The sequence below is a fragment of the Wyeomyia smithii genome, chromosome 1 (genome assembly GCF_029784165.1).
Source record: "Wyeomyia smithii strain HCP4-BCI-WySm-NY-G18 chromosome 1, ASM2978416v1, whole genome shotgun sequence".
NCBI classification, from domain to species: Eukaryota; Metazoa; Arthropoda; class Insecta; order Diptera; family Culicidae; genus Wyeomyia; species Wyeomyia smithii.
In genome coordinates, this window is record NC_073694.1 from 67,345,134 (window position 1) to 67,408,959 (window position 63,826).

At 39.3% G+C, this 63,826-nt stretch overlaps 1 protein-coding gene across 2 annotated transcripts; it reads left to right on the forward strand.

Annotated features, from left to right (window-relative positions):
• The first annotated feature begins 20,085 nt into the window (after nt 1–20,085).
• Nucleotides 20,086–57,707, forward strand: LOC129717653 (uncharacterized). 2 transcript variants are annotated; one of them, XM_055667721.1, is made up of 4 exons: nt 20,086–20,787; nt 20,857–20,913; nt 56,474–56,785; nt 56,853–57,707. In XM_055667721.1, exons 2-4 carry the CDS (start codon nt 20,902–20,904, stop codon nt 57,585–57,587), a joined length of 1,059 nt encoding a protein of 352 aa, XP_055523696.1. In that variant the 5' UTR covers nt 20,086–20,787; nt 20,857–20,901; the 3' UTR covers nt 57,588–57,707. The 2 variants fall into 2 exon arrangements, with proteins under 2 accessions (XP_055523696.1, XP_055523697.1); XM_055667722.1 differs by having other exon boundaries at nt 20,086–20,328.
• The last annotated feature ends 6,119 nt before the right edge of the window (nt 57,708–63,826 follow it).

Here is a 63,826-nt window from a genome sequence, read left to right on the forward strand (position 1 = left end):
CGCGTTTTTTTACGCGGATTCCGAAATTTACGCGTTTTTTTTTACGCGGCACGTATCCCCCGCGTAAAAAGCGACCTTAGTGTATATCAATTTGTTCACTATGTATTTCTCTGTCAGCACTTGGTTTCAGATTCTAAAACCAAATTAGCAAACTTTAACAATAATCAAATAAAGTTCCCTATCGAGGGGCACTATTTCAATCAGCCCGAACCTATCTTAAGCAGTATCTTCAGCAACCGAATAGCGCCTTAATAGCTGCAACTTTGATTGATTTTTTTTCGATTGAAGTTTATTCAAAGTTTTTTTTGTGTTGAACGATATTATATATATTCGTAAGACAGCTAGTTAATCAGAGTTTTTGTTCTAGTCGTTAAAATTGTCGATATTGATCAAAATTCAGGAGCTTGAAGCCCGATTATTTCGACTGATTGAAATAGGCGCACTGCTTAAGCCGTTCCCTACCCTGCATCAACTAATCTCAATTATGCAAATGCAAAGTTGTTTACATATACCTTTTGTTGAATTACTATACAAATTTTCAAATTAATATTTTCAATTCGAGTTTTTTTTTTCCTCTGTGTGGACTCATCACTGCGACCAGAGACATATTGATCTATTGTGATGTTGCCTAGATGTTTTCTGTACTCCGCACTTCATATTATTGGCAGTATCACTATTGAAGTGAATGATACGCTTTTTTTTATATATCCGTGCTTGTGTGTGAGAGTTTACCCTTTCATTTCAAGCTTACTGCTCTACTATACCGAGCCTCTTTTCCATCCTACCAATATCGCCAAATTACAATTCCCTGAACTGAGGCTACACCTAACGTTCCTCTCTGGCCAGGTTTATTCTAAGAGGGACTTATTATGTCAAGTGAAAAGAGTCTTATCGAAACCTCGTTCCTCGTGCCAATATCGCCAATTACCCATCCCTGTAGAGAGTGAATATTTCTCAAATCAGTTTTATTATAAGAAGGACTTATTTTGTCAAGAGTAAGGAGTCTTATCGAACCTCGTTCCTCCTACCAACACCGCGTCACAATCACAATTCCCTAAAGAGGCACTCAATGCTCACCTCTGGTCAGGTTTATTATAAGTAGGACTTATATTTTTGTCAAGAGGAAACCCCGTTCCTCCAGCCAAGACCGCGTCATAGTTACAATTCCCTGAAGAGAACTATTATACGTTACTCAGAACAGTTTTATTATAAGAGGGACTTTTTTGTTAGGATGCAAGTCAGCAAGGGTACTATAGAATTCAGCTTGAAGGAAGGGTATGTAGTGGAGAGCCTGAGAATGAACCCATGTTAAAGTCCTTTGACAACCAAATGGCCTGATTCTACTAAGATTCGAACCCTCGACCACTCGCTTAACAAAGCGGACTCTGTAACCTTGCGGCTACGAAGCTCTCTTCTCTTCTCTTCAATTCGAGTTACATTCTTCCTTTTTCAAATGCCAAAAAATCGTTGCAAGTTTCGTTGTTCATCTGCATATGAACGCAACGGTTCAGCAGTTTAACTGCAAGTAAATTCTGAACAGCACAGCCAAAGAAATACATTCGTCGTCTGCTTCTGCCACACCAATATACCCAGAGAAAAGCACACACATATGTACGACAGCATCGGAAAAGATCGCTGCAGCTGTTGTCTCGCTTTCGCCTGTTGGGCGGAGCTTCATCACCCGTCGATGGCCATGTGCTTAGGCTGTTGCTACTGTTAAAATTTGACCCATCAGCTGTAAGGCAAGTCTCCTTCCTACTCCTATATTATTGACACGACCAACAGGTACGGGGTGGGATTGAGCAGGGTGATGATATATAAAGCTTACGCGTACTAAACAGGAGTGTGAAGGGTGCGGAAACGGTTCACATAGGAAGAAGATGAAAAATTGTTGCAGTTTTGTTTGTTCACATAACAGTTTTTTTCGTGGATGGCCTGCTGGTTAGTTATTCGATTTGCTATAAGTATATAATATGTACAACAATTTTCATTCCAGACAAAATATTGTTGCTATTAGGGCTTGAAACTATTTCCAATTAGTGGATTTTAAAAGGTTTATTGTTACTGTTTTGCATCAGTGTTTGAGGATTGCGAGAATCGCAGCGTGTTGATGATGAGAAAAGTGGATAAATGGTTCCGTTTCATCATGTTTGCTTGTGTACATTTTAAATCAAGAATAGGAAAATGAAAGGAATGGCGATGCTTTTTTTTTGAATAAATGTAATTTCACAATGTTTTGGAAAGTTTTCGAAAAGATAATCAAACAACATATGATTATGTTTATCAATGTATTTAAGCTTCTCGGTCTCAAATAGACATAAGTGCAACGATTGCAGTACCGGTTGATACATACTTGTTTCTTATACTATTAGGTAGATCGCTATTTGGTCGTAAACTACAATTACCGACATAGCCCGGCATTTATAACAACCAATGGGTAAGAGCACCGGTTTTGGCCATAGTATGTTATGTATAAGAGATATTTGTCCTTCTTTCTTCGAAAATTATGTAATTGAATAATTTCAACGGGGAACTCGGCTGAAATCGCCTATATTCTGCACTAACAATGAGTTTGAATAATCAAATTATGTTGTATTGTGTACATACTTTCCAATCAAAAAACTTCTCTTAGCTCCTGTTTTGGCCATAGCATTTCATAATTGGCCACTTGGGTCTTCTATTGTGGCCAATTCGCGAAAAAGTTGAAGTCACACGATTTTATTTTATATTTTGACTTTATCATATAGATATATTTTAACAGCAGAAAATCCTCGTTTTTGAACTAACCAAAATGCTAACCAGTATATATAATAATCAAACTAAATAATGATATTATATTTACACATAGCAAGCAGGGCAAAGTACTTCAAGTTAGAATTTGTTTAAACTTAGTAGGATGTTTAATAACACTGACATCACATCATTGACCTATATTAATTTTTCGTCTGTCATTGATTTACATTAAAAAGCTTCCGCTCTTTCCTTTTTCACATAGAAACTTTTTCGTATTATTTGCTAACATCAACTTCGGTAACTCAAGTGCCATTTATTATAGTCAGGTTAAGGTTGAGAATCTGAAGCATTAGTTTTGGTGAATACATATGAAGTTACAGATTTGTAAATAATCTGAACAAACGGAGACTTTCTAATCCCAAACCAGTTTTGTAGTTTCACATGTCTCATGCGATTAAAATATCAGCCCGAAAAACTCCATACATTTCATGTTGTGCATAAACATCAATACGTTACCATGGTTTTGTTTACATGTGGCCAATATCAGGATTATGAATCATGGAATTGCATTAATATGTGGCCAAGAATGGATCAATGAACGTTTTTGGAAGCTGTAGGTAATTTTGATAATGTAGAGGAAAATCACACCAAAATGTCTACTTCTTTTATCCATGTGCTGTAGTAAGTTGTGCTTGATGCTGGTAACAAGATTTGTTATAGAAATGGGCAAATTTAAAATAAAATTATGCTCAATGAAAAATAGCTTGCAAACAATCTAAACGCTAGGCTGTATAGTGAACCGGAGAAAGCATGGTTAGTTCCTTTATTAAAACTAAAATACGCATATTTATTTGCTCATGTTTGTAATAGTTTTGTTGAATAGTATCAGCAGGTTCAATAGGAGGCTTCGAATTAGGAGTAATCTAAGATACTTTTTCACAATTATCAATTCTATTCTATCATGGCCAAAATTGATGCTATGGCCAAAACCGGTGCTTCTACCCTTTTATAAATAATCTAGTACTTTGTTCGTAAACAACTCAACGTCCTTGATTCATTCAGGTAAAGAGCATTCATAAATTATATTTTGCAATCGATTTTGTTGAAACATCGATCGCAATCTTCACTTTACTCACCTGCGATGAAGAAAATGCATGGTCTTTCACATTTTTGCTGCTTCTTTATTTTACACACTTATGAAAGACATAAATGTTTATCGGTTTTATGAAAGTGCATTTTATCTCAATATAAAACTTATCTAAATTTCCTTAAATTTGAGTAAAAAACAGTTCCAGCGTTCGAGCGGACGAATGAACATTATTTATGACGAAAGTAAAATGACGGCGGTGTAAATAGAAAACAGCGGACTTTTTTTGAGAAAACGTGGAAATCGATTAGTTTTTAATTATATCAAATGGTTTTGATCGAAATGTAAGTAAATTTCAAAGTTAATCCATAAAAAAATATTCCTGTTTGTCGTATCAATGTTACCATCACAGACACTAATAAAGCAGCATGTTCTTAATACGACGAAAAGTAAATTCACAACCTTATATTTTTTTAAAGTTTGAATATCGAAAGTTACTTTGTGGTTCGAATTTTGTTTCTGTTAAATAATAAACTGATATTTGTTCTTAAAAACTATAAATAAATTAAAGCTTCAGTGAGCTAACAAACGAACTTTTTTAAATAGTTTGTTGTTATAATATGTAAACACTAAGAGTTTTATTAAGTCTATGAATGCTTTATGAATCCTAAAAATTCTAAACATTATATACTCAAATCAATATATGAATATGAACGATAACAAAAATTAATTAATTAATAATTAACTATAGTTAGTATGAGCATTAGTTTTACCTGCACTATCGACCACCTCTGTAAACCGCGCTGCAATCGCTTTAAAGACATCGAACAAGATCAGCACCTCGTTCGTAATAACTCTTGCATCGCGTCACTGCCAACCGCTCAAGTGGGAAAATATTGTTGCCCAGTAATTGACCACCAGAGTTGACCATAAACTGCACCAGATGGCAACACTGACCTGCTTTAGTTACCAGCGGCATCTATCGTATGAATTATGCTGAAAGATGCTAACACCACCTACCGCTCATTTTTGCTTTTATATAGCGTCAAGAACTATGGGGACGAACTTTGATGATCATTTTTTTATTTCTCAAATATTTATTCAGGTTCTATAACGTAAAACATGGTGGAACCGAATGTCTGTACACCAGAGAAAAGCCCGCTTGAATACACACATAATCACATTTTTACTGGTCGGTAATTTTTGACGTGGGACACGTCATTGTTTACTATACTGGGATGCATTCTGTAAAATTGGAAATGAAACGGGTAAATGTTGCGTCAGATTTCAAACGTTTATAACAGCATAACCACATGATGGATAATAATAACCAATATGTTGTTGGATAGATAAAATGTATAACAATTTTGTAATATGTTAATTATCACTCAAATTTCATTGCTAAGCGGTAAAATTGATAAAAAATTGCAATAACAAATTTACGCGAATAATGAACCAATTACATGCGAGCATTCCTAGCACAGACGACGTGAATGGACACCATCCATTCCCTGTGATATTCCCTGTATCAATTTCGAAAAAAAAATTGACAGAGTTTCCCCGTCAATTTTTTTTTTGCTTCCATGAGCTTAGATTAATATGATGTCTCGAAGGTAAAAGTTTTCCTAAAAGTTTGAAACAATACCCATCCTTGAACAATTTCTAAACCTGCGTGTTAGGTACTAAAGAACCTAATAAAAACTGATGTCTTGAGAGAAAACATGCCGGTAAAAGCAACAGTACCAGTGGAGTATAGAACCGCAGGTCTCTTGTCGTCTATGATTGCAGTGGTACTCTTCTATTCGTACTGCAGCGGTACTATTCGTATTGCAGTGGTACACTTTTGTTCGTACATTTCTATTCGTATGCAATTGAGGGAAAACTGCAATGCTGCTGTTGATTTATCTCATAAATATGATTACCATAAATTACTTAACAAAAATTTAAAAATTTTGCAACGGATATTTATTTAATTTTATCCTCGATATTCACTAAATAATCGTGACCGGATAGTATCGAAAGAGTAAATTTCTAAATATATACATTTATAGAAGAGTAAGAGCCTGCGAATGCTTGTGATTTTTTTGTTTATTTAGTAAGATTAGTACAGAATCTCTTCTTAGATTTCAAAATTGTTAGATGATATATTATTATTCTAAGCTTTACCATAATAAACGTATATTTCCTGTCTTCGTAATACAGCGAATGTAGTTGTAGGCAAATGAAAAAATTGTCAAGCAAAAATAAAAATGTAATTGTGGATTGCTACGATTTTTTACTGGAACTTGTTAATAATTTCGTTTAAAATATTTTCTTGTTTGCCAATTGATGAACCTTTGTAAGGGCTTCCATATTATTTTAAAAGTAAGATCCATACTATAAATTTGATTTAGTTAGAATTAAATATGACAAAACCATTCATTATTATAACGTATTATTGGATTTGGTTTTTGAGGATAGAGAGTTAATTCTCACTTTGACGCATTACGAGAAATTCTTGGTGCTTCTTCAACAAGCACGATATGCTTGTGCATTGTCATATACATGTTGTTTGCACAAAAATATACTACAGGCACAATATCGCACAATATAAATATAAAGGTTATTCTTTCGAGTGTTGTTGAATATATTTCAAAAGTTGATTTCCGGGGGAGGCTGAAAATAAAAATACGTACAGTCGCTGAGCAAACACATTGATTCTGTCTGCAGACTCTGTATATTTTGTAACAAAAAATCCCCTTATTACAGTGTTCAGTCCCACGTCACCATTTCATACAACCCTAGGGCTGTATACCTTCTAGTATTTTAGATATTTCTGTAATATCATTATGTCACGGAGTCAACAGTCGGTGAAAATGAGCAACGAAATTGCAATGATTACAAAGTTTTCCCGAACTATCGTTGAATTTCCTCCTCATTATGTCACGGAGTCAACAGTCGGTGAAAATGAGCAACGAAATTTCAATGATTACAAAGTTTGCCCGAACTATCGTTTAATTTCCTAAAAGAACAATTGTTCGTATGAATGACCCGCATAATTGCGAATTGTCAAAAATTATGAAAAGTTTACTATACAAAATTAAAAAAAAATACTTTTTTGTGTTAAGAGATCGAGGGATCGTTTATTTAGGAAAGTTGTAGAATATTAAAAAATATGAAACTTTGTTGAACAAATGGAAATCTTACCTTTAATTGGGTTATAAAGGATATTATAAGGAGCTTGCTTAAAATTCAGTTTTTTTGTACTTAATTTTTGTTAGTTGCATTTTACACGAAAGTGTTGTTCAGAGGAGTTGTTAGGGCACACAAAACACACATTTTTGTCAAAGATCGTACATCTCCAGGGATTTTCCTTACAAAGTTATGGCATAATTTAACTGTTTTTTATTTTAAGAACGTATAGGTTAAAAAAGGGCAAGTGAAATCATGATGTCAATACTTTTCCTTGAAGCTAAGTTAAAGTACTATAAACTCTTGTAGGTTCCATTTGTTCCAATCCACCCATATTAAAGTACGGCGAGCATACGTTACAGTAGATTTTCATATATTAAAAGTACAAACTTTTTTGTGTTATGATATAAAGGAATGATTTATTTGGCAAAGTTTTAGAACGTGCAAAAATATGAAATTGTGCTGAACAAACAAAATTCCTATCTTCATTGGGTACAGGATATTTTATATAAAAGTTACTTAAAGGTTAGTTTTTGGTACTTAACTTTTGTCACAATTTACAAGAAAACATTGTTCTAAAGAACCATGTGCGCATACAAAACAAACATTGTTGTTGAAGACCACACATCTCCAGGACTTCTCCTTACAAAGTTATAGCATATTCTAGCTTATTTTTTCGATAACTTCAACTTAGCTTCGTTCTTAAAAATGAACAAAATACATATTCTACATCTTTCCTAACGAAACGATTCCTCTATCTCTTAACACAAAAAAGTTATTTTTTTATTTTTAGCATAGTAAACTTTTCATAATTTTTGACAATTTGCACTTATACGGGTCATTCATACAAACAATTGTTCCGAAGACACTATTAAGGTGGAATGAAGGTGAAAGGCTCTATGGAATGAAGTTTCAATTTTTGCCTTATTGAACCACTGTGCACTGACCATTGGCAATCGATCTGATGCGCGCCATTTTATGTTTATTTCCTGATGTATTGCGGCTGCGAGAAAGTGAAAAAATAGATCTTATTTTATATCAATTAAAGCAGGTTGATACAGGAATGGAGGACATTTTTCGTAAGTATGTAAAGCTATTCATCGTCGACTGTATGCCAAAAGATTGTTGTATTCTACGTTACTTGCAAACTAGCAGATAGACAGTTTTCTATCTTTATTTTCGGAACTAACTATTCGGAACTAACGGCAACTGGTGAAATTTTTTATGCAGTCTAAACTGAGACATTTTGTTGCTGTTTTCATGAAGAAAACTCACAAAGTAACCTCAACAATCGGTAGTTTTAACCAAAATATATAAAGGAAATCTTTCATTTTTATTTTGGCAAATTTTACGTACTATCTCAGTAAATCAAGCTTGGGACACAAATTCTATTTCTGGAAAACTCAAACTCAAACAGACTGTGAGGTTCACTGATTTCGGTAAAACTCTACCGACTTCGGTGTTTTAAACTGAGTGTGTAGAGTCTGAAACTTCTTCGCTCCTCCTCTCACGGGCTAGTCATAAAGACCGGAAATTTGTCGACAAAGAATCGATTATTTCAGTTAAAACTCATAATACAAAAATCTTCTTATTTTTTCTTTTGGTAGTTCAATTCATATACTTAAAGTAAAGATGTTCGCTTATTCTCCCGGTTTACCAAATCTGAACTGCCGTGCCTTCCGTTTAGTCCCTTCCATTAAATTTTGCACAGTGGTCTCATTGGCCTTATTCGTCGCTGAGCGTCAGTTAAATTTAAAGTGCTACTCGTTTTCCATCGGTTTATTAGTTTTTTTGAGATTCCCTTTGACCAAGCCCTTAATACGTTTCGATAGGTCCAGGACCGGATTTAGGTGCGGGGGGGGAGGAAGGTATTTTTGTGGGGCTTAAAACATCTTGAGGTAACAAAATTTCAAATTGTGAAAAAAACCTAACGTTTTGCTTGAAGGTTGACGAGCAAAAAATACTCAAAAGGCTTCACGTCTGCCTAGGAATCGGTCTGGGGTACTTGACCCCCCCCCCTTGAATCAGAACCTGGCTAGGGCGGAGTTCTAGGCTGTTGAGAGGGTTGTAGTTTTTGAGCACCACAAGCACGTTATTCGCATCGTACCACTCGGTTGTTTTTTTTTTTTCATAGTGGCAACTCACTAAGTCCGCCCAGAACAGCACAGGTCGATAATGTTGATTTCATTAAGGCAGACAATGTGTGCAGCAGGGGAAGCGTAATCGCTTTTTCAGCCACTCCTGGACGTAGATCGCTTGATTGATTACATTTCACCGTCACCTTTTTCGTTGTCGCTGCCACTTCCGGATCACGATTACCGCCGCTTCTAGGCTTCCTTGTGGTTGACAGACACTCCCCGGACGCTTTTAGAACGTTTGTCATGGTAGATTTGACCACATCCAACAATTGTGCCAACTTTGCAAAATTTTAACACTCTGCTCCCCTTGCTTGGACGACATTTTGAAAACTGGAAAGTAAACAGTGAAAACTCATCATAGCAACGGTTGTAGGGGAACTGCTCCATTATTCATCTCATTAAGCCGATATTCACGAAGAATGCACGAATTAAACACCAAATTTTCACGAAATCATTGAAAAAATAAGCTAAATATGCTAACGTACTCTTATGGAATCGTTTAGCATTGTATATTTAGTGAAATTAGCTAGATTCATCCTGAATTTTGTAAAACAAACCATTTTTCACAATGCTTCCATATCCATCTCAAAACTTGAATCATTAATCAATTATTCATCTCGCGGTGCTCCTATACTCGTCTCACTGTCAATCATGAATGAATCACATTATCATGAATGAACGTAGCGGCAGCCCGGCGTAGTAGGTTACCTAGATCCACTGCAGTTGTTTACGTGCAAAATATGGTAACCTAGGTAACCACTACAGTGCTGTAGATTTATGTCAATTATGTCGGAATAATTCAACATTTTCAGTATGATTTTCTCATATTAACAGAAACTGATTTGGCAACTCTTGATTATCTTCAACGCAGTGAAAACAGATGAAAATACATACAGTTGAAATTTAGGAATTGCAGAAATTCATCTCATATATTTCTGCTAATTCAAGCTTGTTTTAGAAAATTTGAGGTGAACATTTCAAAGATTAAAGTATTCTTAGTGTAGTGAGTGATTTTGTTTAGTGATTAAAACAAAAAATGGTCCGCTAGAGATGAAAAAAACTTTGGTTGGCTGCTGAACGAGTCCCGTTGTAGCCGTATAGAACAATGCGCGGATTTTGTTTTTTGAGGTAGGTGATTGAATTAAATGAGTTTTCGAGTGCTGATGCCCGACTATAATATCAAATTTAGTGCTTTTAAGTAAGTTTTTGAGGATTATACTTTATGGGGAATCTAAAGTGAACTAAGAAGAATCCATTCCATGGATTAGCAGATTAGTTTGAGAAGAAAATATGCATTTTTTTCCTGTTTTCAATTGTGTTTACATGTTGAATGAGATGAATATACGGCTGAGATGAATAATGGAGCAGTTTCCCTATATACACTCATCTTCCAAATGCAACATTTCAGGTTTTTTATACGTTTTTAAGAGAAATACACTGCTTTGATCACATCACATCATCATCGACTTTACGGCGGCCAGCGAACAGCTAAGATAGGTCATGCACGACAACGGATTTCCAGATAAACTGACTGGATTGATCAAGGTCACTATGGAGCAAGTGATGTGCTACGTGAGTGTTTCGGGGATACTCTAGAGCCCTTTTGAACCGCGCAGAGGGTTATAAGTCAAGGTGATGAACTTCCCTGTTTGCTGTTTAACATCGCCCTTGCGGGTGTGATCCGGAAGACGGGCAGAGCATCGATACGAGGTGCACGATTTTCACAAGGTCTGTTCAGCTTCTGGGCTTCGCGGATGACTTTGACATCATAACACATAACTTTGTGACGGCGGAGGAATCTTACGTTCGACTGAAAGCCGAAGCTGGATGAATCGGACTATGAATAAATGCGTCGAAAACGAATACATGCGAGCAAGACGCTCCAAGGAGAACAACATCAGCCTCCCAACTAAAGTCTCTGTAGACGGCGATGAGCTTGAGGTGGTCGACGAGGTATTTGGAGTCACCAGTGACCGCCGACAATAATATCAGCAAAGAGATCCAGAGAGGCTTCTAGGCTGGGAATCGTGCCCAATCGTGGAAGACACTTCGATCGAGTCGAGTGCGACGATGCACATAGTTGACGATGTGAAAAACCCTGATAAGACCAGTAGTCCTCTACGGAATCGAGACAACAACGCTTCTACGGAGAACCTTAACGCTCTTAGAGTTTTCGAACGGAAGGTGCCGCGGACTATCTACGGTGGAGTACAAACGGAGGACGGAGAGTGGCGCCAGCGCATAAACCATGAGCTACACGAGCTGCTTGGAGAGTAATGGGGTAATAAATATTTTTAATTCCCCATTGGGTCTATTGAAAATTAAAAATATTTCTACAGCTAAAACGGTTTGAATAATTGGCATAGTGCCTTCGGCAAAGTTGTAGACAACAATTTTGTCTTTTCAAAAAATATGCCCCTCGGAAAGAAAGTTAAAAAAAAATTTTTTTTTTCAAAATATCATAACTTTTTTTTCTTGATTCCATAATCGGACCGGTTGCATTGTTTAAGTAGTTTTTAAAAAAAAATCAGATTTTGAAAAAATAAATTTTTCAATTTTTCTTCTAACTGTTTTTCAAAATATGAATGATTTCTTTTAGAGTATTTTTTTCTGAAAAACAAAATTATTATCTACAACTTTGCCAAAGACGTCACACCGATCAAACAAACCGTGTCCTTAAAAATATTTGTAATCATCAATACCTTCCCGAAATAGCATTTTCCAATAGCTTTTTCTTCTTGAGCCATGTTTAAAAAAATTAAACCAATAGCACAAAATGACATCTTTTGCCTATTACTCTACAAGTTGTTCTTTGACACCAAGCATCTATCTCTTTTACTGAGCTGGTCACTTTAAAAGCAATAAGCTGCACCTTCAATTTTCTGCTCCACTGTGTTTCAAGCATTGATCTAGTATGCGGTGTATGCTGTTTACAAGACTTGAACGCATCATTCAATTCCTTATGACGTCCAAAGTCTCTGGTTAAAATTTCAAAATCATCGCATGGTACATTGTTGAGTAATGCCCTTTTGAAGGTCGTAAAGTACAAAAAAGTGATACAAAAACGACGAAATACTTGTTGTAAACCACGTTTTTCAACCACCGTTTTATGAAATAACTTCCAAAATAGTGTCTTCACATTCCAAGTATTACATTTCAAGACAATTGGCGAAAAGATTTATTTGAAAATCCCACAGTGCACAGTGATCTTAAGTCGAAAAATCGTGATCGCTCCAGATTTGACTGTGAAAAATTGATTTTATGTACTCAATGCCTTCCGTTAAATTGTTTCATAGAACAAGGCCTTACTTTTGGCATTTTAGATTTTCCGATCAATCCACCTAACAGGTGAAAAAAATATTTTTTTCTAATTTCAATATACTAGATTGCTTCCTTCAACAAAGTTGTAGAAAAATTAAAAAAAAAAACAATTGCTAAATACTGCGATATTCTATCTGTACGTTGGACACGACAAAATAGAGGTTTTTCGTGGAACACCCCTCCTTAAAATTAGTTTTTTTCTATACCTTTTTCTGTGATTGTCAAAGCACCAATTGTTAATGTCTTGGAATATAATACTTGGAATGCGTAGACACTATTTCGGAAGTTATTTCATAAAATGGTGATTGAAAAACGTGCTTTACAACAAGTATTTCGTCGTTCTTTTATTTTTTGTACTTTGCGACCTTCAAAAAGGCATTACTCAAAAATGTACCGTACGATGATTTTGAAATTTTGACCAGAGATTCTGAACATCATAACAAATCGAATGGTCAGATTCTTTGATGCATTTGTTTTATAATAACGGTCTGTGGGAGCACCGTGGCCGCGTTTACGTAAACACAGCGGAGCAAAATATTAGAAAATTAGAAAACTAGGGCTCAAACTAGACAAAATATGCAAGATTATAGCTTTTTACACAGTCCTGTGAATTTTGGTGCTCTTCGTGAAGATAAATTGTTAAAAGACTCGAATATGTTTTCCCGTAAGCCAACGTAGAAGCGACGCACCCGGCAAGCAATTATTCTGCGGATTTTCGACGGACTTCTGAATACACTAGAACACAAACATTCACAGGAACGGTTAAAAAGCTATAATCTACCCTAATTGCACTGTTTTTTTTTTTTTGTTTGTTTTTTTGCTATGTCAAAACAAAACTGCTGTTTACCTGCGCGTCACTGTTCGATAGGAATTTTTCGTCAAAAACTGATCCTCATTTTTTTTTCTTCGGGGCTTGTAACTATTGATTTGATTTTTGATTTGAACGAAACTTTGTACGCGTATTTGACTTAGTAAACTAAGTACACTAAGCCTTTTTTGCGCGGATCTCGTAATTTACGCAGTTTTTTACACGGATTTTTTTTACGCGCTGCGTATCTCCCGCGTGAAAAAAAGGCTTTTTCAGACTAAAGAGTAATGTTTTAAATGCGCCTATGCATTTTGCATAGGTTTTGTTCAAAGCATAACAGCTCAAAAAACTTCGGTTGCATAGAAATCCTGTCTGAAAATGATTTGCAGGGAACTAATGATTCCTTGTAGAAAAAAGTTAAACCGTAAAGTTTTGTTTAACTGATTTGATATAATTTTGAGACTGCTAGACTATTATCTACAATTTTTATAGAAAATAGAACTGCAGTTCAGTGCTCTTCGTGTTATATCTTTTCGTGATACGTGATGCAAAATGATGCAAATTATTCCCAGATTGTTATCGATGGGTTGAAAATCGGGTGGCATACTTTACATAGATTAGCAACCTAACGGATCATAGAGTCTCTGCCGATTCCCGGGAATTTCGCAGCCCCACCTGCAAAAACAAGTCCTCATTTAGATCCGTCATTGGACCTTTGAGTGTGTGACAACAGACAATAGAACGAGCTTAACCTGAGTTTCATACGCAGGCACTGCCAGTGAAAGAGCACGACTTGAAATCTATGAATGAAATTGTACGTGACAAGAAATGATTATACGGATACTTTGACAGAAACTAGCGTTTGTTTTCCTGATACCGGGCACTGCCTAGAGCAATTGTCTAACTGTATGATGGATTATTATCGTTACTATTTGCCGGGCCACGGTTCTTCAATCTTTTTTTTTAATGTATATCCAACATTGGTTAAACATATGCTCAAAATATAATTGAGACACACTCCTCCATATGACAAAAACCAAGAACATTCTTAGCTCTCATGGAGTTCATTGGTCAGTCTCCACCTAGAGTATTCTCGGCTTGTGTACACAACAGTAACAGAACTGACTGCCGTTCTAACATGATTTATTTAAATCGAAGCTTTAATTTCAAAGAATTGTATGGCCGCGCTGTCTGCCCCGTTGAATGAACAGGCAGCCGCATTTACGCCGGTAAGACATGAGAGGCGGTCAGCGCCTGGGTGGAATATAAATATTAATATTTTGATGAATTCATTAGAACACTCAGCTCTGAATGATTTGTTATATCATATTCCCCCTGCCTGTCAGATACGATGGGTCGAATGCTGAGCGTGTGGTTAAATCCCACGGTTGACACTCTCTGTCATGAGTGCAGTTCTGATGGCTGACACCGTACAGACAAGCGAAAAAAATGGAGCTTGTTGTTGTTCGAAGAGGTGACAAGAATATTGCAATGATGCCAACATTGTTGTATGATGATCATATAACGTGAACGCCATTTAGTCAAAACTCAGTTTATGATTGGACGGGTTTTCAATTTGTACGATTACTGTATGCTGTCTTAATTTTCAACTAGAAAATGGGAATAGAATATGGGAATTCAGCGATGCAGGTGAAGAATTTGTCACATTTGCTCCACATTTACTGAAAAATGGAAAGATTTTCCATTGAAATGGTGTTCTGTCCCTATTAATGAGCAAGCTGATAAAAACTAGAAGACGTAAAAGAATAATTATCTACTTTTTAAAAAACTCAAAACACTAAGTAATGTAGATGTTATTTGTTGTTAAAGGGACATTACTGAAAAATTTACTAACGGCAAGCTAATGTTATTTTCATCAAACAAATTTCGTTGTTAAATGTTTAAATATTTATTTATTTATTTTATAATTTTATAACATTGAAGACCGTACTCGAAAAACATGCAACAGACACAAATGATCACCAAAAATTCGTTTCAAGTCGGATACTTTTGAAATTCTCAGGGAAAAAATGAACATATTAGCAGTTTTTTTTTGGTTTGTAAATAACTGGACACGTGTAACTTGAGACCCTAATGTGGTCATTCACCTATGTCCAGAAACTCTTATCGCAGCCTCCACGAGTTGCCGATCGGAATACAAGTAACCTTAGCGAAGACCGGGTAACCAACCCTTAGTGGAAACTTTGGTCGTCTGCTGACTAAAAAGAGGAGTTGTACGTGGCCGACATGAATCATCAACGTTGCGGGAGAATGATCGACGAATGCTCCGAGTTTTTTAGCGTAATGTTCTGCAATCGATATTTGGCAGTAAACGAACATACTGGTGAAGGGAATACAGCAAGGCAGGCTTCAGTGGACTGAACTTGTCGCTAGGATGTCTGACGAAAAAGCCGCCAAAACTGAATCAACGAAGTTCAAGGCGAATTAGACAAAGTTGCATCCTTCGGCACAAAAGGCAAAATCGGCTCAGTACCACTCAATCCGGAGGCATCAAATGGTGAGTTGACAACCTGGAAGGAGCGTCAAACATAGCTTCGGCTCCAAAAGCTTTATCTCACACCTCCACGAGTCATATAATTACACTAGACTACCGGTTGAAACTTGGATACAACTGGTTCGTGTTGCCTGGGCAATGTTGTCATCCGACAATAGCTAAGTGAGAAGGTGCGACGCGATCATTGGCGCGTAAACCATATTCCGGCGGTAGAGGAAATGCTTCGCCAACCCGAGCGTCTGTTCACCAAGATGATGCTGCTCAAAACAGCGTCTGATCTTCACGTTAGGAGCGGCCCATCAACGTCCTGGTGGCAGCGTGGGACTCTAAACAGAGCTGACACGATGGTCCCCCGGCGAGACAGGGAGTTGGGGAAGGCCCAACGAGCCGCCCCGGAAAACAACATGTTACAAACAACGGGGCGACGAGCTGGAGTGCTGAAACTATCGGGCAATCACTCTGCTGAACGCCGCCTACAAGGTACTCTCCCAAATACTCTGCCGTATCACCATTTGCGAAGCAGTTCGTGGGGCACTACCGGCGGGATTCATGGGTGCCCGCGCCACCACGGATCAGATATTCGCGGTTCGGCAGGTCATGCAGAAATGCCGCGAATATAACGTGCCCACACATCATTTGTTCATCGATTTTAAATCGACGTACGACACAATCGTTCTGGACCAGCTATGGCAAATTATGCACGGCTACGGATTTCAGGACAAACTGACGCGGTTGGTCAAAGCGACGATGGATCGAGTGATGTGTGTAGTTCGAGTATCGGGGGCACTCTCGAGCCCTTTCGAAACCCGAAAAGGCCTAAGGCAAGGTGATGGTCTCTCGTGCCTACTGTGTGCCCTGTGTCATTAGAAGAGCGGGGATTAACACGAGTGGCACGATGTTCCAAAAGTCGGTTCAACTGTTTGGTTTCGCCGACGATATCGACATTGTGGCTCGGACCTTTGTGAAGATGGCGGACACGTACATCGGACTAAAGGCTGAAGCCAAACGGATTGGATTGGTCAGCAATGCATCGAAGGCGAAGTACATGAAAGGAAGAGCCATCTATCGTCCACACCGCTTAGACAGGCAGGTTGCGGTGAGCTGGGCATGTTGTAAAGATGTCGGACGACAGCCCGGTAAAGATGATTTTTGAAACCAATCCGTCTGGGACGAGACGGAGAGGTGCATAGCGGGCAAGGTGGATCGATTAGGTGGAAGACTACCTGCGGACCTTACGCAGACTGCAGAGCTGGCGAACTACAACCATGGACCGAGTGGAATGAATACGACTCTTACGTACAGAAAAGGCCACACCACGGCTTGGGACTGTTTGGTAAGGTAAGTACCACACCATCCGGTTTCGCAGGGCCGGTCAAAACAGAGTGTCATCTTCGCGGGACCGAAGGAAAGTCAGTAGGTGCTTCATGGGACATTCTTCTTTATATATTAGGACTTTAATGGCGCCAGCCGTTCTGCGCGGTTTGCTGGATTTTTTGCACCTACAGATTGCCTACTAGACAAAATACATCTTGGCAAATTAGTCGACTTTCTTAATTCGCAACTTCTTTGGAACATCCTGGCAGAATTTGCCAACGTCCACTCGCGGTAATGCTTCCTAGCGCGAGATAAGGCCCCTGTATTCCGTATACCGGTTCAATTAGGCGTCTTTTACGTCTTCAAAACATAAAGTCGCGTTCACTTCATTGTCTGCTTGACGAACCAAACAGAAGAATCGACCTTTTTTGCTATGTCCCAAATCAAATGGAGCTTTCAGTAATCCCTCATCTTTCTTACCTTCACGAGGTCGATCTACTTCGCTTTTGCTCCGCTGCCAGTTCACCGCTGGGTTATCTGGGTTTCTTTGAATGATTTTACAACACTATACACGATCGAATGGTCGATGCCTAACAGCATCGATCATAGTAGCTATTTTTCAGAAACCGGAAGTCGCCATCTTGGTTTTCAAAATGGCATTTGGAGACAATTTCTGGGCTTTGAGCGTCATTCTGGTTAAAGAAACACCCATATTAAAAACCAGAAGTTTCCATCTTGAATTTAAAAATGCTGTATGGAGTCGAGTTTTGGCTACTGTGTATCGTCCCGACGATTACAGGTTGTTTTCCGGAATTTGTATGGGAGACCTCCCTTCCCTTCCAGAGTACGGAGGAGTGTCAAACCACCATCGAAATTTATGTTCAATTTGTATAAGAGCCCTCCCATCCAGAAGTGGGAGGTGTGTCGAAACACCATGAAAATATTTTTTGCCCCCAAAAACCACCACATGCTAAATTTGGTTCCATTTACTCGTTTAGTTCTTAAGTTGTGAAGCAATTTAAGTTTCATTTATAGGAAACCCTACCCTTACGGAAGAAGGGGTGTCAAACTATTAGGGACATATTTTTTACCCCTAAAAACATTCACCTGCCAAATTTGGTTCCATTTGCTCGGTTAGCTTCCGAGATGGGTAGAATTTTGTGTTTCATTTGTATGGGACCCCTCCCTTCCAGAAGATGGAGGGGTCTCTAACTATCCTAGTCACCTTTCTCGGTCCCTGAAATCCCTGTACACAAAATTTCACGCCGATCGGTTCAGTAGTTTTCAAGCCTATATGGATCATACAGACAGACAGAGCTGCATTTTTATATGTTTAGAAGACATTAAAACCCCAAAAGTCTTTAATGTGCATTTCCACAAAAAAAAGGTAAATGACTAAACAAGAGTGTTTTCGATTTAAACGGAACTTTGATATTTGATGTTTTGTACCGTTTGATTTTTTAAATCAATTTTAGAAGGTGTAATCTTCGAAAAAATTTGTCTCAGAAAACATTTCATTCACATAATTTTTTGTAGTTGGAAAAGAAATTCTCTTTCTAAAACATTCGAGATCCTGGTGGTACAACTCGAAAAACATGTAAAAAAGGCGTATGCAAAACACAAAAATTAAAGTAAATGAAAAATTTTCTTGAAAAATCTTCAAAACAACTCTTAGTGATGCAATCGCTGAGACCATTTTGAATTACATCAAAAATGGTAAGTCGACTACGTTTTAGTTCCGATCGGAAGTTTTGAGACACAATTTTTCAAAGCTACGCCGTTCTCAAAAATAAGCCTAAATACGCTGCGAACTCTCCCGTAAGTTGGCGCGTTTGGGTAGTGGCTAGGAATGGTTGAGGAGCCATAATCTTCATTTTTTCCGGTTTGAGCTTTGGGAATGCACTTTTTTTCATTTTGTCGACCAGTGTAATTTACAAAAACAATCAACACAACTTTGTCCTATAGCTCAATCTGGTAAAAATGAAAATTATAGCTTTTTAACCATTCTTGTGAATTTTGGTGCCTCTAGCAAAGATAGTTTGTTTTTCAGAGACTTAAATGTTTTCTCGTAGCAAATGTAGAAGCGACGAACCCAGCGAGCAATTACTCTGCGGCCTTTCCATGCACTTCTGCATTTACTGGTGGCACCAGGGCCGGATTAAAGTGCTGGGGGCCCGGGGAAGATATTTTCTTAGGGCCCTCTTTTCTTAAAAATTTCCGCTGGAAGGTGACGAGCAAAAGAAAAAGGTTCACACTCTGTCGTCTCGTCTGGCCTAGGGAGGGCCTCGCGTCGGAAGGCCCGAGGCATTTGCCCACTTTGCCCCCCCCCCTTTAAATCCGGGCCTGGGTGGCACCAAAATTCACAGGAAAGGCTAAAAGCTATAATTTTTTTACGGCAATTTTTTTTTCTTTTTGTCAACCACACGATACACACTAGAAACAATAATACATGCACACTGTGAAAAAAAACTCATAGATCAATCGTTAGTCAGAACTAATCTGAATCGCCTACAACTTTTGGATTCAACCTAGGGACAACTTCTTGGTGTATAATTCGACCGTAGCTTTAAACAAATATTTAAACGAAATGTCCAGTCGATAAATTCATGAACGCATTTTACTAATGAATCGCTAAAGACAAAAGTAAGAAGTTAAACCAATATCACACACTCGAGTGCATGCAAATAACAGTCCGTATGCCTTAAGGTACGTAGCAGCAGCAGCGGGCCGACTGTGGATAAAATTTCGGCCCGCAAAACAGCATCCCCGATTTTCCTGCAAAGTGTCAAGAGGTGGGCGAAACTTTTCCTCTTTCTCAGTTTCCACCCGTGCGGTGAGCCGACGAACGACCAAAGAAGAAAGATTAATCCATCGGCACGTAAAACATCGATTCGAGGCACTCGCTCACGCCCGACCGAACGAGCCACGATCAGGATGGCTTACATGTTACTTATTATAAAAGAAGGTAAACAGTCATGTTGTACCCCCATTTGAGCACTTACTGTGCAGCAGTAAACAGTTGGCCCCCGTCTACGAGCTGCTGCGAAGTTCGTCTAGTGATTGTATTCAAATAATGAGTAAATAAATCAAAACGCGCTAAGTGAACCTTGTCCAGACCGACCCAGTCATTCAGTATTCCACGCGTGCATGTAGTGAACGGTTGAAGTGAGCCCCCGGGGAAAAAACACGTTCCAGCTGCATCTTCAGCGAAAAGGAGCCATCAAGCAAGCATAAACCACAGGTCAGCTGGGGTGATTAGTCAACTGGTCTACTCAGCTTCACCAGTGACTTCAATAACTTAGCGGTTCGTGTGTCAAAATTAGCACATTCGCACCTTTGAATATACAGTACTACCACAGCTACTGCTATTGCGTGTGAAAGTGTGCAGAACAACGCGTCTGAGAACTTTTAGCCCCGCCAACCAATTGCTGCTGTGTAACAATCCGAGAGTGAGACTGTCAAAGTCCCACGATAATTCAATTGTGATAAAACTAGCTAATGTGGTATAGTGGCTATTGAACAAATCTCGCAAAGTTTGTCTTAGAACCGGTTGGGTTTAGTTACTAAACAGTTCTGATTGAATAGCAAGCCGTGCGTGTGTGAATTGATCTGACACTGACGTCTAATAAGCGCGTCGTTTGAACGCCTCTCGCCAACGGTCACCGGCTTGTGTGCTTGCTTGTGCTTGCGATTGTTGAAAGTAGGCGCTGCCAGTTTTAATCCTATTGCCACAGTAGCCCACCTGGTTCCAGTTTCGTTATATTTTCAGAACGAAACAGCGCACAGAAACAGGAATAGCCAGTCTCTCCCAGCCATGAAGATCAAGGTAAGCCGTTTGTGTATATCGTTCTGCAAATCTCTGCTAATGAAGTTCGCGCCGTTGGGCTGAAACCTACAGAGAGATTAATAGAACTGGGATGATGAATGCGATCTGGTCGTGATTGTGCACAGCTGTGATTTTTAAGACCGTGCGCTAGGGGCAGTTTGGTCTGCCCCTTTTGATTAAAAACCTACAATTTAATTTGGATCAGCATGGTTCATATTTCTGTAAAAAGTTTGGACAGAAAAACTAATTGATCCTGCTGTTTTAGGACAATGTTTGTAATATATCACAAATGAAATAGCGAGAATGAGAGACTTGTTGAAAATTTTATATTATATTTAGATAATTCTTTTACTGAATTATCCAAAATTGAACAACAAACTAATTTCATAATTTGTGTTAACGTGAATTTAAATTCAAAAACTATTTTTTTTATGTCAATCGGTGCCTAATGTTAGGTTTTATCTCACAGAGACCGGTTTTGAAATTAACGAAAAGTTCATAGTATAGATGAAAAGAATTTAATGAATTTTTGTGGATGTATAGGCAGTACTGAACTGAACAACTTTTCATACCTTTTTTTCGCAAATTTATATACTTATATTTGTGAAGGTCTGGAGTTTTTAAACTTTTAAGAGTTAGAGAAAGGTTGTGACAACAGCACAAATCTTTGATCGATTGTTTAGCGGTGCAAACAATCGATCAAAGATTTGTGCTGTTGTGACAACCTTTCTCTAACTCTTAAAAGTTTAACGCATGCATAGAGTGGCAATTCGAATGTTATTTTTTAGGTGGAAGCTGAGATTTTTACGCTGAAAATCGTCAAATGAAAAGATACCTAACCTCAATATTGTATTGAAAAGGCTACCGTCCAGTTTCACCTTGAAGCCATCTCTTAATAACTTTTTCATACACTTTCGATGAAGCTCAGAAACCTCAGTAACCTAGTAGTATAGAAAAACTGTCTAAAGAACACGTTGTACGTAAGTTTGCAATAATACAAAACAAATACAAAATAAATACAACATTTTGAACTACAAAAATAAGCTGAAACCAGAAATTTTGATAATTTTTTTTTTTTTCAAAGTCCAGAATGGAGAAAAATTCTTGCGGGCTAATTTTTAGAATATTTTTTCAAATCTCAACAGTTGTCAAAAATAATTGTATTCCAATGCCAGGAATAAAAAGATATAGACGCTCTTAGGGTTCATCCAATCGTTTTCGAATCTTCTACAAAGTTTCATGGTATAGTTAGGGCTTCAACTTAGATGCTTAACTTGGTTCGCGATTTGGCGCGCTGTGATACTAACTTTTTTTTACTTATATACTAGAGCTTTACGGTTTTCGACAAAGTTGTAGATGATAAAATTTTGTGGATTTTTGTACGAGTAACTTAATTTATATTTCTAGGCATTTCAGAGATATACGTGTTCTTGTAAAATTTATCTGAATTTTACGCAAAAGCTCTTCAGCAATTCCATGGAGTTGTCCCTAACTTAATTTATTCTTATTTTCATTTTGGTATGGTTGAAATAAGCCTAGAAATTCTTATGGTCTGAAGATGTCATCTGGTTTTTTTTTAATCACGACTAATTTTCGGAAAAGGCTTGTGTAAAACGGCATTGATTATTGATGATCACAAATATTTTTAGAACCAGAACGGTTTGTTCGATGTCTAACGTAAAATAACTTAAAATTAAATTAAGTGATTGAAACTAGAACAGGTAAAATTTTCTAAGAAAGTAAAAAAATAACAGCGGTTTCTTTGACTGCTACATGGGCGCAGTGGACAGTTAGTTTTGTTTTTCAGAAAAAAATCTACACCGGAAATAGAAAAATTGGGAAAAAACACAAAGACATTATCATAAATTGAAAAACCACATTTAAAAAATTTATAGTGAATATGTGTTTTTGGAAGAACAAAATTTTTATCTATAACATTGTCGAAGATACTATACCAATCAAACAAACCGTTTTGTCTTTTAAATCATTAACAATTATCTTGAGGTATCATTTTGTAGTTTTCATGTAATGTTTAATTTTAAAATATAAGCTTATCAATATTATTATTCATATATTTGGCTTTTCGTCATAATAACGTTGCCTGATTCACAAAGTACTCCAATACACTCGGTGATTGGCTTCCGCTCTCCAATCCCCGGGAAACCGTGTACTCTCTGCCAAATCTCGCTACACCTGGTCTACCCATTTTCCCTTCTACGCCTTTGGTCGTCTTCTTCCTACCGGATTCGAGTCAAACACCATCTTCGCATTGTAGCTGTCCGGCATTCTTGCAACATGCCCTGCACAACGTATCCGTCCATCTTCGGTCACCCTTTGAATACTGCGTTCGCCGTAGAGTTGCGCGACTTCATGATTCATCCTCCGCCTTCATATTTCGTTCTTACGCCGCCAAACACCGTCTCTAGAACCCATCGTTCGAAAACTTCGAGCACTCGCAGGTCCTTCTAAAGCATTGTCCACGTTTCATAGCAAAGCAAAACAAAGCCTTGGTGCTACATTCCGATTCGGAACTCGACCTTCTGTTTACTATACACAGACTTCGCAGCCAAATGTGAAAGTGTACAGGCAATTGTGGGGCTAGTGTCACGATCCTACTAACACTAACAATCTCTCCCGAGCCGAGACTCGAATCTACGACGACTGGCTTGTTAGGCCAGCATCGTACCTCGAGACCAGCTGGGAGGTTTCATACCCGTAGAAAACAATCGATATTATGAGCGATTTGTACAGGTCACACTTTATACGGAAGCTTAGTCTGTTCGACAGTAATTGCTTGTGGAGCCCAGAGTACTCATCGCCGTGGATCGTAATGCTACTGCCTATGCGTTGTAGCGCAATGTTTAATAGCAGGCAGGAGAGACCATCACCCTGTCGAAGCTGCCTGCGGGATTCAGATGGACCCGATTTCTCGAGAATCTGCCGTATGGTACAGATTTGGTCCGTCGTTGACCCTTCTTCCACGAAGCCGACCTGACAGCTTTCCACAAATATATTGGCTAGCGGTGAGAGTAGGCGGAAAATGATTTGGAAAAGCACTTTGTAGGCGGCATTCAGGACGGTGATCGCACGATAGTTTCCTCAGTCTAATTTGTCCTCTTGGCCAGATTTTCCGGACCTATCTTCATAAGCTCCGCTCCGAGGCCATCCTTCCCAGTCGATTTATTGTATTTCAGCTGCTTGATGGCATCCCTAACTACGCCTATCGTTGGCACCATTCAGGTGTTCGTCGAAATGCTGCCTCAAACTTTCGGTCACCTCACGATCGTCTGTCGCAGAATACTATCATCTTTATCCCGGCACATTTCGGTTCGCGGTACAAAGTCTCTGCGGGATGCGTTGAGTTCCTGGTAGAACTTTCGCGTTTCCTGAGAATAATGCAGCTGTTTCAGTTCTGCTTACTCCTTCTCGTTGAGGCGGCGCTTTTTCTGCCGGTGCCTTTTTACGTTGCCGGCGCAGCGTTCTCCTCATCCATCACCCTCCTACATTCGTCGTCGAACCACTCGTTTCGTTGGGCTTGTCCCACATGCCCGATGACGTTCCCCACTACGGTGTTGACGGCTGTTTTGATGGTGTTCCAACATACCCCGAAAGGAGCTTCCTGCAGCTGGTCCTCTTCCGGCAGCGCAGCTTCGAGCGATAGGCTGCTTCAGCCGCGCGAGATTTAACCGGCGCGGGCGTCGATACCGAATGTTGTTACAAAGGAGAGTTTTGGGCCCATCTTAACCATCACCAAGTAGTAGTCCGAATCGACTATAGGATCTGCTTATCAAAATATTATCATTCATTTATTTTTTTACTTTTTTCCCCCAACAAAAATTTTTTGCGGTGTAGGTATATTTTGTTTCGGAAAGACAAAACTATTATTCACAACTTTGCCAACGACATTACACCAATCAAACAAACAGTTCTAAAAATATTCGTAATTAATACCAGTTTTACAGGGTGTTCAATAAATTCTTCTTCGTACAGGGTGTTCTTGAACAATACAAAAAAATGCTCCTTTTTGAAATTTTTATTGAGGCAATGTTTATGGAGAACCCTTACGACCCTTACGATATTAGCTGAGAGCAAAACCACCCCCACCCTGTTTTTACTGTATAACGAGATTAAGAGGATTCTCAAAAAAAAACATACGCGACACACATCTGGTCCATCCGCATCTCATCCTAGAAAAGAGCTTTCATAGTGCTCTGCTGGTTCATAGTGCTCTGCTTGGCCAGCATATACGACCATACATGAGAGTCCAAGGTATTAAAGTCCGGGGAGCTGGGAGGCCACAAAATCTTATCGAGAAAATCAGTCAAATTTTTCTGACACCATATTCGCCGGGAAGGCCGATACGCCGTCCTGTTAAAAGACCTCGGTCTTATGGTACGTGGCGTTGATTTTCACGTTACTAGTTATAAAAACAGTGGGAGCTTGGTATCCTACCTTGGTTGAGGATGAAGAGACTCGGTATAGTAGAGCACTAACCTTGAAACGGAAGAGTAAAACCTCACATACAAGCACGGATATAAATGATTAGCGTATCACGTACTTCAATAGTGAAAATGAGTACATAAAAAGTGTGTCAGCGATGAGTCCACACAAAAAAAATTACGCCTGATTGGCTACAATTTAAGTAGTTTTTTTTCCATTGAATAAATCTAAGATTTCTCTGTAATGAATGGCATTTTATACATTCGTAAGACAGCTGGTTCAGAGTTTTTGTTTCCGTCATTGGAGTTGCCGATATTGATCGAAATTCGAAAGTTTGAGGCCCGTTTTCTTTGGCTGATTAAAATAGGCACTACGGAGGAGCTCCCTAGCCGCAAAGACTTTGACAAGCGGGTGTCATGTCGTAAGCACCTTAATACTAAGAAACTAGTAACAGCTACTGGTGACAACTAAAATTTTGGATTTCTTCCTACTGCTCTCAAAAAAAAAAAGATGTACTTGAAGAAGAGCTGATTCATGGAGATACATTCATTATTACAGCAAGGAACTTAAAATCCCAAAAAAGTACAAAGTACAAATGGCATTATTCAAGAGCGTTTATGTGATGATGCTTCATCTGGCCAAAATACATCCCTTCCATCAGTATGGTGTTTTTGAAGAAATTGAATCAAAATTTGTTTCAAATATTCGTTCCGGTACAGAGCTTTATTGATCACTGGACTTCGATTAAGATTTGGATAAGATAAACGAAGTTCTTTTTTGTCTGTTACTTTGATCGTTTTTGCAGTACCTTCCTGGCGAATTATTGTTGAGATTTACAGAAAATTATACACCAACAAAGTATTCATTTTTAAAATGGTTCTTCAATACTTCTTATTTCGACAAAAAATACTTATATAATGAGAAGAAAGAGCTTACATAAACGCACTCTCATTTTTCGCTGAGCGTGTTTGTTGTGAAGTAACGCAAGCGATCGGGTGAGATTTTTGCCATAGGGTAATGAACAGCTCTACTTACGGCTGATTATTTACCTACGGCAAGAATCTCACCCGATCGCTCGCGTTGGCATTCAGCATGGCAGAGGCCTCACGTGATGTCAAAATGAGTCAACTTTTCATTGAGTGCATTTACTAGTGCCCACTATCGCATAGAGACTGCATTTCACTAAAGTGCCTACCTGCATCAGTTGCTATCGATGCTGATACCCGCTGAAACTGCTACGCTATCCGTAGCCATGCTACAGTTGTGACCGCTATACGCTGCTATTGGTATCCGCTGTCCCTGCATCAGCTGGCCCAGCTGCTATCGATGCTGAGATCCGCTGCAACTAGTGCACTATCCATTGCTATGCCTCAGCTCTAGCCGCTATCCGCTATCGCTGGTATCCACTGCACCGCTACTGCTGCTGCTAAGGGAGGACTGCTTTTGTCGCTGTCTAGAACTATTATGAGCGGCTTCGGCTGGAACAGGCTCTTAAATAGGCCAAATAGCATGTTTTCAATTGCAAGGTATATGATTCTGTCGACCGTGCTTGGGAAGCTATCATATAACGACTAATCAGAGGTCGAATTTTTCGTTTTGACAAGGCTTGACTATTTTCAATAGTACAATAGTTTGAATAATAAAATTACAATTATCTCCATTTGAGAAGAATCTTAGAAGATTTTCCAATCTATTGCTGCAAGAACGAAGGAAATCCATCGAATACTAATCGATTTATTAGCATTTGAAATTGGACATATTTTTCACTTATTTCGGTTTTTGGATTTTCATTTTACATCCCTATGTAACCGAACTTCCTGAGAGAAGTATTCTACTTCAAAAATGTGTCAGCGATGAATCCACACACAAAAATGACGCCTGATTGGCTACAATATGATTGTTTTTTTTTTTTTTTTTCGATTATATTTTATTCTAAGATTTCTCTGTAATGAATGGCATTTTACACATTCGTAAGACAGCTGGCTCAGAGTTTTTGTTTCCGTCATTGGAGTTGCCGATATTGATCAAAATTCGAAAGTTTGAGGCCCGTTTACTTCGGCTGATTAAAATAGGCACCACGGATGAGCTCCCTAGCAGCAAGAACTTTGACAAGCGGGTGTCATGTCATGATCACCTTAATACTAAGAAACTAGTAACAGCTACTGGTGACAACTAAAATTTTGGATTGTTTTCTACTGCTGTCAAAAAAAAAGATGTACTTGAAGAAGAGCTGATTTATGGAGATACATTCATTATTACAGCAAGGAACTTTAAATCCCAAAAAAGTACAAAGTACAAATGGCATCATTCAAGAGCGTTTATGTGATGATGCTTTATCTGGCCAAAATACATACCTTCCATCAGTATGGTGTTTTTGAAGAAATTGAATCAAAATTTATTTTAAACATTCGTTCCGGTACACAGCTTTATTGATCACTGGACTTGGATTAAGATTTGGATAAGATAAACGAAGTCTGTTACTTTGACCGTTTTTCCAGTACCTTCCTGGCGAATTATTGTTGAGATTTACAGGAAATTATACACCAGCAAAGTATTCATTTTTAAAATGGTTTACCGTGAACTTTTTGTCATTATTTTTGTGCAGTTCAGTTAGAACTGTACAATGCTCTTACGCAATACTTCTTATTTCGACAAAAAAATAATTATATAAGGAGAAGAAAGAGCTTACATAAACGGAGTGCCTTGGCAGTACTGGAGAATAAGCAGCAAAAGTAACTTCACTCGAGAGTCTGTACAAAATCAGAAACCGTTATGTTCTGAGCTCTAACACACGGTAATACGAGAACAAGCAGAATGCAATTAAATATTGAAAACGGATACTTACATTATTTAGTTGCAATCTATTCAGGCGCTTAATAAGTATTTGAGCTTCAGAATTTAATTGTTGATTCCATACACCAAATTGCCTGTATTTTCACTATTTCCACATTCTGAAAAAAATTTATTACAAAGTGTAGAAGGTGCAAATTAGGGGACAGCTGGCACTCAAGAAATAAATTTTGAATGCTTCTACCTGTTTGCTATTTCCATTATCACTAAGTTAAATAGTGTTTTTAACCATACATGATTACAAGAATCAGTCACAAAATACTTTATAGACTCAGTTAAGGTCTAGAATACAGTCGCCTTCTCGGGTGCAGTGTTGCGAAATTTCGACACAGAAAAATGGAAATGATACAACGGTAGTTCCACTCTCACTCTCTTCAAACTGATATTGAGTGTCACCCGTGTCAGTCAATAATCATGTCAGTGATATAAATGATATATCTTGATTAATATCGGAATTATTTGATCTGAGCCAATTCATTACTTGAATTCAATGAAGCAGATAGGCACCTTTATCCTACACCGCATAAACATCGCTAGAGCAACATAGCGTGTGCGAAATCACAGAAATGCTGCCAATCAACATTACCACTGTCAACTTATTGAAGCTGAAAGCAATTATCACTTTCAGCTCGTTCGTGTTGATACTGATATTCGTAGCTCCTAGTGTCAACAGAGCATTTATCACTGACAGTGAAAATTTGCAACCCTGCTCGGGTGTAAGTAATTGGCCCCAAAATAAAAAAAAACAACAATCAACAATCATAAATATAATCAAATGTTGCAAATATAACAAAAAATAGCGAGAGCAAACATTAATATCTCACTTTGACGTAACGATCAGCAGCTAGTCACGAATCTTGATTTTTAATATATGTATTTAATCAGCAGTGCATCACCATTCGGTAATTAGGTACCAACTTCTCCAAACACTTATTTGCTATCATCAAAACATTCGATGTAATGGGTCTATGTAGCATTTTACTACCACTTGTAGTGGGTGAATTCTAAAGGTAAAATAGCCGCTAGGGATGGGCGATATTGGCGAAAGTATCGATACTTTGGTATCGCGATACTTCAATGAGCTTCGATGCCAGGTATCGAAGTATCGGCTGAAGAAGTATCGGTTATCGATGCTTCGATAGTATCGGTACCAGACTTGCAATTTTTTTTTCAAAAATCATCATTCAGGAAGTATCGATACCGATACTCATCTCGCACGGTGAGTATCGATGCCAAAATACTCGATACCGCGGCTCCTAGTATCGATACCGCTGGTATCGATGCTAGTATCGCCCATCCCTAATAGCCGCACGCACCGCAGAACCGAAACGGCCATCAATGGGGTCGAACGGGGACGGGGAGGTACGGCGCGAGTGGATTTACACACGTACCACTACGGAACCCATTAGCATTCGAAGTGCAGATCTTACTATTTGTTCAGTTATAGGTTTTCGTCATTTCGCACGGTACGCGCGAACAATTTTTTCTGTCTGCCAGTCGGTATATACTGACATCAACTCTGTACCTACTTGTTTTTATTATTTCGTCAATTTCGTTCCGAGTTTTGAGGGCGGAAAAGTCGTTTGACGTGAGTTCTGTTATTGAGCAGCAGCGGAGGCACGGTAAATCAGCGCCACAAACTTAGACCGACACGGGCTTGAGGCTTACCAAAAGTGGTAAGCTTGCGGATTTGCTGATTATTTGCTCACCAAATAGAGCCATTGAGCAAAAAACGATGTCGGAAAGAATCAAGTTGGCTGTCCGGGATTAGATATGCATCGGATTGAGCTACCGTTCAGAGGTGTGATGTGTTCTGCCTTGAACCGTAAAAAGTGATGCTTTAAAATTAGCATTTTGATAACCTCAAAAAGAGCGATCAAAATTTTCAACCTGAGATATATTTTTTTCAACATTGTGATCATGTAAATTACTATGTAACCAAATTTCACCAGTTCATCTCATGCTCAAAATTGCAGGTAACTCCTTCAAAAAAATCGAAGCCGTATTTTTAGTTGGGTCGTTAAGGTGAACAGTTCTGGCCATAAAAACAGTTTTATTTGATATATTTTATGTTTCAAAATTCATAACATATGAATAAGTCATTCCATTCGATCTTTTTGAATCAAGTTAGTTATATTTATTTCAAGTTTGAGAATAAAATACCGAAAATCCAATTTGTGTGCTTTAATTTGCAAAAAAAAACTCATTATTTTGGCCATGTTTTTTAAATTGATTTCAATTTGATTTAAAAAAACATATTTTTAAACATTTCTCCATAGATGCAGTCGAATGTACTCTTTAAATTGAGAGCAGAAAATATGTTTCATATTTGCTTAGAAAAAAACGACAAACAAATGAAAAAGGCATGTATTTTGATGGAAAACATCAATAACTTCGAGTTCAATTAAGATATTTACGATGTCTTAGAAAGCTTAGAAAAGTCGTTCAAAGACAGTTTTGATGCGAAAATTGCATTAAAAAAATCATAGCAAATCAGGTGTCATTTTCATTCTGAATCAAAATAACCGATTTAGATGAAAGAGAAAAACTGTTTTCTACAAAGTTGGTGTGGTCCGTCCCTACCTTCTCGTGATACCAGCCGAGATACCAGTAAGCCAGCGAAGATCATGGTAACCCCAACCTTGGTCTTATGCTGATAGGGAAGCGGGAGGACGGTTAACCTCTTCGGAGCGTCTGTTCCCATGTTAAGGACGGCTCACAACAGCGTATGACCCAAAGCGGGCGGCTAAATTGACGCCTGGAAATTAGAAGCACCTTTTTCTACGCAAAGATACCTACAAAGAGAGATCACGTGACCACCGAAAAACAAATCAAATTGACCACGTTCTCATTGATGGCCGGTTTTTCTTCAACATCACAAACTTCCTTCGGGGTGCGGGTATTACTTCAGCCCACCACCTGTGCTCAGCAGTACATGTACGCTCAAAGTTATCTACGATCTTTACCACACGACAAAACTGTCCTGCTTGGCCAAACATCCAACGGTTGCACACCTTGCAGGCTACCGAGAAATATGCGCGCTTACTTGACGAGGCACTACCTTCCACGGAAGAACTATGTGTTTCTACTTTCGACGATAAATGGGGCACTAGATAACGTCACGCCGGCAAAATGACTGGTTTAACGGGGAATGTCTCAAGTAATGGAGAGGAAAAAACTAGCTTGGAAAAGCCATCTAAACATCGCCACAAGAGAGAACGCGGCCAAATATCGACGAGCTCGAAATTAGTTGACCACAATTTTAAGGAGAAAGAAACGCCAGAGGGAGGACAGAGATCGTGAAGCGCTGGAGCAAATGTTTCGGGCTGAGGAGACGCGCAAGTTTAACGAGAAGGTAGACGAATCCTGTAATGCAGCGGTTCTCAACCTTTTTTTGTCCGCGTACCCCTTGGCGATATTTTCCAAATAAATTGTACCCCCTGGCTTGAAATGTTCTCGCGGAGTGGGAGAGAGTAGTGGTAGATCATGTTGTGGTAGTCTAGTTTAGGTTTCGAATCGAACTCTGATTTGTTTGATTGCTACAGTAATGTTTTGAGAGCAAGTTTGAACAACAATAATCCTTTAGGATTATAAAAAAGAATTGCTTTGTCCGCCATTACTGATTTTTCTTTCGCGTACCCCCTGAAGGCTCTTGCGTACCCCCAGGGGTACGCGTACCCCAGGTTGAGAACCGCTGCTGTAATGGCTAACTACACACCGAGTTCAGCTTTATGTAACGACGAGGAGGAAAACCTGATCACAAGTGAGCGCCAGCTGATCGATAGGAAGCAATTTTTCGATGAGCATTTTAATAGCAGAGCAACAGAAGAAGATCAAACGAGTAATTTGGTCACTAAAGAAAAACAAGATAAGGACAGACTACCAGCAGAGCTCTACAAACATGGCAAAGAGGCACTAGCAACGGAACTCAACTGTGTAATTTGCAGGATTTGGGAGTGAGAGAGACTACCGGAGATATTGATTGAAGTTGTTGTATGCTCCATCTATAAAAAGAGCGATTGGCTACAATGGAGTAACTACCGTGACATAACGTTGAACAACGCCGCCTACAAAGCTTTCTCCCAGATTCTACTTCGTCGTCTTTCTTTTCTAGCAAAGGGGTTCGTAGGGCAGTACCAAGCACGCACTACAACGGATAAAATCTTCACGTCTTCGGTGAACATCGAGGCAGTATATGATACAGTCGATCGAGACCAACAATGGCAAATACTGCACGAATACGGTTTTTCAGGAAAAACTGACACGACTTATCGAAGCTATCTTAGATCGAGCGATGTCTTACGGGTGCGTATCGGGGACACTCTCGAACCCATTCGAAGCGTGCAGAGAGTTGAGATAAGGAAAAGGGTTATTCTTCACGCTGTTCAACATTGCTCTTGAGGGCGTAATCCGACGAGTGGGCATCGAAACGAGAGGTACGATTTTCATGAATGGTAGTCAACTCCTAGGCTTCGCGGACGACCTCGAGATTATTACGAGAAATTTTGCAACCAAACGAAAAGTGGAGCAACCAACATTCGAACGGTGATGATGGACGACGATTTGCAGCCTCCCACGGACGGTGATAATGAACGGCGATGAACTCGAAGTGATAGATAAGTTCGTATACTTGGGATCTATGGTAACAGCTGACAATAACACAAGTAAGAGACCCAACGACGTAATCAAAATGGAAATCGGGCCCACTTTGGCCTTCGTAGGACGCTTCGACGCGGGAGCATACGGAGCCGCACAAAACTGACGGTGTACAAAGCCTTTATTAGACCAGTAGTGGCTATGAGTAATCTATGGGCTTGAAGCCGTGACGCTGCTCATGGGGGATATATTTTGTGTGAAAGTTTGTCTTTTGTGGCTGGTCACGATTGCTTTACACAGATTAAAGATGCTCGAGCGGAGTTGAGCTAGTTAGTTCCAATTCGGAACTACATGGTTGTTGAAACCAATGATCGTTTTGGGATTGGTACTGGTACCTGATATGAAGTTGAGAGGTAACTTCCGAAGAAGTTAAACTTCGATGAAGCAAGAGACCCGCAAAAGCAAAGCAGATGCGCTAAGCTCTCAGGTTCACCGTTGCAAGAGCGACAATTACGACGGCTGCGTAGGTTATACGTCGCCGAGCAATGGTGATGTAGGGCAATAGTGCTAACTGTGGTTTTGGCCCCCAGGTTTTGCCGAACTTTGAACTGCAAGTCCAGATAGCTGAAGTTGCTTTTTTTTGAAAGCGTAGTCTAGTTAAGCAGTCCAGTTCAGCTTCTTTTCCATAATGATTCCAAGATATTTGGTGGGGGACTGGGCTGAAGCTCAGACTTACCCCATTTAATAGCGGAGAAGTGATTGAATGCATGCTTCGCTTGATAAAGGGTACAATGACTGTTTCAGCGGGGTTAATGTTCAGCCCTTAAGAGTCGTTTGCATACGACTAGATAGAGTTGCATCACATTTTTCCCTAACAATAAGAGCTTTATCATCAGTCTAACCAATGACTTCGTAATCTAGCTGCGATAGCTTGGTTAGGAGAACTACCACCAGTGATCATAACACTGAAGAGAGAATTCCTCCCTGTCGTGTTATCAAAAGCCGTCAATATCAAGAAAGGCGCAGTCCGCTGTCTCTTTATATTTCAGTGACTTCTCGATCTTCGTCACTAGGCAATGCAAAGTGGTTTCGGTAGATTTGCCCTGTTGATAAGCATATTGAAGCTTATGCAAGGGTTATTCCTTCAGAAACTTGTTGCGGATGCAGTATTCTCCGTCCGTATTTTTCTCCATCAACTTGGGGAGAGTTGACGACAGACCTATAGGTTTGAAATCTTTGGGCAATGTTTTATCTTTTTTGCCCACCTTAGCACCTTAACGTTTCGCTAGCTGACCGGGATATGTCCCAGAGTAAAGCTGGCTGAAAAAAAGGCTGATCTGTTCGGAAATGATGAATCCGTTCGATTTACAGAGCCTTGGGTCCAGACGCATGACATCACGTGACACCGAAGTGCTCGCTCGTCGAGCGTCACGGAAACTTCTAGCAACTGAGCACTGAGCTTTTTCGAGCCTATGAAGTCATCAGGACCGGTTAGCATTTTACCAATCTTCCTGGGTTATATGCTATCCGATCCTGATGACTTTATAGGCTCGAAAAAGCTCAGTGCTCAGTTGATAGAAGTCTCCGTGACGAGCGAGCACTTCGGTGTCACGTGATGTCATGCGTCTGGATCCAAGGCTCTGTAGCTCTTCAACGTTCGACCCGTTCACTGTCGAGCCAGGAAACTGAATGTTCATAAGAACATAAGAACAGAACACAGCTTTTCCTTGGTAGTGACAGTCATCTCTCTTTTTCAATTGCCCAAGACCATTCGTATGATCCTTGAACATCGCTGTTTGGAGTCACGTTGCCTCAGGAAGAATCTGGATGTCCTCACAGAACCGAACTCTGGATCTCCTTTTGGTTTTGCGTAGCTCAGCGTTGTATTTAGTGAGAGATGTTCTATAGGCATCCTAGTTGGACGTGATTTTGGCCCTGTTGAACAAGCGTCTTCCCGACGAAGGTTGCTGGGAGTCGTTCCACCAGGGCACTCTACTGTAGGTCACTTACTGCGATGTCCAGTTCAACTGGAGTTCGAATATTTGTATGACAGGATGTCCTTAAGTCAACCAGAAGTTCCTTAAAAAAGTTTCAGTAGGTTTTCTTTGGATTCCTGAAGTGACGAGTAGCCTCGATGTCAAATCTGATATGTCTATGGTCTGATAAACTGGGTTAATCAGAGACATACCAGTTACCCTCTACACTATCAGGCGCTACATCGAGTGAGATCTTAAACCTTATGTCTAATAGTGTAAGTGAAAGTTGGTTCGTTCCCTACATTTCATACATTAAGGTTGCAGGAAGTTGTTGATATTGAAGCAGGTGCTCACTTTATGTGTTTACATCCGAACTGCCCCAGGTTGTGTGGTGTGCGTTGGCATCGCAGCTGACGATAAGTGGCTTGTTGATGCTTCGGCAGTACTGTGCAAGCGCTGCGATTTCGGATGGCGGTATGTCGCTCACATCCCCAGGGAAGTAAGCGGAGACAACGACTATCTCTTGTGTGCCGTTAGTCGTTGGGACTTCTAATGCAATGGCAACCAAATTCCGTTGAATGACTTCTGTAATGGGAACAAATGGCTAAGTCAAGAATCCTGGTGTCGTGGACCCATGGTTTATGGATCAGCGCGACGGACAGCTGATCTTTTGTGAGCCTCCGACAAAGAACACTAGAGGCGCCCTTTGCGTGATGGAGATTAACCTGAAGGCAACATATGCTGCTCCCGTTGCGGACGACGCGTCCTTCATCGCATCTGGTTGAGTTCCGATTGGTGGACGGTTGCTATCAGCGTTGACGCTAGGTTGGGTTATCTGCGTAATCTCAGCAACAGGCTCCCGCTGCAGCGGACGGTAGGCGACAGAAGTGCGACTCTAACGTTTAGGCGGCTGAATGTGGCTCTGAGGGCGCGACTGATCAGATGCTCACGCTTACTCTTCCAGCATTTCCCTATAAGTTATCCCTGACGTTTGTCGCAGTGCAGAGGGTTCCGCACATACGCAAACCCGGAGTTTTTTGTTGCTCGGGCCCTTAGCGCTCGTGTTTGGTGACGCAGCCTCAGTCGACCGATGTCGCTTGGTTGCGACTAGACCTGAGCGGTCAGTCTGATTGACTGGTTGGCGAACTAAGCTAGCGACCTCCACGGGTAAGTGGCCTTGATTAAGCAGTCTCCAAGCACCGCCGCCGTTGCGGTTGGGATAGCCGTTTGACAACAGCACGAGATGACTCAGGTTTCCGTTTGTCATACGGCTGCATCACCGCATCGGGAAGACAGTCCGTCGGGCTCTCCTCTTTCCCGCTAGGAGAACCAAGAACAAATGATGAAACCGAAGGACCTCCGTTCAGCGATTCGCTGTAGAAGTTAAAGTCCTCCTCCAGTTCCATCTCTTTGGTTTCGCCTGTTGCGTGCGGCCTTGATGGACTGCACTCCATGAAGCTTGTTAACTCCATTTTTTCCGGCAGAATAAGGTTCCCGGGGCCCGGGCTTGAAATTGATTGTTTTTGTGTTTTAGAGTTCATTTTTATTCCCACGAATTTGCTGCGAAATAAGGGGGTCCTCTGTGTGTTACAAAAGCCTAACGCAGAGGGCTAGAATACTGTGGAAGGGCGCCAGGTATTCCACAGGCTCCGTTAGCGGCTGGAAAATTGTTAAAAACGTATAGTTAAGTTAAGGGGTTATCCTTAATCCTAAATTTGCTGGAAGTCGATATTTGTTGTCTCCACTTGGCACGTTGCATTCCAAATTTGTATTGAAAAACCAACTTTTGCACAATTTTTCAATGCACTACATCAGCGGTTCTCAACCTGGGGTACGCGTACCCCTGGGGGTACGCAAGAGCCTTCAGGGGGTACGCGAAAGAAAAATCAGTAATGGCGGACAAAGCAATTTTTTTTATAATCCTAAAGGATTATTGTTGTTCAAACTTGCTCTCAAAACATGACTGTAGCAATCAAACAAATCAGAGTTCGATTCGAAACCTAAACTAGACTACCACAACATGATCTACCACTACTCTCTCCCACTCCGCGAGAACATTTCAAGCCAGGGGGTACAATTTATTTGGAAAATATCGCCAAGGGGTACGGGAACAAAAAAGGTTGAGAACCGCTGCACTACATTATGTAAAAATAAAGTATTTTAGAATTTTAAAAATTTTGCTGAAGACACTAAAGTGTGGTTTAAGCCATACTCAACTCAAAAACTCAAAAAACATGCGTAAAATTGGTTTTCCTACACAAATCTTCATATTAATTTGAAATCGCAATGCACCAAGCAATCTATTTTTGATTTGGATCCCAAATGGAAGCAACAATTTTCGTTTCTGGCTCTGAGCTATAAAGTTTCAATTTTTCCATATAACAATGAACCATTCTAATATAAAGTAAAACAAATGAAAAACGAAGATTCAAACATCTTTCATTAAATTTGACGCATTGACTCTAGACTTTTTTTCTGTTTGAATGTTACCCGATATTTAACAACAGAAAGGGCGAATTAGTTCGTGTCTGAGACAGACACTTTTTTTTTTAAACTCTAATATTTATTTAGGCCCAACCGCAAAGCATAACGGGGCCGAATATCTTTTGGAGTAGGGAAAAGCCAGCTTGAGTAGAGCCTGTATCCCGACTGCTCCTCCTCAAACAGGCATAAAAACCCTCTCATCTTCTCTCTTTTACAAATACAATTTAAAAATACATATCATTTAAACCTACGGCTAACAATAACAATAATAAATAAAGTTCTTCTCTGTATGAGTAAATATCAATTCTTAATACTATTCGTTAAGGTGTGATGGTTCCTTATATCTTTAGAAATCAAAACTTATATCTATGTTTGGTGGATCATGTCTCTCAGAAAGAAGCGATGATTCATGTGTCTCTAAAAAGATCAATAAAAGAAAAAAAAAAGGAACAGAATTAGTGTGAAACTTTTTGATGGAGGTTGTGTTGGAAAAATAAGAAGAAGAAGCAAGGAGATAATCAAATTCGATACTTGATTTCTCTTAAAAAGTCATAAATAGGTATTACAAGCGCTGGGTTGTGGCTAGCAAGCGCATCCCGTACTTGCATTGTAATTGTCACTTTCTGTTATCGGAGAGAATCAATAAGCTTGGTCCTTGCTCTGTGGTACTTAGGGCATACGAAGACTATATGATCTATATCTTCGTACCCTCCACATTCGCACAGATTACTATCGACTAAGTTTATTCGATAAAGGTGTGCGTTTGCAACATAGTGATTGGACATTAGGCGCGAAATAACTCGAATGAAATCTCGAGTTAAATCTAACCCTTTGAACCAAGCTTTTGTAGATACTTTGGGCGAAATCGAGTGCATCCATCGCCCAAGATCGTCTTTATCCCATTTTTCCTGCCAGTTTGCCAGGGCCAGTTGTCGAGGCAGGTGAAAATACTCGGTATAGATGATCGGTCTATCAAATATATCTCCTTCTATGGCACCCCTTTTCGCTAATAAATCAGCTTCTTCATTGCCTGGGATTGAGCAATGAGAGGGGACCCACACAAAGCAGATAATGAAAGACCGATCAACCAGCACTTCTAATATCCGTCTAATTTCCGGAAGGAAATAGGACGGGTGCTTGACCGGTTTAATCGATCGGAGAGCTTCGTTAGAACTGAGGCTGTCCGAGAAGATGAAATAATTGCCTGGTGTCTTGAGCTCGATAATTCGCAGCGAATTGTGTATGGCAGCAAATTCAGCTACATATATGGAGCAAGGCTGTGCCAGTTTGCGGGATATGTGATGATCTGTGTTAAAAACGCCATATCCGGATTGTCCATCCATCACAGATCCGTCCGTGAAAAAGGAGTTCTGTTCTGGGAGGTGGCCGAATTTTGCCGAAAATATTAATGGCACAACTGTTGGTTTAAGGTGTTCGGGAATTCCATGGATTTCTAGTTTCATCGTCAAATCAAATACAACAGTAGAATTGTTGAGCGATGTTGAAATCTCACGGGATGGAGCAACAACCGAAGGGTTTATCTCCATGGTCATGAACCGCTGGTATACTGACATACAGGGTTTCTGAACAACTTCCAAACACCTCTCATAGTTCTCGATTATCATTGGGTTTGCTATCTCCGATCTGATGAGGAAACGAAGAGCCAACTCGAAAAGCCTCTCTTTGAGTGGTAGTACTCCCGCAATGACCTCTAGAGACATGGTATGTGTCGATTGCATGCAGCCTAGAGCGATATGCAAACAACGGTATTGTATCCTCTCTAGCTTCAGCATGTGTGAGGCTGCGACTCCTCTGAAGCATATGCTGCCGTATTCTATTACGGGCAGAATAGTGGTTTGGTAGAGTCGTATTAAATCCTCTGGATGCGCTCCCCATGATGTTCCTGTTACCATCCGAAGAAAATTAATTCTCGGTTGGCATCTTTGCTTCAGGTAATTGATATGTTTTTCCCATGTGCACTTAGAGTCATACCATACTCCTAGATACTTGAAGCTAGGTGACTGAGTGATGGGTATTCCGGACAGAACTAGCTCGAAGCGAGGTGGTGGTCGCTTTTTTGAAAAAACTACCATCTCCGTTTTTTCAAGCGAGAATTCGATTCCAAGACAACTGGCCCAACCGGTCAGATTATCTAGCGTATTTTGCAGGCTGTTTTTCATGTCTACAGCTAGAGTCGCCGTGACTGATACAACGCAGTCGTCAGCTAACTGGCGCATTGTACAGCCGTCCGTCAAGCATGTGTCGATGTCACTGATGTAGAAGTTGTACAACAGCGGACTCAGACAAGAGCCTTGGGGGAGACCCATGTAGCTTGTTCGTGTTATTGTTGAAGAACCGTGGTTGAAAAGTAAATGCTTTTCAGACAGCAGGTTGATCAAAAAGTTTGTTAATATAGGGGAGAATCCTCTCTGATGCAGTTTCTCGGAAAGAATTTCGATTGAAACTGAATCAAATGCGCCTGTGAACAAATGATATCCAGGAAAACCGAGGTCATTTGTTGTTTGCTGCCAAGAGCCATTTCCGCTTCTGTGGCTAGCAATGCCAGGCAATCGTTAGGGCCCTTGCTCCTACGAAAGCCGAACTGGGTCTCTGATAGTTGGTTAGTTGTTTCTGTCCAGTTGTCAAGTCTACGCAGGATCATTTTTTCAAGCAATTTGCGTATGCACGAGAGCATCGCAATCGGCCTGTACGAGCGGTGATCTGCGGCAGGTTTGTCTGGCTTTTTGATTGCGATAATCTTAACCTGTCTCAAAGCTTCCGGAATCATATTGTTCCTGATAAGCTTATTAAACAGTTTAAGAAATCGTAGCTTGACCGAGTCCGGCAGGTTTTTCATCAAATTAAATTTGATCCTGTCCGGTCCTGGAGCCTTATTCTTGCAAGACGCGAGGGCAATTGAAAACTCCAACATGGTAAATTCTGGTTCTTCAATAGCCGTTGTATCGCTGAATTTTTGCTGTGATGGGACAGCGTCTGGGCATACCTTTTTCGCGAAATCATAGATCCAACGTTCAGAGTATTCATTAGCCTCATTACTGTCGGACCTATTGCGCATTTTTCGAGCCGTATTCCAGAGATAGCTCATAGAAGCATCTCTGGGTAACGTGCTTATGAAATTTTGCCAGTATGATCTTTTTTTCAGTTTGTGTAGCTTAGACTGTTTTATTTCAAGCTCCCTAAACTGATCATAGAGCTCAATTGAGCCACCATTCCTGAATTCTAAGTATGATGCTTTCAGAGCTTTTTTCATCTCGGTGTAATCTTTGTCCCACCATTGTTTGTTGGGACGAACTTTCAACTTGTTCTCAGGGGCGGGCCTCGTCTGAGATTGCAACGCGCTATCTAGCACTAATGTTGCAAGAAAGTTGCATTCGTCAGATGGGGAAAGCTCTTCGTTTGTTTCGAGACCCTGGGATATTATGTTCGAGAATTTTTCCCAATCAATATTCCGGGTAAGATCATACTCTACTTCGACTGTGGTAGCAGAATGGAGCCTGTTCATAATCGAAATACTGATTGGCAAATGGTCGCTACCGTGGGGATCTTGAATAATCTCCCATTTGCAGTCCAAAGCTAGTGAGGAGGAGCACATCGACAAGTCTAATGTGCTCTCTCGTATTGGGGGCCTTGCTATTCTCGTAGCTAACCCAGGTATGTTCAATAAGGTCAGATCGAAGTCGTCTACCAAACTTTCAATGAGAACAGCACGGCTGTCATCCTTGGGTGCTCCCCACGCCGTACCGTGAGAGTTGAAATCTCCCAGGATAAGGCGTGGAGTCGGAAGAAGTTCAGCTATTTGTGTCAGCTGCAACCGATTAATAGTAGCTCTAGGCGGAACGTAGACTGATGCAACAGTGAGGCCCTCACCAGCAATTGTTATATGGCAAGCAACAATTTCTATTCCGTCAATTGCTGGGAGAGGAATACGGAAAAATGTGTAGCATTTTTTGATACCAAGGAGCACTCCGCCATAAAAGTTTCCTCGGTCTAAACGGATGATATTGAAGTCTGGTACGGCATGGTTGATAACCATGTTTCAGATATCGCATTTGCTATCGTGAACCAGAAGTTTAAATTTATCTAATTTGGGGATCAAACTTCTACAGTTCCATTGTATGATCCTTGTTGTCGATTCGTCGATTCGTGTTGTCTAATTTAGACATCGAAGGATACGAACGCGAGGAGGGGCCATTTGGTGCTTAGTTGCTTACCCAACATGCAGATTGTTGGAAGCCAAGCCGAGATCATACTTTTAAGAGTATCGGATAAACCAAAAGTGGTAAATATCCATTCAACGATTATTTTGAATGAGATACGTCCATCAGTGGTCTGTATTTCAGGTTCCGATGACTGTTTTTTGGCGGAAGCAGATTGTTTTCCTGGTGGTTTGGGAAACTCTTTATCGAAATTGTTACCTTCAGGATTAAGCTTGAATCCTGGAGGTGACGGCTTAGCAATATTTTGCTTAGGAGGACCACTTGGGGTATCTGTATGCGTTTTCTTCTGCTCTTTTCTAGGGAGCTTGGGGGAAGATACGCTTGGTCGTTTCCGCACGACCCCGCTTGACGGAAGAGGTTGATATACCTCTTCATCATCATTGGGATCGTCATGTTCCAAGCTGGAATACGGATTTTCCTGATGCTGTAAGGCAGTCTTTAGCATCTGTGCAAATGACTGCTTACAGCGTTGTTTCGTCGATTTTTTCAACGCTTCTGAGCGCAATTTATATGTTGGGCACGCTTCTATTTTATGTGGTTCACCTCCACATAGACAGCATTTTACGTGCTGTTCGCTACAAGTGTGGTTAATCTCGGAGATTTCACCACACTTGGAGCATTTAGATTTCTTATTGCAGTGGGTTTTCGTGTGCCCTAACTGCAAACAGTTCGTACACGTCATGACTTTCGGAAAAAAAAGTCTTACGGGTAGTCGAAGCTTGTGGAGCTCGACAAAATCCGGGAGTACTTTTCCCTCAAAAGTTACTCTAAACGAGTCGTTTGGGGAATATTTGCCCGTATTGTCCTTGGAATACATTCTTCTGCATTCAAGGATCTTGATTTCAGGAAGGGATGGATTTTTAAAACATCCAACACCTTTCATAATATCTTCTTCAGTGAGGTCAGCCTCTGTGATAACACCTTCTATTTCAACAACGCGTGCCGGTATATAAACGCGGTACTCGATGTTGAAATTTGGATCCTGGACGACAGCATTTGCTTGTCGGGGATCAGAAAAGGTTGCCTTCAGCTTGTCCGTTTTGACTTTAAAAATCTCAGTCAAGCTGGTGTAATCTTTCTTCAGAGTTTTGCATATCTGCATAACTCTGAGAGGTTTATTTTTGGGTCGGAAAAACACGACCCAACGAAGACCGGGTTGGTTCACCTGGTACTGTTTGACCCGTATTGGCACATCATTAGTGGATGTGACAATCGGGGCAGTTTTACGGGGCCTTTTACGCTTCTTTACTACATCAAAGAAAGCGTTGTTGTCATTTATGGGAATCTTGGCAAAGTCCATCCCGGACTCTTCACCCTCTGAGGAGGATGAAAGGTCCGGTGGGGTAGCCAGACCCCCAACCGCCATTCAACGGCTGCGCAATGTATCAAGTATAAGAATATGTAATATACTAATGAATACAAGGTAAAAAAAATGAATATATGTATTATAAAAAGAATGCAAGATAGATCAGTAATGTATATACACAAGTGGGAAAGAGAATAAATAAAAAGTGTCACTTATCTTTGTATGTAGTTGTAATCAGCACTAGCGGGAGTTACATCGACTGCAAAACGGCGCCGCCGATTTTCTCCTCTGTCAACGCACGCGCCAAAAACTAGCACGACACCTTCCAGCACAGTTGCGATGTTGCACCGTCTGAGAAACGGCGTCACCGCCTCCTTTCCCTCGCCGGAGCTCCGATCAAATCGCCCTGTTCTGCTGGGAGAAGAAGCAAACCAAAAAACAAGCGCTGCACCTTCCAGCACACGCGCCAAAAGCAAGCACTTCACCACTACCACACACTGTTCTTCACCAGCGAGCGCTAGAAAAAACGGTAAATTAATTTAAGCGAACTGCGGAGCGCACAAGAAAATGAACTTTCCTCTTCGGCTGCCGAATAAGCAATGAGACAGACACTTGATTGATGTCGTATTCAAAAACTACTCAAATATTTTTTTTAAAAGAATCATAACAATCAAAACAATCTTGAACATATAAATTAGATGTTTTGCAAAGTTATCAATCGACAGCAGCCTAGCTCTCGCTTTCAATAACCTTCTTAACCTAATTTTCTCCCGCTGGTTGCCATAGCACTCATTGATTATCGACGGTAGATCTCGATGTTATTCATCATCGACGAACACCAAACGGTGATGCTAGCTGTACCTACCGACTGGGTGTTCATTGCATAGTGATGACTCTCTGTTTGGATTCGATCTTCCAACGAACAGACCAATACACGCGATGCAATTGGAAAGTATGCAGATCTAGGGGGCTCGACGAGCGACTGGCAATTGATCAAAGGAACTCCGACAAAACCACAGGTCGGGATCATGCACAAACAATTATCGGCATTTGCTTGCTGGCCGGTTAATGGCGACCTGGATGTGTCTGACATTCGGATTGGCTAACGATTTCGATGCTAGTTCACGAATCAGCCGCAAAAAAGTCAGAAAACAATAAACTGCATCATGCCAGGCTGACGGCTATTTTTCAAGGTTGATTTATCGACAATACCGGCGCAAGCAGGTCGCAGACGGGTCGCTGTAGGTACGCAGAAACAGGGCATAGAAACAGATATAAAACATGAAAACACAAGTCGGTATTGAAATTATAATGCCTTAAAGTCAGAGGGTAACGCTTCTAGTACCGTATCGGTAAATGTCAATACCTGAAGAAAGAGCATGAGATCATCGGTTATAGATTTCAGCCTAAACAATACTGTTTGCATTATAGTACATACTCGGTTATATTTGAAGTTAGGCAATTAAACAGTTTCATTGGCCAACGTATTCACATCTGTGTCAAGAAGGCATCTATTTGCCGCCCACCGACTACTGTCTCAAGTGCCACCACATTAGGCAGAAAGCAACCGAGGAAAAACGGATGGGAAAATTGTGAAAGAATTTCTAAAGGCAGTCAGTCAATCAGCAGCAGTGGCGGTTAAGTTCCGACCTATGTGAAAAAAGCATCGCAATATATGCGAGTCGTGATCATTGTAAAAGCATGAACCGATTAGCGATGATTGAGTGCATTCCACAGGGGGGTTGGGGTGACGGATGGCAGGCGAGTAGGATACCCCGCTAGGCTACATTAAATGCACGTTGCATTCGGTTTAGTCGTGGGTGCCCCCAGTTGGAGAAGCAGCCCCCTGTATGCTTACGTTCATACTAGTATCTCTATTCATTTATGCGGTTGCTCCCGGAGGTTACAACATGTTTCTGCATGTTCTGCATTGGATGCGAGCTGCATTCGAGAATGCTCTGCACGCGACCAATCTCCCCGTTTTTTTGACTGCGCTCGATTAATGTCGTGCCTGGTATGTTTTCGCGGCACTTTGTGCCCACACCGGGAAATACGTTGGATGGTAATGCCGTGTATGTAGGTCAACTATTCTGTTATTGCGGGAAAGAAAAGTGAAACCATTCCAGGGGGTTTCGGAGAAATTGGCGAAAGTGGCGGGAATTGATCAAGGTAAACGCCGCTTAGTCACGGCGCGGCAATGCCTCTGTGTTTTCGGAAGAAAAATACAGCTTTCTCGTAGGATCCGGCTAGGGCTATTGGACTGTAATTACACCATGGCGAGAACATTCGATGCGTGATAAATAATGCAGAATTAAGTCGATTTTAGTTCTATTCCATCGCTTTTCATTCCATATTAAATTGGAGGTCTAAACTTATATTATAATTTAAACATTTTTCGACAGTTTTGACTTCGTGTATTTGAACTAAATGCCACCCACTCAAGTAAGACGTAGTCTTACGCATTTCATACAACGTTTCATATTATTACTTGCACATCGCGGAGGCTTTGCGTTATTGACACACTGGATTTCATCAACGAACACACGTGATACCAAAAACACAACAAATAAATTTTCTCAGCACACAATTAAAGCACAGCCATTTTTTTAAATTCATGAAGCAATCGTCAATGCCGTTACATATTACGCAATCGGTTGGAAATGCTTCTCTAATGGTCAATCAGTTCCACGCACTCAAAACCGCTATTACGGTCGATCAGTTTGGTAACCAACCGATCGAAAGGCAAATCGAAAATAATTCGTTCATAAACGGCGTCCCATCGTCAAACAACGAAAGCACCGGCAAGCTCTGGCCCGCAGATCTGCCGCTTTATCTTGACAGCGAAAAACAGCAGCGCAATTTGTTTCGTTTCGCTTCGCGGCTGCTTTCGATTGCATTGTGGCGTCTCTGTCGTCACACGTGTGAGTACATGCATACCAACCTTTCCACTTGACAATTGAATTAGAGCCGTGGATTTGGTTTAATGTGCGAATCATGATTTCGAGTTAGTTATCTCCTCTTTATCACATCTGCAACAAAAATCAAAGCAAAATAAAGAAAAATAAAAACGGTTTAATGGCTAGTGTGTGAACGAAAAAAAAGCGTCCTCAACATTGGTAAACACTTTGTTGCCACTTTTTTTCTTAGACCAATAGACAGAAGGTCATTCCAACGGTGGTAATATGTTATAAGGTGATTTTTCATTAGTGGACCAGTCCGAAAACAAAAGGACTAATTTCTCACATATGAGATTAGTCAACTAAGTCGAGACAAAATCATTTCCATACTTCCAAATGATCAGAAAATCTCACAAATTTTTTTTAGCAATCTCATTAGTAAAATAGTTTCAAAAAATGCGCAATTTTCGAGCACAAAGTTTCGTTTAAAATACTATCATAGCGTCTTTTCAAACAACGATAACGAAAACATACAGGTATTCGAAAATCAGTTTGTGTAGAGATTTTTTGCGAATTATTTGCTATAAGATTTGACTATTTGATGAAATGCGAAAACCGATTTTGTATCAAAAGCTCTAAACGTAGAATCATGAATGGACCCGACTTACTTCTAAGACTTTACCGCTACACTTTGTCTGTGTGTTCTTATTCAACCAATCTGCATAACAAACATTTATAAATTCCGATTTATGTTGGAAGAAATTGAGGTAATTTGACGAGTGGTCCACTATAGGTTAATTTACCCAAGCTGGATTAGATGTTTCTCGTTGACAGTTTCCTGGAAATCCCTTGAGTTTTCGCAAAAACTGAGTTGATCTGCCCGGTGGTCCACTAAAGGAAACGGTCCATCCAAGGTAGTTTTAACCTATCTTCGATTCGTTTGAAATCCGAAGTCGACTGTGGTCTCGTCAGCGTTGCAAAATAAATTGCCATGTGAAGAAATATGTTATCGGTTTCGTGCAACACAGATTTTATTCAAAGTTCATAATTTCGAGAAAAGTTTGTTATTGTTGAAAAGTTGTTATTGTTGTTTGCTGCATTTTCGAGATTCGAGGTTCAAACCCCCCAAAGCCTTTGATCTTTGATTTTTTCTTTCAACATTAGGATTCAACATTACTGTTTAAGGTGAAACCTCATTGAATCCAAAAATGGCCGACTTCGAGTCACCACTTCGAATTTTCGAAAGCACAAGACTCGGAAATACTCATTGCGTTCCCTATGAAAATTCTATTTTATGTTTGCTTTACCAAGCAAACATAAAATAGCATTTTCACAGGGAACGCATTAACTATTTCCGAGTCTTGTGCTTTCGAAAATTCGGAGTGGTGACTCGAAGTCGGCCATTTTTGGATTCAATGAGGTTTCACCTTAAAGGAACATATGGAAAAATTTTGACCTTCGAATTTCATTTCAAGGAAGGGGTTAAGAGCTTCGTCTTCACGAAAAAAGTCCCGATTGAAAATTTTAGCTCAATCGCACTTTTTTTACGTTTATTGATTTGAAATAATCGTGATTACAATAAATTCATGTACATTTCTTTCTTGTTTTTTTTTATAGGGGGGATGTTTTGTGATGGATTATTTATTTACTAATATTTATTCAGAATTGTTATTGTGTGTTCTGCCACAAACAGTGACATATCAACACTATTACATATATTTTAAGCTTAATCTCATTATAAGATTGTAATTGCTTCCGCAAATAAGTGAATATAATTGTAAACCTACTTGTCAAGGGAAAACAAGGAGTTTAAAATTAAACCCTAATCTAATGTTACATCTATCTTACTGACTATAAAGTGAGCTAATCGTTGTAATTGAGGATTGCAACGCTTTTTGTCGGAACTTATTAATAATTTGGTTTGACATATTTTCTAATGTTTCCACATTAGTAAGCCTGTGTAGTTCATTCATGCTAAACCAGCGAGGACGCTTCAATATCATTTTCAGAAGTTTGTTCTGAATTCTTTGAAGCATCTTCTTTCTGGTTGTACAACAACTTGTCCAGATGGGGACTGCATATGTGCTCCTTGAAGGTAAGATTTTTATCATAAATTAGCCCTAAGTATTTAACTTAATCAGACCAATTTAAGATTACACCGTTCATCTTAACAACATGATTATTGGTGGGTTTGAGAAAAGAAACTCTTGGTTTATGGGGAAAAATAATTAATTGTATTTTTGATGCATTAGGAGAAATCTCCCATTTCTGCAAATATGAAGAAAATATATCTAGACTTTTTTGCAGCCTACTGCATATGACACGAAGGCTTTTTCCTTTTACGGAAATGCTTGTATCGTCACAAAACAGAGATTTCTCACATCCTGGTGGTAAATCAGGAAGATCAAAAGTAAAAATATTATATAAGACTGGGCCCAAGATACTTCCTTGAGGTACACCAGCTCTAACAGGCAATCTATCAGATTTACTATTCGAATAGTTAACCTGAAGAGTGCGGTCAGTCAAGTAACTTTGTATCATTTTTGTGATGTAAAGAGGAAAACGGAAATTGGACATTTTAGCTATCAAACCTTTATGCCAAACACTGTCGAATGCTTTTTCTATGTCTAGGAGAGCAGCTTCAGTGGAAAACCTTCAGATTTATTAGTACGAATCATATTAGTTACTCTAAGTAACTGATGAGTAGTCGAGTTTCGCCCGTGACGAAATCCAAACTGCTCATTTGCAAAAATTGAAGAATTTTCATTGATATTTGTTATCATTCTATTAAGAATCATTCTTTAAAAAAGTTTGCTTATAGAAGAGAGTAAACTAATTGGACGATAACTTGATGCTTCAGCTGGATTTTTTTCAGGAGTGAATTTGGCATTTTTCCATTTTGAGAGAAAATATGTTAATTCAAAGCTTCTGTTAAAAATTCTCACCGAGAAATTTAAAAAGCTTTCGGTAAGTCTTTTGAGAAGAATATAAAAAATCCCATCATCTCCTGGTGCGTATTTCATTCAAGTTTGTTTCTAGTACCTCTCCAGGAAGAAATTCTTGAGTGGTGATCTGATCATACTTTTGTGATACTTCATTTTCAATAGAACTCATTACGTTCAAATTGAAATTATGAACACTCTCGAACTGCTGAGCAAGTTTTTGAGCTTTTCGTTCATTCGTAAGAAATATGTGGTCACCATCTTTGAGGACTGGAATGGGCTTTGAAGGTTTCTTAAAAACCTTCGAAAGCTTCCAGAAAGGTTTAGAATATGGTTTTAGTTGTTTAACTTCTCTCATGAAATTTGCATTTCGCAAGAAAGTGAATCTATGTTTGATTTTTGTTTGTAAATCTTTAAAAATAACTTTCGAATCAGGATCACGAGTTCTTTGATATTGACGTCTCCGTATGTTCTTCAAACTATAAGAAGTTGAAGCTCATTGTCAATGATTGGTGTATTAAATTTCACTCTAGCCTTAGGAACTGATAAGTTTCGGGCATTAAGTATTAAACTGCACAAATCATCCAATGCTCCAAATCAATTGTGGATGGATTCCTAACAGAAGAAAAACATGTAGGAGCATCTGGAAATAAAACTGAATAAAATCCAGCTGAGCAATCGTTAAACAATATTTTTCCATTAGAATTGCTTTGTGCATCATTCCACGATCGATTTTTTGCATTAAAATCACCGATGCTAAGAAACTTACATTTATTTCTCGTGAGTTTTTGTAAATCTCCCGTGAAATGATTTTTCTGCTCACAAAAAAGTATAGACAACACCACCAGTAATCAAGTCTGTTGCTATAATGATTTTATCAAGCAAATTCTAACCAACTGTGACCCCGGAGAATTCTCTTTACCGATTTTTCACCCTATCTTTTTCTTTTCACCCTATCTGTCACCAATTACCGAGAAAGAAACAACTTTATCGCTACACTGTTTTTGTTGCCTACTTAATTCGCTGCCATGCGGCTGTCGTTGTTTCTCCCACGGGAAGCAAGGTGTCTAGTATCAGCACATCAGAAAAACATACTATTCCAGACTATGCAACGAAAGGTTACATGTCTGTCTGTCTGCTGGAATGGAATTTTCTGGCTGTACCTGGTTTTGGGAAAAAGGATGCTGCTCGATGAAACTGGAACTTTGCATGGAGATTTTTGAGATCCACCGATTATTGAAATTCTAAAAATCTATTTCCATTATTACGCTATACTTATTTCATAGGATCAACAACAATTCGAGTGTTGATCTGGAATTGACCATTTATTGAACTACGCAAAGGTTTATTAGAACAGCACGTGCGTTGCCAATGATAGCAGGATAACACTTAATTTTATACGTGGTTCTCTCCTACTCCTCTTGATGGCAGCACTGCAACCTAGTGCAATGTGTCATTTGCATAACGCTTAGTATACAAGTGTAAACAAACCGTTAATAAAGAATTACTTCTATCCGTTATCTTGAGATAACCGCACGTGTTTTATTTTACTCTGCTATTTGCTAATAGGTTATGGACAGCATTTTTCGCGTCGGAATAAGTGTAAAAATCTAATTTTTTCAGTTCGAGTATAAGTTTTGCCGCCGGTGTTATTTTGTCGGTTATACGTCGAAAATGGATAGATCGGGAATCGCAAAACTTACGAACGATAATTACGATTCGTGGAAGTTGGAAGTCAAGTTTTTGCTGGTGAGAGAAGGACTCTGGAAGTATGTTTTACCAGGAGTGAAAGCGGAACGGGCGGCAAACAATGCGAACGCAGCGGAGCTGGCATCTTAGGATGAATGCGACCAGAAAGCGCGTGCGACGATTGGATTGCTTTTGACTCGGGGCCAACATGGCCACATTCGGAACACAACCTCTTCGAAGGCGGTATGATAAACGTAGAATATTGTCCAACACAGGACATGCTTGCCGACATTCTTACTAAACCGTTAGGTCGAGTTAAGTTGGAAATGCTACGGGAAAAAATTGGTCTATGATCAGCGCGCGATGAGGAGGAGTAGTGACAGCACTGCAACCTAGTGCAATGTGTCATTTGCATCACGCTTAGTATACAAGTGTAAACAAACCGTTAATAAAGAATTACTTCTATCCATTATCTTGAGTTAACCGCACGTGTTTTATTTTACTCTGCTATTTGCTAATACCTCTCTTCGATATTTTTCTGCTCTCATATCCCTACTAAACGCAACCCGCATTGAGAGTGATTTACATGAGCGCGCAAAACCATTGTTTTTGTCTAATCACCTACCTCTCTCTTCTTTTTCTTAAAAATCTATATTCAAGGTAACGAGTATGATGAAATTTTCACGATACGCAACAAAACTCAACAATCAATGTATAATACTTTTTTTTGCTTCTCAAGACTTTACTCCTTTTTTCAACGAAAAAAATTCTGGTTTTCATACAAGTGAAATAACAAAAAAATATTTATTTTATGTTGAATTGAAATTTGAATATTTTTTTGTGATTCGATTAACCGGAAAATTTGATTCACAGCTGGTCTCGAGGTACGATGCTGGCCTTACAAGCCAGTCGTTGTATGTTCGAGTCCCGGCTCGGGAGAGACAGTTAGTGTCAGTAGGATCGTGGCGCTAGCCCCGCAATTGTCCTGTACACTTAAGAGTCGGCAGAGCCGGATTTACGATTGTGAGGGCCCGGGCCCCAGTTTTAAGTGGGGGCCCCAAAATAAAACAGAACCGTTTTTTATCGTACGAATACAAGTTTTGGACCAGATGTGCCAGATGTGTTTGAAAGAATTCTGCAACTGCTCGAAAACCAGAAATTTTTTTCATGATATCTGAAAAAACCTAAATTAATCCACCTAGCGGTCAGACTTAGCCTTTCTCATTCAAACTTATTATTTGTAAAAATAGATTTACATGAATGCTGAAATCCAATAAAGGTATATTCACTCTTTGGGTTCTAAAATATTGATGTTGTAATTGAAGTATAAAATATGAAATTTGACGTAATGTTAGTGCTAAATAAATAGCGAAATAAAAGAAATGACTCTTAATTTCGAACAATTTTATCACGAGCGATACCGGGAACGTTCAGATAGTACGATACCACATTTAAATCATGTTGAGGCCATATAAATATATTGATCAAAGCAGATATAGTGTTGAATAGTCTTTGAATTTCTTTTCTTTCCAAAACTTTTGAACAGCATATAAAATTGTTATGAAGTTTGTTATTTGTAAGTTTAAGAGATGACTAGTTTGTATGACACTAGTTACGTTCAAATAAGTCGTGTAATACTTGTGATAATAGACTTTCGTTGTTTTACAAATTAAAACATAACGGTTGCTTAAGTTTGATTACAATCGAATGAAAAGGTAACGTATAGGGCAGCCAAACTTCAAAACCCCGTGTTCAATCATAAATCACCAGTTAACCCTTAAACAGCCCGTTCATCTGATATCAATATTGTTCAAATCGGTTGTGTAGTTTCTAAGATAATGAAATTTCGTGATTTTCACATTTCGATACATTACAGACGAAGTTACAGTCCGATTACAGCAAAATTCAATAGGGTGTTATGGGGCAGCTAGACCTTTCATTTGACACTAGTTTTGTGGAAATCGTCTCAACCATCTCTGAGAAAAGTGAGTGAGTTTATGTAGTCTTCGGAATATGTTTCCTTTCATCGATGGATTTCACATTTTTAAGCATAACAGGCAAAGTAATAATCCGTTTGCAAAAAAAACCAATAGGGTCTTATGGGGCAACAAGACCTTCCATATGACACTGATTTTATGAAAATCGGTCCAGCCATCTCTGAGAAACATGAGTGAGATTAAATAGTCTCCATAACACGTTTCTTTCCATAACTTCTGAACCACAAGTTCAATCTTCATAAAATTCAAAAGTTAAGGGTTTTTTAGGTAACCCGTTCATTTGTTCAAATCGGTTGTGTAGTTTCTGAGATATTGATGTTTCGTGATTTTTACATTTTGATACATAACTTCTAAAAATCAGATTACAATAAAATTCAACAGGGTCTTATAGGGCAACTAGACCTTTCATTTGCAATTAATTTCATTGAAATCGGTTCAGCCATCTCTGAGAAAATCGAGTGAGATTGGGAGAGCGTTACACATATATGCAGAAAATGCTCAGCTCGTCGAACTGAGTCGAGTGGTACACGACATTCGGCCCTTCTGAGCACTTTTATACCTTAAGTTTTTTCAGTGATTGCTATACCTTTATAGGAGAAAGGCAAAAAGGTGCACATACACACGTACACACCCATACACAAACATATACACCTATACATGCATATATGCAGAAAATGCTCGATTCGTCGAACTGAGTCGAGTAGTATATGGCATTCGGCCATTTGGACTTTTCTACCTTTTAATTAGCCAGTGATCGTTAGGAGAAAGTCAATATGTTTTCTTTCATTATGTGATTTCACATTTTTATGAACAACGGACAAAGTTACAATCCGATTACAATGAAATTCAATAGCAACCTATGGGGCAACTAGACCTTTCATTTGACACTAATTTTGTGAAAATCGGTTCCGCCATCTCTGAGAAAAATGAGTGAGTTTAAACAACCTCAGGATAACTTTTCTTTACATAACTTTTGAACCATATGTTCAATCATAACGAAATTTGAAAGTTAAGGGTTCTGGAGACAGCCCGATCATTCGAAACCAGTTTTATTGAAATCGGTTATGTGGTTTCTGAGATATTGAGGTTTCATGATTTTTACATTCTGATACATAACCTCTTAACTAAAAATCCGATTACAATGAAATTCAATAGCAACCTATGGCGCAACTAGACCTTTCATTTGCAATTAATTTTATGAAAATCGGTCCAGCCATCTCTGAAAAAAGTGAGTGAGAAAAAAAAGTTGCACATACACACACACACACACACACACACACACACACACACACACACATACACACATACATACATACATACAGAAAATGCTCAGTTCGTCAAAGGGTCGAGTGGTATATGACATTCGGCCATTGGGACCACTTTTATACCTTTGGTTTTTCCAGTGATTGCTATACCTTTCTAGGAGAAAGGCAAAAAGAGACTTTAGAGACCTTTCGTTGAAAATAGAAACATTTTAGTGACTAGCTTTAAAATAGAGACCAAGGATCTGAAAAGAGACCTGCTACCAGCCCTGAAATAACAAAACAAATGTTTATTTTACGTTCGTTTATTGATTATCCAAAGTGAAAAACTATTCGATATGCGAGTCCGATCTGTATTTGGCAATTTTAGGCTGTTTGTTACAGACGAGTAATCATTATGTTTTTGAAATGGCATCTGAGGTTGCTGCCTAGAGACACTGGGCGATTTTGTTTTTTAAATTTGCAAATATTTGTTCCAAGCTATCACTAAAGCTGCAGAGCGTTTCAAAGTAATGTACTTTTTTCGAAAATATGTCAAAAAACGCTGTGAAAAGTAATCAAAAAAATCAGATTTTATGATATTGCGCCCAAATTGTGGATTTAAACAATTGAATATTATAGCAAGAAAGGAAAAATATTATGAAGCAGCTGATTTTTTTTTGCTGATGGCCAGCGATTCCCCAACATGCATTGAGTTTACAATGACAATACTAAGCAACATTTTGTTAAACAATGAAAAATCTATTTTACTGTCAAGTCAACACTTGCGACTCAGAAAGCAAGGGGGGGGGTTGTTCAAGCGATCGCAATCATATCTCTTCTTCGGATAATTATCGTCTCGCGATTTTTCTCTTTTGTTTTGACACTTCGATTCGGCGATTCGGAGTTATGTTATACCTGTTTACCTGAATAGGTTACCCACATCAAATTCTAAAATTCTAATAAAAATGCTGTAGAAGGAGCACATTTTCAATCTTCTGGTGTAGTTTCAAAGAACCACATACCAAAAGTGGAATTCCACCCAAATTAGTACTGTTTACTGTATCAGACTCAGAATCAGAAACCTTCCAGTTGGTCTCGAGGTACGATGCTGGCCTAACAAGCCAGTTGTCGTAGGTTCGTAACTGTATCAGAATGTTCATTGTAACAAAACTAGAGATGAGTGATCTTTCTATTCGTTGTTATGGTTTAATGAAAACAAAACAAAACAATAAGCTTATGCATGATTTTTTGGAGAGTTTGCTCAACTGTAAAAATATCAAAATACTGCAAAAATCAAACGCTCAAACAGCTGCTGTAAAGTGGAGAGAATTAAACCATTGCTAGGAGAATTTCCAATCGAATAATACTAATAACTCTCGAATTTGATAAGAAATGGCTGAGGTATAACTGGTTAAACTGCATGTTTCTAGCGATTGAATATTAAGTTTTTAATTTTACCACTGTAAAACGTCGTTTCATGCCAAAAAAGTAAAAATGAAAACCTATAAACAATCTAAGAATTGTCTTACTAAAACCATCATGTACTATTGTAACATTATTTTTTTCGTTACAATTTCCTACTGACATTTATTTAGCCTTGAAAAAAATAATCATAAGTTTCACGTCATTTTTTTTTTATTTTGTAAACTGTTATGAAAAATGTATTATTCATGACTGCATTTAACGAATTCCGCGAGGTTGATGCCGTATGGCATCACCTGACATATAAACTTTGATAACAGTTTAACAACTATACTTGAAATTTCTAACATTGAAAATATTCTAAGCAGTTAGAGAACAGATTGATCTTGAACATGCAATATAGTTTGTGCCAACTATGCATGCGGTTGCTGGGTAATAAGAGTTCGAATGTCATTTTTCGATGTCAAAACTGATTTCTCTCCGCGGGGATAGGGTTAATATCAATAGCGGAATGAAAATCAATACACCTTGAAAATACATGCTGCAACACCCTGCCGCTATTGTAATTGGAAATTAGCTTAGCAGTTAGCAGGTCGCGTCAAGAGATCCTTCTCTTCAAGCGCCCAGACAGACTGAGATGACGAACCTACATTTGTGCATATTTGGAAATAAGCTCTTTTTGTTGGCGATGAACAGCATATGCTGCGCCACTTGAAACAAACAACCAGTAATGGTTTTTTGCGTAGCTGCTGTTCGGGCATGCATGATGACACTTGGAAAATGGTCTGCTAGGGTACTGAAACGGTGCATTTCTTTTACGACCTGATTAGCGCTGCCAGTTGGGAAACTACCTTATTTTGAAACGCCATGCATCACCGTTAACTCATTGTTCAATTTGAAAAAAAAAATGCTATGAATTGTTAATTATTTGCGTAGATGTATTATGTTATAAACGTTGATACGATACATAACAGTTAACCTTTTCGTGGTCACGTGCTTCGTATGCAGATCAGCCCAGGCCATTGCCCAGGGCGCTCTATGCAACCCTTACCAATACGAGGAGTACAAAAGACTTAAGTACACCGTTCAAACAGCGACAATCACTGTGCAGTTTATACTCTACACCACACAGAAACTAGCTGACCTTGATCGTGCTCGTGTCGATCATGCAATTACCCGCCGCTTCGATTATGCTAGAATCAAAAATCTTACCTGTTCAATCACATTTCGTCGTATTCCAGCTGGGCTGCAAAAAGACGCACACTGTTCTAATCACGCCAATGACTTATCGTACTCAGATTCAATTAAATCTCCACCGGCGCACGGCCGATCAATCACTTCAGGGCCCCGCCACCAACAGTTCAGCCAACGACGGGTAGCGACCGCTTTTACAAAACCGCACAGTGATTTATTGCATATTTACCTTCACTAACCGTGTCTCTTTGTTCGTTTTTGCACGCTTTTTCCCCCCATACGCAGATGGCGAAACTCGTCCTACTGATGTCAACGTTCTGCGCGGTCCCAACGCTCGGTGGTCTGCTGAGGACACCGAAAGTTTACAACGCGGTGATAACGACCGACGAGAATTTAACCCCGAGCCGCGCCTATCCTGTGGTTCAACCGGTGGTACATGAGGCAGGGCTAAGCTATCCGTTCGGCGCATTCGGACCATTCGGACTGTACAATGCTTTTAACGCATACCCCGGCTTCTATCAGCAACAACCGACAGCAGCTGGTCCTAGTGCTGCTCAGATACAAGGTAGAAACTCGTTCTTCGTCGGCCGTGAACCAGTAAGTATTAATTTTATTCACGGAGACCATCATATCTTTGACTAACACCCTTCCCTTCATATTCAAGGAGCCACAACTTCAAGATACCCCAATTGAGACTCTTCCAGAAGCTAAGCCGTATCCGGAGCGAAATTTACCACTACGAGAACCGCCAGTGCCGGAAATAATCCCCGAACCGAACAATAGTATTGCTCCCAAAGCTCCGGAAGGTCCCCAACCAAACTTCGAGGGACGTCCAGTGGAAACCAAAAATCCACTTCAATTAAACGAGTTTGGTTATCCACCCAGTCTAATACCCGTGGCTACGTACAATAGCAACGGACAACTACAGAGCAGTCCCGTATTCCCTTACAACTTCCCGGTTCTATATGATTCATTCGGCAATTACAATCCGACCCAGTATCAATCGGTGCTTCCACCATTCGGTTATTTCCCGCAACTAAACCAACCGAATCCATACTTCAATCAGAATTTGGCACCAAATGCCCCCATCAACAATGCAGTGGATCCTCAGCAGTTCAACCGCGATGGTCGCGAACAAGTTCTGCAAGACGCCAACAAAGAGAGCCTGCAGAATGGCCCGATCGGTACTCCCGTTCCTCCACCAGTACCCGTGCCTGTCGTTCCCGTCTCAGCACCGGAGGAGGTCGCAAATCCCGAGGAAAACAAACCGGAACCTCCGCCTCCGGCTCCAGAGGCATTTGACGAAAGTATCAAGAATAATGCCAACAAAAACAAAGACATTCCCGATGTGCCGCCACCACCGATCCCTTCCGGTGCGAAAGAAGTTGAGCAGCCGTAACGGGGGCATCCTTTCGGGCGGCAAGCAGGGATTCGTCCGTACACACGCGTTTTACATTTGTAGGATACTCATCAATGTCCATCAATCGTTTTTAAATAAAGTTGTTATTGTAAGAAAAAAGGATTTTAGTAATTTTGATGTGGTGTGGTACTAGAGACTGACGCTTTTAAAAATGCCATGAAGGGAAGATATATTTTCTTAAACTGAACAATAGTCACGTTACCAATATGAATGGGGTTATTTTGAGTTAGTCTGACAAGGTTAAGTATTTGAACTAATTTTCGATTAATAACTGATTTTCAAAAAGCACATTTGAAGTAACGTGTGAGGAAAAAAATCCGAACAACTTCCAAATTGGTCTACGATTTCGAAGTGCTGCACAAATCGAAAAAATTTTTCCACAAAATGAAGATCTACTTTTATATAATTGGTAACACGACCAGCCGATTCTGTCAAGTGTCACAGGCGTGGTCGGAAGAAGATCGTCGTAGGTAAATTGATTTGCAATTTTTGTGAGCGAAATAAAAAAAACTAAAAGTGAAGTGTTCCACTATTCTAGGGATCTTGGATATAAAAAAAAAAAACATTTATATACATTATTGACAACCTTTTCGAGAATGGAAATACCTTCAAAAGAAAATCTGATTTTGGACGAAAATGTACTTTGCAAGAAAGCAAAGTTCGAGCGAAATTGAGGGCGAAAACGCCTGGTCGGTCGGCGAAATCATATCATGAGCTGGGTAATAAATATCAGATTGATCCAAAAACGGTGAAAAAGTATCTGCATGAAATGGGTTTAAAACTTAGAATATAAGTACCACAAAAATGACAAAGTAGTGTTTTGGCCAGACCTTACATTGTCACACTATGCTAATGCAACTTTAGCGGATTTGCGGCAAGGCAATATCGGGTTTATTCCGAAAGGATACAATCCTCAAAATGTATCTATTGAAACTATCTGAGCAAATTTGAAGCGAATGGTCTACCATAAAGGTTACAGAGCAAAAAACGTCGATTGTTTGATAGAAAAATCAAGAAGGAGCTCAAAACAATTGAAACATCCGAAATTCAGAATTCTCTCTTTCTCTCGCTCTCTCTTTCTCTCTCTCTTTCTCTCTCTCTTTCTTTCTCTCTCTTTCTCTCGCTCTCTTTCTCTTGCTCTCTTTCTCTCTTTTTCTTTCTTTCTCTCTTTTTTTCTCACTCGTTACTTCTTTTTCTCTCGTTACCTCTTTCTCTCTCCTTCTTTCTCGTTCGTTACCTCTTTCTCTATCTCATATTCCCTCTCTATCTCTCTCTCATATTCCCTCTCTATCTCTCTCTCTCTTTCTCTCTCTCTCTCTTTCTCTCTCTCTCTCTCATATTCCCTCTCTCTCGCTCTCTCTTTCTCTCTCTCGCTTTCTCTCTCTCTCTTCCCCTCTCTCTCTCTCTCTTTCTCTTTCTCTCTCTCTCGTTCCCTCTTTCTCTCACTCGTTCCCTCTTTCTCTCTCTCGTTCCCTCTTTCTCTCTCTCGTTCCCTCTTTCTCTCTCTCGTTCCCTCGTTCTCTCTCTCATTCCCTCTTTCTCTCTCTCTCTCTCGGTCCCTCTTTTTCTCTCTCGGTCCCCTCTTTTTCTTTTTCTTTCTCTATCTCTCTCCGTTTCTCTCTCTTTTTTCTTTATCTCTCTTTCTTTCACTCGTTCCCCCTCTCACTCTCTTTCTCTTTTTCTTTCTCTATCTCTCTCTCTCTCTTTCTCTCTATTTCTTCTCTTCGTTCCCTCTATTTTTCTTTCATAATTTCTTTCTTTCTCTGTTTTTCTTTCTATCACTCTATCTCTCTCTTTCTGCTTTTCTCCTTTTCTCTCTGTCTTTTCTTTTCTCGCTTTATCTATATCACTCTACGCTGCACACTTGAAAATTATCACCAATCATTTACATAGGTTAACCTCGGAAAGATAGTCTGCGCCAATTTGACTCCTCGCTCCCAGCAGTGTGCGCTCTTTTTTTCTTAATCAATGAAGAAATATTAAAATCCAAATTCTAGTTTTCATTAACCCTCTAGTGCCCAAATTAATTTTTAGACGGACTTCGAAAAAATCACTAGTAAGCTTTATAAACATTTTTTAAGTTCTTATTGAAGCTTTTTAGAGGTTCAACTGAAGACCGTCTTAAGGCGCACTGGGCACTAGAGGGTTAATTGAGCCGTTGCGGACCAGAGTGGTCTGTGTGCCATCGAGCAAATTGTTCAGGAGAAGCAATTTTCGAAAAATCTCTGAATAAAATTCTGTTCAACAGATTCTTTCAAACAAAATGTTCTAATATAAAGGTTATGAAGTGGTTTAACATTGGGATACATAAAATTAAGAGTTACTTTGCGAAATCGGTGATTTTATCTCATCAATGCAATAAAAACACGGTATTTTAACTGTAAGCTTGTAAACGATTGTTGTCATTACCATGTTTTAACAACGTTTTTGCCTTTCTCCTAGAAAGGTATAGCAATCACTTGCAAAACCGAAAGTATAAAAGTGCTCTAAAGGGCCGAATGGCATATATCACTCGACTCAGCTCGACGAGCTGAGCATTTTCTGTATGTGTGTGTGTGTGTGTGTGTGTGTGTGTGAGTGTGTGTGTGTGAGTGTGTGTATGTGTGTGTGTGTATGTGCAGATTTTTATTCTCACTAACTTTTCTCAGAGATGGCTGGACCGATTTTCATGAAATTAATTGCAAATGAAAGGTCTTGTTGCCCCATAAGACCCTATTGAATTTTATTGTAATCGGATTTTTAGTTTAGAGGTTATGTTTAAAAATGTGAAAACTATGAAACATCAATATCTCAGAAACTACACAACCGATTTGAACAAAATTGGTCTCAAAAGAACCTAGAAAACCCTTAAGTTTTGAATTTCATAAATATTGAATTTGTGGTTCAAAAGTTACGAAGAGAAACGTGTTCTTTAGACTGTTTAATCTCACTCATGTTTCTCAGAGATGGCTGAACCGATTTTCATAAAATCAGTTTCAAATGGAAGGTCTTGTTGCCCCATAAGACCCTATTGATTTGTTTTGCAATCGGACTATTACTTTTCCTGTTATGTTTAAAAACGTGAAATCCAGCTATGCAAAGGAACATATTCCGAAGACTACTTGGACTCACTCACTTTTCTCAGAGATGGCCGACCCGATCGATTTCCGCAAAATAAGTGTCAAATGAATGGTCTAGCTGCCTCAGAAGACCCTATTGAATTTTACTGTAATCGAACTGTAACTTCATTTGTAACGTGCCGACTTGTGAAAATCACGAAGCTTCATTATCTCAGAAACTACACAACCGATTTGATTATTATTATCAGATGAGCGGGCTAGTTAAGGGTTCACTGATGAATTATGATTGAACACGTGGTTTCAAAGTTTGGCAGCCCTACACGTTCCCATTTCATTTGCTTATAATCGAACTTAAGCAACCGTTATGTATTAAATTGTTAATAAAACAACGATAGACTATCTCAAAGATTACACGACTTATTTGAACATAACTAGTGTCATACGAACGAGTCATCTCTCAAACTTACAAATAACAAACTTCATAACAATTTGATATGTGGCTTAAAAGTTATGGAAAGAAGAGAAATTCAAAGACTATTTAAAACTATACCTGCTTTTATCGATATATGTGGCCTCAACATAATTTAAATGTGGTGTCGTACTGTTTGAACGTTCCAAATTCATTGATTCCTTGCGGTTTGTTTGAAGTCTGCAAATGCACGACGAATCGGCCATAGGATATGATCAAAGTCAAATAACAAGTCGTTTGAAATGATTGGTTTTATCGAAATGACAACATCCTCGTCTTTTGGCTTCTGTATATCGCCTTAATTCTGAATATATTCATATTGGGTGGTATTCTGTCATTATCAGCAGGCTTTCTGGCACCAATCTGACACCTGAAATATCCATATTGGGAGGTATATTTGGTTGTTTTCCAGAAACTAAAAGCGGTCGTCTTCAAATTCAAAATAGTGTCCAGGGTCAATGTTTGGTTTCTATGCATCATCACGTTTACGGAAATATCCATATTGAATATTTTTCGGTAATTTCCGACTGTTGCCTATAAGTTGCCATTTAGCAATTCAAAATGGTGCCTGAGGTAAATTGTTAGCTCCTTGCATCATTCTGGTTCCAGAGATACTCATATTGGATAGTATTTGTTTATTTTAGGCTGTTTTACACAAACCGGTAGTCGCCATCTTGGATTTCAAAATGGTAAATGGATACTGGTTAAAGAAAAACTCATATTGGGTGATTTTTGGTCACTTTGGACTGTTTCTCAGAAGCCAAAAGTCGTCATTTTGGACTTCAAAATTGCCTGTGAAATCAATTTCTGTCATCTGGGCGTAACTCTGGTTCCGAAAACATTCATATTGAATTGTATTTGGTCATTTCCGGCTGTTTGTCAGACACCGGAAGTCACCATCTTAAAATTCAAGATTGTGTCTGTGATCAATTTTTAGCTTCTGTCCATCTTTCTGGTTCCGGAGATACTCATATTTAATGGGAATCGTCCAAAATGTTGCCTGAGGTCGATTATAGAACAAATTTGTTAATACATATTTAATGAGAATCGTCCATTTCAGGTTGTTTCCCAGAAACCGGAAGTTGCCATCTTACAATTCAAAATGTTGTCTGAAGTCAATTTGTGACTCCAGTGCATCATTACGGTTCCGGAAATACCCATATTGGGTGGTATTTGGTCATTTGCCGCTGTTTTTCCGACACAGGAAGTCGCCATTTTGGATTTCATAATGGCATTTGGAGGCAATTTCTGGATTTGAACGGCATACTGGTTAAAGAAAAACTCATATTGGGTGGTATTTGGTAATTTTCGGCTAATTTTAGAAACCGGAAGTCGCCATCTTAGAATTTAAAATGCTATCTGTGGTCGATTTTAGCTCCTGTGTATTATTCTAGATCCGGATATTATAATATTGGGTGGAAATTGGCCATTTTCGGCTGTTTTCCAGAAACCGGAAGTTGCCATCTTAGAATCCAAAATGTTATCTGAGGTCGATTATGGAACATATTTGTTACCACTAAAAACATTCACAGACCAAATTTTGTTTGTTTTTTCTTGATTGGTTCTTGAGCTGTGCGAAATTTGTGTTTCATTTTCATGGGATCCCTCCCTTATAGAAGAGAGAGTCGGGTTTCAAACCATTATGTACATATTTGTTACCACTAAAAACATTTACCTGCCAAATTTTATTCCCTTGGTTGATAAGTTCTCGAGATGTGCACAAATTTGTGTTTCATCCAACTATTATGGACATATTAGTTACCCCTTAAAACATCCACATGCCAAATTCGGTTTCATTTGCTTGGTTTGTTCTTGAGTTGTGCAGAAATTTATGTTACATTTGTATGGGACCCCTCCCTTCCAGAAGAGGGAGGGGTCTCAAACTATCATAAGAACCTTTATCGGCACCAAAAACCCCTACATACAAATTTTCACGTCGATCGGTTCGGTAGTTTTTGGGCCTATATGGATCAGACAGACAGACAGACTTGACTGCATTTTTATATGTAAAGATTACAACATCAATATTTTAGAACCTAAGGAGTGAATATACATTTATTGGTTTGAAGCGTTCATGTAAATCTATTTTTACAAATAAAACATTGAATGAGAAAGGCTGGGTCTGACCGCTAGGTGGATAAATTTAGGTTTTTGTTGTTGAATCTACCACCGACAATAATTTTACCATGAAAAACATTGTCAGTGACTTCTAAATGTATGGGAAAATTTTATGGTAAAAATGGCAAAAACGATGGTTTTCATTGTTCTGGACAATGATATTTAATGTAAAATTGATGTATCTACAATGAAAAACATAGTTAAATTATGGTATAGCTATGTACAATTACAGCAATTTTTAAGGTTTTTTTAATGTTTTTTTAATGTTATTTTTTTTCGGGTAGTGTCACATGTTATATGATACATATAGCATGTCACATGTGAGATGTCACGTGTTACATTACATGTAACACAAGATATTACATATTACATATTTTACATGCTACATTTTTCGTGTTACATTACGTGTAACATGTTACATATGTTACATATCACGAGTGACATGTACAAAACAAGTGGCATGTTCCTTATCACATGGGTTATGCTATATGTTACGTGTTACATGATAATATTACATCGATTTATGTACATAGACCACTCTGTTCCGAAACAAAACGGCCATTCTGTTTCGG

Bases quoted from the DNA above. Each gene is read 5' to 3' on its own strand.
- LOC129717653 (XM_055667721.1), top strand. The intron at 56,786-56,852 runs GTAAGTATTAAT...TTCATATTCAAG, and splicing joins TCTTCGTCGGCCGTGAACCA to GAGCCACAACTTCAAGATAC.